The following is a 71,041-nucleotide window of genomic DNA, read 5'->3' on the forward strand; positions in this document are numbered from 1 at the left end:
ATTATTAAGAGCTTATCCCATTTTAGGGATTTATGCAAATCACCTCTCACTTATTAATTTCCAAATCACCGATTTAATTACTCAATACATATATTGATAAATACCATACATAAGATGTTGTAAAATCACTAACTTGTTATCAGATGCCTTAATTAGTGACCAAAATAGAAGATTAAGAAAATAAACGAAGGGAATATGCATATGAACGAGTTATAAAGCATGTTTGTCATTGTTTTTCGTTTTTTCGTTTTCAAAAAAAAAAAATTCTAAAAATGAGAACAAAAAATAGCTTTTGAAGTTTTCAAAATACAAATCACGTTTGGTTAATATTTTCTGAAAATAATTTTTATTTTTATTTTATTTATTTTAGTTTTTGAAAAATACTTCAATATATACTTTAAGATTATGATATAAAGAGGCCCTGGACTCAGGGCCGGCCCAAGCATTGGGCAGCTTGGGCCATTGCACAAGGCCCCCATTTTTTTAAGGCCCAATTTTTTTTTTTTTTCTATTATTTATACATAAATAAAAAAAAATTTAATTAAAAATTTATGAAGCAATTTTTCAAAAAAAAAAAAAACTACTAATAGAATTGTAGTTTTAATGTACATGATTTTTTTTTTTTCTTTCTAAAGGGTCCAATTTACAAATTTCGCACAAGGCCCCCAAAATATTTGGGCCGGCCCTGCCTGGACTTAGACCCGGACCTTGATGAAATAGAAAATAATGAGAGAGAAAGTGAACAGAAAATGAGGAGAGAGAAAGCAATGAAAGAGAAAAATAATGAGTGAGAAAGCGATGAGAGAGAAGGAGAAGAGAGAAAGTGATGAGAGAGAAAATAATGTGAGAAATGATGAGAGAGAGTGATGAGGGAGAAAATAATATGAAAAAATAATGAGTATAATGATGTGAGATAAAATGGAGAAAAAATATTGACAAAAAGTAAATTGTTTTTTAAGGTGGATATTTACGACATAAATACCTTATGTTTTTTTGGTTTCATACACTTAAATATCACATTTTTTTTACGGATTAAATACCTTAAGTTACATTTCTGTTAGAGTAATTTGCGGCCAATCTCCCTGAGCTTTAGAGTTTGGCACGATCAACTCCCTAGACTTAAATAATTAGGGTTGAATTCTCCAACCTCCACAATCGTTTTGCTCTGTACTCCTTTCATCCACTTTACTCTATTAAGTGCCAAAGTAGACTCATGTACACAGGTGTACATGCATGTGGCGAAATTTCATATAAATAATTAAAAAATTAAAAAAAAATATTGAAATTTGAAATAATAATTTTAAAAAGTAATAATTAAAAAATAAAAAAAAATATATATATTGAAATCTGAAATAATAATTTTAAAAAAAAAAATAATTAAAAAAAAAAATATATTGAAATCTAAAATAATAATTTTAAAAAAATAATTAATTTTTTTCTTTCACTTTCTTTATTTCCTTTTTCTTTTATTCTTCTTCTTTCTTATTCCTTTTCTTTTTTGTGCATTTCCCTGAAAATCAATCAAAATCCACTCTAATCCGAAAATGCCAAAATTGATCAATACAACAAGATAATCTTTTTTTTTCCTTAACATCGTTCTTCTTATCCTTCTTCTTCTTCTTCTCACCACCACCACACCTTATTTAAGCTTTGGAATAATACTTCAAATGGCTCCAATCAGGAAACCTAATCTTTAAAATTGAGGGAGTAGCCTTCTGAGTCCAAACGAAACTCCAGAATCTGTTCGCTATGGTTGTCTCTCCAAAACCCTAGCTGAGACTCTGACAGCGAGATCGCATAAACGAAGCTCACCATCCCAAGATTTGGAGAGAGCAAACTGACCGTCAGATGAGAGAATGACGTCCTGAATGAAGTGGGAGTTGCCTGTCAGCCTATAGTGGGGAAACCCGTAGGTCTTGTCGTCCTTGATGAGTTTCCATATGATTAGGGATTTGCCACGGGAAAAGGTGACAGTCGAAGTTATCGATTGGGCAGATCTGAGAGCAGACTTCTTTGACTCATCAGAGCTCAACCTGTGTCCTAACCTTCACAAGTCTCTGTCGAGACCTCCTTGACAACTGTGGCAACATCTCCATATCTAAAGGTGCAGCATCACGATCACCGCCTCTGGCTAAGCCACCAGATCTTCCATGGTGGACACGAAGAAGAAGAAGAAGAAGAAGAAGAAGAAGAAGAAGAAGAGAGAGAGAGAGAGAGAGAGAGAGAGAGAGAGAGAGAGAGAGAGAGAGAGAGAGAGAGAGAGAGAGAGAGAGAGAGAGAATTAGTTTTTTCTTCTAATTTCTAAAAAATTTAAATATTTTAATTTATTTTTTTAATTATTAATAGTATGTGGACCAATAAAATTTTACCACGTGTACATTTATGTACACAGTAGCAATCTACTTTAGCATTGAACTGACTAAAGTGGATGGGAGGAGTACATAGCAAAATAATTGTAGAGGTTGGGGAGTTTAGCCCTAATTATTTCAGCCTATGGGTTGATCATGACAAACTCCAAAGTTTAGGGAGTTTGACCACAAATTACATTTTCTGTTACTTCTGTTACTACTATTTTGTTAAATTCTATTCAAACATAGAGATATTTGCGGTATAAATACCTGATGTTTTAGATTTTATACATTTATATACCACATGTTTTTTCTTTTAGCGAATTAAATACCTAAAGTTACATTTATGGTACTTTTATCACTACCAATCCGTTAAATCCTATTAAAATAGACTAAGTTCATATGTGTCGACATATTAGGGGTCCACTCATATTTTCAATGAAAAAACTTGTTTAAATAATTTTAAAATTTGTAAAATTGTACATAAAACATAATTAAAACAAAATGTATTTTTTTTGGTTAAGTATTTTTCAATAAAAAACCTTATTAAATAATTTTAAAATTTTAAAAAATAATTAAATGATTTTTATTTAATTAATAAAATAATAAAAAAAATAAAAGTATTATTTACAAGTATATCTCTCTCCCTGTTTCTTCTTCTTCTTCTCTTAGAATGTGATTGTCATTTTCTAATTTTATTATTATTTAGTTAATTTTTATTTTTAAAATTATTTAATAATTAATTTTATTGAAAATAAGAGTAACCACTAATATGTTGACACGTGTCAACATAGTCTGTTTTTAATATAAATTAACACACTGGTAGTGATGAAAGTAACATAAATATAACCCGCTAGAAGAAAAAACATGTGGTATATAACTATATGAAATCTAAAAAATCACATATTTATGCTGCAATTACCTCTTGTTCGTAATGTTTAATGGCACCTTACATGGTTTCTTTAAAGCAAAACGAGGCCTTAGACAAGAAGATCTGATGTCTCTATTATTTTTTGTGCTTGGGATAGAGTATTTGAGCAGGATTTTGAAAAGGTTGGGGGCATGAAAGATTTCTCTTTCCATGAAAGATGCAGTGAATTGGAACTCAATCATCTCAGCTTTGTAGATGATGTACTTTTATTCTGCAAAGGAGACTTTAAAAGCATCTGTCTAATGTTGTAGGGACTCAAGTTGTTCTCAAACACCTCAGGATTACAGTGAAACAATAACAAATTTGCAATATACTGCTCTAGTATGGATGAGAAGGAGATAAAAAGAGTGGTTGATATATATTTTCTAGTTTTAGAAGAAGTAACATTCCCTTTAAATATCTTGGTATTTCTATATGTGCCAAGAGAATATCAAAAGCTGAATGTAGAATACTGGTTGAGAAAATGACAGCTCGCATCAAGATTTGAAGCGTTAGGAACTTATCTTTTGCAGGTAGGACTGTTTTGATCAATTCAGTCCTCTTGACTTTTCATGCCTACTGGATCCAAATCATGGTCTTGCCTGGTATTTGTAGAAGTTTTTTGTGAAAAGGGCAAAGTAACATGATAGGAGCTGGAAGTGTAGTATGGGATAAGATGTGTAAGTCCAAGTTTGCTGGTGGAATTGGTTTCTTGAGCATAGCTACTTGGAATCAAGCTACTTTGATTAAAAATGTATTGTCAATTGCAACAAAGAAAGATAATATATGGGTGGGTACACAATGTTTATCTAAAGCATGAGGATTGGTGAAGTCATAATGCTTCACCCCAAAGTAGCTGGTATTGGAGGAAATTAGTGGAAATCAATAATGAGGTGAGTCACCTAATGGAACCTGAACAATTTACATTAGGGTTGTATTAAATTACTATTGGATATAAAATGCTAAATTAGGTTCAAGATAAGGTTCCTTGGAGCAAGCAAGTTTGGTCAAGACTTAACTGCCCCAATCGCAGTTTTGTGCTCTGGATTGCAGTGCAAAATAGGTTGAAAATAACAGAAAGACTTCATAGATTTAATATTGCAGATGATGCAACTTGTATTCTCTGCAACAATGATATTGAAAAATCACTCATCTCTTCTTTGAGTGTTTATTCTCTCGAGAATGCCTCCATCAGCTAAAATCTTGGCTCTGATGGAATGCACACTCTGTTGTCTTACAGGATTTTCTCAGGTGGATTGATGGATCCAAGAGGAGTAAATTCAAGAAGATGGTCTTAGTTGCATCTGTAGTAGCCTTGGTGTATCAAATATGTCAAGCTAGGAATAATAGATTTTCGCAATTAAGTATTGTTAGTCCTAATTTGTTAATCCAGGACGCTAAATGGCACATCTAGACTAGGATAACTTGTGTTATGCCTAAACAAGTAGATCATAGAGACATAGATTAGTTTGAGTTATTGTATTTTCTTATGTATAGATGATCATACATATGGGAGGCTTTAGGTTGTACAAATCAGTTGTTAGTGCAATGAAAATCTTTGATTCATAAAAAAATATCTCTTGTTTGAATAGGATTTAACATAATAGTAGTGACGGAAGTAACAGAATTGTAACTTAATGTATTTAATTCGTTGAAAAACAAACAAGTAGTATTTAAGTGTATGAAACCGGAAAGTATTTATGCTGCAAGTATCTCTTTTTCAAAACAAAAAACATCATTTTGTTGTTCTCAATTTTTTTTATTTCTTTTGTCACTTTGTTTTTAAGAAAACTGTTTTCAAAAAATAAGGTCAAAGAAGCCTAATTATTTTCAAAAAATATTCTTTTAGTTATGATGTCAAACATGCACTTATATACTAGTTCGGATAAATAAAATGAAGCTACTCCTTTGAATCCATAGCATATTTACAGGTATTACAGTTAAGAATCTCTCAAGTACTTCTCTCAAGGAAAGGATCTCTCTAGATCTCATTCACCTTCCCAAACCCTTACACCCAAGTTTTCAATTTCAACTTTCAGTACTAGGAGCTTCTTTCTATAGATTCTTTTTCTAGATTGTACAAGCACTCTGTTTTTTACATTAAAAATGAAATGAGTTGGACTGGTATTTAAAAGATTTCCTAATAATAGGTTGTTGTTGAATGTTTGATCGATCAACAAACAAAACAAATGTTGTTGTGATCGATGATCACCTTGCAATCAAGTTTGAACAATGAGAACCAATAACCAGAAGCAATAGAACTAACAGCAGCAATGCTGTAGCAATGTTTCAGCAACACTGGTATAAAGCCAGTCAAGAACTAATGAACAAAATTGATGAACAGATTGAATAATCTTGAATGTTTTATTTGATTTTGGAGAGAATTACAATTGAGAGAGAGTATGTGCAAGGCTTGACCAATAGAATAAGTTCTCAAGCTATTTATACAAGTTGAAAAAATAAAATGGACAAGAATACAAAACTGTCAAAAATAACAGTTAACAGAATTAACTGTCAAAAACCGAACAGCCAACTAACTCCAACTAACTCCTAGTTGCACGTGAGAACTTGGTTTACATGTGACTGATCATAAACAACAAATCCTCCTTGATCTGACACACATATAACCAAGAGGATCAATAGAGAATTGAACCCCACAGAAGAATTAATCTCAGCCTGCAATGTGAAGCAGATCGAGGCAGTGTTTGAATTTGGCATGAGGCACTGCCTTGGTGAACATGTCTGCAGGATTGTGATTAGTGTGGATTTTCTGAACTTGAACTTCCTTGCTTGAGATTATGTCCCTAATGAAGTGCACCTTAATGTCAATATGTTTTGATCTCTCATGAAACATAGGGTTCTTCATTAGATGAAGGGCACTTTGATTGTCACAGAATACAGTGACATTTTTAGTTTCGAAACCCATCTCCTTTGCTAAACCCTTTAGCCAAATTGCTTCTTTGATTGCCTCAGTAGCAGCCATGTACTCAGCTTCTGTTGAGGACAATGCTACAACCTTTTGAAGGTTTGCCTTCCAACTCACACATCCTCCTTGCATTGTGAAAACATAGCCAGTAATAGATCTTCTAGTGTCAATGCAGCCTGCATAGTCTGAGTCAACATAACCTGAGACTTGAATTTCTGGATTGTAGCTTTTGCTGTAGGTGAGGCCTAGGTCAAGAGTGCCTTTGATGTATCTCATAATCCATTTCAGTGCATCCCAATGCTTCTCTCCAGGGTCTGCAATGAACCTACTCACAATGCTCATTGCATATGCTATGTCTGGCCTGGTACAGACCATAGCATACATTAAACTTCCAACCCCACTGGCATATGGAATTGAATCCATTAGCTCTCTGTCTTGCTCTGTTTTGGGTGCTTGATCTTTAGACAGTTTGAAGTGAGCAGCTAATGGAGTTGACACAGGTTTTGAGCTGTCCATCTTGAACTTCTGCAGTGCCTTTCTAAGGTAGTTTCCTTGTGTCAAAGTTAGAGACTCAGGTCTATTCCTTCTTATTTCAATTCCTAGGATTTTCTTAGCCTTTCCTAGATCTTTCATCTCAAATTCTGAGCTTAGAAGTGCCTTCATTTCTTTGATTTCATTCTTGCTTTTCCCTATCAGCAGTATGTCATCAACATACAGGAGAAGAAAGAGTGTATCATTGAAATAAACACAGGGGTCATAGGCACTTTTAGTGAAACCACTTTTCAGCATGAAATCATCAAACATGAGATTCCATTGCCTAGGAGCTTGTTTCAACCCATACAAGGACTTTTGTAGCAAGCATACTTTGTCCTTGTCTTCATCAAAGCCCTCTGGCATCTTCATGTAGATGGTTTCATCTAATTTTCCATTGAGAAAAGCAGTCTTCACATCCATTTGCTCGATTTCTAGATCTTCAGATGCAGCTTTGGCCATTATTGCTCTAATTGAAGCTTGTTTCACAACAGGTGAGAAAATTTCATTGAAATCTACCCCTTCTCTTTGGGTAAACCCCTTTGCCACAAGTCTAGCCTTATATCTCTTGCAATCAGCACTTGATAGACCCTCCTTTTCCCTAAAAATCCATTTGCAACTAACCAGTTTGCATCCTTCTGGTTTTCTGACAACAGTCCATGTTTTATTCTTTAACAGGGATTGTTTTTCTTCATCAATGGCCTGCAGCCATTTGTCTTTGTTCTTGCAGTTTATGGCTTCATCATAGGTTGCAGGTTCAGCATTTTCTATTTCACTAGCTATGGTTAAAGCATATGCAGTGTAATCTGCAAATCCAAACCTAGCTGGTGCTCTTGATTCCCTTCTAATTCTGTCTCTGGCAAGTTGATAGTTGTCAAGTGAGCTATCTTGTTGCTGATCAGTTTCTTCTTCAACTTCCTGATCAGTAATTTCACTGGTTCTTGCATCTGATCTGACTTCAACATGAACCTGTCTAGCCTCAGTGCTAGTTTCAGCTTTATCTTCTGGTTTCATGGCCATTGCCTTTTCATTAAAAACCACATCCCTGCTCACTATGCACTTTTTGAAACCAGTTTCTAAACACCAGAGTTTGTACCCTTTAACTCCATCAGGGTACCCAATGAACATGCATTTAATTGCTCTAGGCTGCAGTTTGTCTTGTTTGACATGCACATATCCAATACAACCAAAAACTCTCAGATTCTCTAGAGTAGGAACCTGACCTGTCCACATTTCTTGTGGGGTTTTAAACTCAATTGCAGCAGATGGGCTTCTGTTTATCAAGTAGCAAGCTGTTTTGACAGCTTCTCCCCAAAACTTTCTCTCCAAACCAAAGACCCTTCAAAGATGCATCTAACTCTTTCAATAAGAGTTCTATTCATCCTCTCAGCCAAGCCATTCTGCTGTGGTGTCCTTGGTGCAGATTTGTGCCTTCCAATTCCAGTTTCTCTGCAGTAGTTTGTAAACTGTGTTGAGCAAAATTCCAAGCCATTGTCTGTTCTTAGCTTCTTAATTTTCTTGCCAGATTGGTTCTCAACCAATGTTTTCCATTCCTTGAAAGTCTTGAAAGCCTCATCTTTAGTTTTGAGCAAGTGTACCCAAACCTTTCTTGAGTAATCATCTACAATACTCAGAAAGTAGCTTGACCCTCCCAAGCTTGTCACCTTAGATGGACCCCACAGATCTGAGTGTATGTACCCAAGTGGCTCCTTGGTAGTGTGTTTCCCAGTACTGAACTTTTGCCTGCAACATTTTCCATAGACACACTCTTCACAAAAATCAAGCTTACCACCAAGTTTACCCTTAAGAATTCCTTGCCTTTCTAATTCCAACAGACCTCTTTGACTTACATGGCCAAGCCTCAGATGCCATAATTTAGTTTGATCTATATCATGATTAGATGAAACTGTGTTGACACAGCCAGAGGCAGTTTCACCAATCATGATAAAGAGTCCATTTCTAAATTCTCCTTTGATCACTGTTTTGGAATTCTTCATGACTTTAAGAAACTTGTCATCAATTTCAACCTTACAACCAGTTTCAGTTAGTACACCAATTGACAATAAGTTTCTTTTGAGATCTGGTACATACCTGACATTCTGAATCCTCCTCTTGACACCATCATGCATTTTGAGCATAACTGATCCAGTACCATGTATCTGACAGGCCCTATTGTCTCCAAGAAAAACTGTTCCTCCTTTTCTTTCTTCAAGATCATTGAACAGTTCCTTGTTTGGACACATATGAAATGAGCATCCTGAATCAAGAACCCATTCATGACCAGAATCTGCATTAGAGGCCACCAATACATCTGCAGATTCATAGCCATCTGCTACAACATCAGCTTCTCCTTTCTCTTTGTTCTTTCTGCCTTCTTTCTTGAGTTTGGCCTTCAAAGCCAAGCATTCATCTCGAAAATGGCCTTCCTTCTTGCAGTAAAAACACTTCTTGTCTGTTGTTCCCCTCGAGTCATCCTTTGACTTTGTTTTCTGGTTTCCCTTGTAGCCTCCTTTCTGGTTCTTGAAGTCTTTCTTTTGTGTCTTTCCTCTAGCAAACAAACCCTCTCCATTTTCACCTTGACTGTCCTCTGTTTTCTTCTGAATTTCTTTTGAATTCAAAGCAGCCTTGACTTCGGACATTGTTAGAGTTTCTTTACCATAAAGCATCGTATCAACAAAGTGTTCATAGGATCTTGGCAAAGAACTCAAAAGTATAATTGCCAGATCCTCCTCTTCCTGTTTCACTCCAATATTGCAGAGATCAAGAGTGATCTTGTTGAACTCATCTAGGTGATTCCTCAAATCTTTCCCCTCATCCATTCTAAGAGTGTACATTCTCTTCTTCAAATACAATTTATTTGCCAGGGACTTCTTCAAGTATATGGAACTGAGTTTGTTCCATAAACCAACAGCCTTGTCTTCACTAGATACCTCCCTTAGGACTTCATCACCTAGACTGAGAAGAATGGCACTATGTGCTTTGGTTTCTATCTCTTTCTTTTTCTTCTCATCTTCAATTTCTTTGAGACTCTCTTCATCAATTGCTTCTGAGATTCCATTATGAACAAGCAATGCCTTCATCTTAATCCTCCATAACCCGAAATCATTAGTCCCATTGAACTTGTCGATTTCAAATCTTGCTGCAGCCATCTTCTTGAGTTTCTTGATGTCTTTGAGTTCCAATCTTGATTGAGCTAAACACCTTGCTCTGATACCACTTGTTGTGATCGATGATCACCTTGCAATCAAGTTTGAACAATGAGAACCAATAACCAGAAGCAATAGAACTAACAGCAGCAATGTTGTAGCAATGTTTCAGCAACACTGGTATAAAGCCAGTCAAGAACTAATGAACAAAATTGATGAACAGATTGAATAATCTTGAATGTTTTATTTGAATTTGGAGAGAATTACAATTGAGAGAGAGTATGTGCAAGGCTTGACCAATAGAATAAGTTCTCAAGCTATTTATACAAGTTGAAAAAATAAAATGGACAAGAATACAAAACTGTCAAAAATAACAGTTAACAGAATTAACTGTCAAAAACCGAACAGCCAACTAACTCCAACTAACTCCTAGTTGCACGTGAGAACTTGGTTTACATGTGACTGATCATAAACAACAAATGTTGAAACTCATGAAGATTAAGTTCTACATAAGATGTATGGACTAATAGGAGTGTATGACTTTATTCTAACTAATTTATGAATATTTGTTCTATAGTGTTTCAGGAAACCGTGATCTTTGTACTGCACTATCATGCCAAAAAGTTAAGAAGAAAAAATATATAGTTCCAGTTATCGCATCAGTTGCTAGTCTATTAGTTCTCTTAGTTGCATTCCTTATTGGATGGAGATTTATCAAAAGAAATAGAACAGGTACTTATTATGTATGTGCGTACACTGGCCAATCGTCATCTATATATCATTAAGTATTATAATAGTTTCTAATTGATATATATAATAGCAGGAACAACAGTAGGGATGAAGCAAACACACAATATTATTCCCCACTCAACAAACAAAATTGGGTCATCAGCATTTCAGCCAAGAAACCATCAATGTAATTATGCTGATATCATAGACATTACCAATAACTTTGAGAAAATCATTGGTAAAGGAGGCTTTGGAACTGTTTTCCATGGCTACTTAAATGACACCCAAGTGGCAGTCAAAATACTTTCTGAGTCTTCAGCTCAAGGCTACAAAGAGTTTCAAGCTGAGGTCAATATGATAATTATTTTCTCGTACATAGGTATTTATTTTGTTTGAATAAATGTTTATACTATTGCAATTTAAAGATTTAGTATATATTACTGACAGGTCAATCTCTTAATGAGAGTTCACCACAAAAACTTGACTAGTCTTGTTGGATACTGCATTGATGATAAACACATGGGGCTTATCTATGAGTACATGGCTAATGGAAACTTAGGAAGGCATCTCTCAGGTTTATTTTCATTATTCTTAAAAAGAATTTTCATATTTAGATTGCATTTCACCAATATTTCCTTTTTTTTCTTTTCATTCTTTTTCCTTTCAAAAAAAAAAAACAAAAAGAAAAAATCCAAGAAAACTAACAGAGAGATGATTGGTACATTTTTAAATAACTAAATTGCAGATAAACAATCATATACTTTGAGTTGGGAGGAAAGACTGCAAATAGCTGTGGATGCAGCACATGGTTAGCCATATAAATACATTAATTAATTCATTATATATATTAAGAAAATACAATATAATTGAGTGCTAATAATTAAAATTTGATCAATTAATGTTAATTAGGTTTGGAGTATCTACACTATGGTTGTAAGCCAGCAATAGTCCATAGAGATGTGAAGACCACAAATATCTTGTTGAATGAAAAATTCCAAGCCAAACTTGCTGATTTTGGTCTCTCCAGAGCTTTTTGTACTGAAGGTGGTAATCAAGTGTCAACTGTTGTGGCTGGCACTCCTGGATATCTTGATCCAGAGTAAGTATATATTTATTCACTCTTCTAACTACTATGCCTAATTTGAAATATATATATATATATACATAAATAATACTATTTCTTCATTGTTAACTTTATTATTTTTTTTAAGGTATTACAAATCAAATTGGTTAAATGAGAAGAGTGATGTTTACGCTTTTGGAGTTGTTTTATTCGAGATAATCACTGGTCGACCAGTGATTGCAAAAATTAACAGTAATGAGAATATTCACATATCTCAATGGGTTGAGAACATGCTTTATGAAAATGGAGAGATTCAAAGCGTTGTTGATCCCAGGCTGAGAGGAAACTTCCAACTCAACTCTACATGGAAAGCTATTGAATTGGCCACAAATTGTGTGCATTTAAACTCTATTGAAAGGCCAACAATGAATCAAGTTGTGGTGGAATTGAAAGAGTGTTTAGCATTAGCACTAGAGATTACTCCCGAAAAGGATAACCTTTTCACGAAAGATGCTCTTATTAGAAAGATGACTCTTAATATAGACACACATGTAAACCCTTTACCAAGGTAAAGTGACTTTGCAATTCATGGATTTTTAATTTTTTTTAACTTTCTAGAAAGATGGAGTGATCATGGAGTAATAAAAGAAGGGACAGATTCCTTTTCCATTCATTTCTTTTGAACAAATTGTAATTAATAAATGTTGATGTGAGAATATTTTATATCTTTCACGGTCAATTTTATCATCAAGTGTAATGTCGGAACACAATATTATAAACTAAAATAAATAAAACAAACTTGATATAATAAGTTTTAATTTTACGTACAAGACTCAAAATCAGAAGTCATCCACAAGTTTGTTTAGTGAAAGCTAACGAAAAATCAAATTTTTCTTCACAAAGTCTTCCATAGGATCCAACTCGAACTCTCCAACTCATGGATAAAACTGATGCTTAATGTTAACACCTAAATGTTTTCAATTAATATAGTTAGTTGTTATGTCTGCTAGAGTAGTTGGTAGTTACTTTTCTTGGTCTTCTTCTATTCTTGTAACAAGCTCTCTGTTATTATAAATAAAGAATTTAGTCTAATTGGTTTGATTAGCTTTTGTTGCTAATCTCAATTAGCCTTCATGTTACTCTATTTTTCTACTGGCTTACTGGTCTACATGGTATGAGTCACTTCTTGACTTACGTCCATGTCGTCTTCAACCTCCGATCCTGCCTCTGCAACAATGGCCACTGCCTCTTCCTCCGCTGCTCCTGCAAATCCTCTCTGGAATCCTTTTTCCAACTCCCTTACTTCGTCCCTTACCCTCAAATTAGATCGTCTAAATTTCTTATCCTGGAAATCTCAAGTTGTCCCGACTGTCATAGGTCATGATCTTGATGATATTCTCTTCACCGGAGCTCCTCCTCCAAAGAATCTTGTCAATGGCAACCCCAACCTTGAGTGCTTACAATGGAGGAAAAATGATCAACTCTTGTTATCCTGGCTTGGATCTTCTATGTTTGAGAGCATTCTTGCCTCTGTTGCTAATTACAACTCCTCTACTGCTGTTTGGCGCGCCCTGGAGCAAAAATTTGTCAGTCAAACCAGAGCTCGAAGGCTTTAACTCAAGGGACAATTCTCCAATGTTCAAAAGGGAAGTTAATCAATCTCTGAGTACATTGATAAAATTCAATCAATATCTGGTGCACTTAGTATTGTAGGTTTTTCCTGTTGATGACCAAGACCTTGTTCTTCAGCTTCTAAATGGTCTTGGTCGTAAATTCGACTCGGTTGTATCTGGAATTACATCACGAAGTGATGCTCTTACTGTTGAAGAAGTTCAGGCCCTTCTTCTTACTCATGAATGCAGGCTCGAACACCATCAGAATATGACTGATCTTGCAGTCAAAATGCAAGTCGATCTTGCATTTGGAAATGGCAGATCTGGTGGTGCTCGACCATTTGCCTCATCCAAGAACCCTACTAATGAAGTTTTCCAACCCACCTCTGGTCGTGGGCGTGCCTATGCCAGATAAAACAAGCAACGAATCATTTGTCAAGTGTGTTTAAGAACTGGTCACACAACCCCTGTTTGCCATTATAGGTTTGACAAGAATTGGGTTGTTCCTAAATCTCATCAACCTCCTCCAAGGGCTCATCTCACAGATTTTGATTTTGAGTATGATCCTCAAGCCTATTCCACAACTCTTGTTCAAGATTTTGGAGATGATACCTCTTGATATGCTGACACAAGTGCTACCGCCCATGTTACCTTTGACAACTCAAACCTTGATACTCAACAAGCCTACAATGGATATGAGACATTGGCTATGGGAGATGGTAAGAAACTTCTCATCACTCATATTGGCACTTCTGTTCTTCCTTCCTATCACTCTTCTTGCCCTTTAAAATTAAACTCTATCTTAAAAGTTCCATCTATCACTAAAAACTTAGTCAGTGTTTCTAAACTTGTTGATGATAGTGATATCTTTCTTGAATTTCACTAAAAATGTTGTTTTGTTAAGGATAAACAAATACTACTAGAAAATCGGGTTTTATTGACACACATTGAGTAACTCTAAAAGTGTTTAGTGACACTTCAACGTGCGTCACTAATGAGGATGATTGGAAAGATAATTTTTAGTGACACTTCACACGTGTCACTGAAACCTTTTGCATTCATTTTCTGCGTGCCACTATAGGCGTATAGAGTCAAGTTTTGTCAGACTGAAAAGGTAACAACCACACACATGAAGTGTCACTATATCTTTTTTTTTATTAATATTTTTAGAGATATAGTGACACACAAAAAGTGCCACTATATCAAATATTTTTCTAAAAAAATAATATTTAATTTGATTTAATTTAAATTTTATATATTATAAATAATAATTTATATTAATTATATATAAATACAATTAAATATAACAATAACAATTTTAATTAACTAAATATAAAATATAATCACATTCAATTTAAAATTTAAAAGGAATATCTAATTTTATTTTTTAATAAAAAAATAAACTTCAATTAAAAAAATATATTAGTAACAAAAAATATCAAAATAATATACAAAAAAGATTAAACTTACCTACACAGTAGAATTTTACAAATAAATCTCAAATACAAATATTAATAGTCCAAATCAGATCAATGATTCAATAACAACAATACAAAATTTTAAACAGAATATCATATCTAAGTTTGAGCATAAATTTTAATAAATAAAAATTATACAAACAATACTAGATTATGAACAAAACATTAAAAAAAAAAGACTAAAAAATATTCAGATTCACTCCTTCAATCACGAACTGAAACCAACCACGGATGAGCTAGAACCGAAAGCATGGACGAGCTTGAAATACAACCACGAACCACCTCCAAACACCATCGACTTCTCCAAAAACGGTGGAACGAGATCTCTGCACAGGAGAGAGAGAGAGAGAGAGAGAGAGAGAGAGAGAGAGAGAGAGAGAGAGAGAGAGAGAGAGAGAGAGAGAGAGAGAGAGAGAGAGAGAGAAACAAAAAAATAAAGATTCGAGAGAGATGACGAGCGAGAGAGATGGCTGATTATCAAGATCCCTGCACTGGAGAAGAGGCGGAGACGATGACCGTCCGACTGGAATTTTGGGAGATGGAAAGCTCAAATCAATGGAGCCATGGATGCCATTCGTTGGAGGAGACCTGCTCTATTGTATCTTAATAATATCATCTATTGTATTGTCAATATTGTACTTTATCTGGGTTCTGACTATATATGTTATCTTATTCTTGTTTAGGTTTGTTTCATCATCAACTATGTGTGCTTGAAAAATATGTTTTTTTATCGATCCAGCTTGAGTACAGTTTCGGATTGTAAGATAATGTTCCATAGGAATGGGAGTCAATTTTAAATGTTAATACTGCTGCTAGCACTTTCTTTTTAGAACTAGTTTCCATTGATGAGTGCCTTTCAATGTAATTTTGATTAAAGATTCGGGCTCAAGGCTGAATGGTATTTCATTAATATGTACAAGGCAAAAAGGTTAAAGTTCTAATATTCCTTGTCACAGCTACCTATAAAAGGTTTGTCTCCCAAATGCAATACTAAAATAATTGGTTGCTTAAAGTTGTCCATAAGAGGAGAGAAATTTGTCTAACACATCCTAATCTTAAAATATAATTATTATGAAATGAAAAAAATTATCTTCATAGGTTCTATGTTTTTCGTTGTTAATCATTTTCGATGTAAGTGTGGTGGAGAGTGAATGAAAGATGATAATTGCGAGTAAGACTTTAGTTAATTAGAATTTATAATTAAAAAAATAAAAATCAAGACTTTAAAGATGAATTAGGTTTTAATTAAGTGTCAATCTAATATCATCATATTTTTTTAATTTATAAGGACACATCCTGCAAAAAAGAAACAGGGTGTGTTTTTGTAAAAAAAAATTCATTATAAGGACAAAATTTTAATTTATATAAAAATAATTTTAATTTTTGTAAAAAATAAAATTGTAAATATTATCATTAAATAGCTTAATTGTTAAAATAATTAATCTAAGGGATTTATATATAAATAATAATTTTTTTTATATAAATTTTAATTGCTAAAAAAGGTTTTTTTAAATATTTATTTAATTACTTAAAAAATAGTTAATTAATTCTAAAAATAAAAAATTTACCTATTGGTTATCTTTTATTATAGGTCAAAAAAAAATGTAATCGCATGGTTACAATAGAAATGTAATTATTGAATAGTCAGCTATATAAAATAAATAAACATAATAATTATATTTTTGTGAGGGCTGCTGCTAATTATACATTTCAAAATTCCAGTTCTCCCACCCTAACTTTGGCGCCCTTTCTTCCATTTCCGACCATTGTGCTGTGTGCATTGTTCCTTCTCGCCCTGTATCAATTCATAGTAGCCTAGCAAGTAGAACCATAAAGCTATCAAAAGTAAGTAAAAAGGAAAGAAAAGTAGTGTAGAACCACCAAACAGAAGAACTAAACGAAAACCAAGCCTTCATAAATCTCCATACAAGAAAACCTCTAACTTCATCCATCTCACCAGACCTGATGGTATTCCTCAAAAAACAAACTACTCCTCGCAAAAGACCCTCCTCCTCCTCCTTCGTCTCCCCTTTCCCTCCTCCCAAAATCCCCAAATCCACCGCCACTGCCGATGCTCCCCCACCAAACAACGCCGCTGAAGTCCCCGTCACCGACAAGATGGTCTCAATTCTCGCCGAGGCTGGTTGTACTCTCATCAACCCCTCCGGCCCCCCATGTCTTCCAACCGACCACAACAAGCTCCGTCGCCACCTTCATCATGCCTTCTCATTTTCTGATAATGCCTCTGCTCTTCGTTCCGATTTTCTCGCAGGCCTTTCGTCCTACATTCAATCCCCGAAAAATCTCCACAGGTCAGTTTCCTTGCACATTTTTTTTTAAAGAAAATTAGGGGAGAAGTAAGCGAGGAGAGATTCTGAAATTTCTTTATTCAGGATTCTTAAGCCTTCGAGAAGTGATGGATTAGGTCCAACTGGGGAGAGCTTAGTCAGGCATTTGTTGCTGGTTCCATCCATTCAGTTAGACCTTCAGAACATGCTTCTTGAGAAACTTCCGGAGTACTTTCATGTGTATTCGGAACATTCTGAATCGTCATCGTTGTCGCTTGAAAATGACGTGGCCAGGCTTATCGTTAACCACTTCCGGTGGCTTGACTTCATTGTTGATCCTAACGCCTTCACCGAGAAGTTAATGCAAGTTCTTTCGATTTGCCCTCTGCATTTGAAGAAAGAGATTATCGGGTCGTTGCCGGAGATTATCGGTGATCAGAGCAATAAAACTGTGGTTGAATCGCTTGAGCTAATACTTCAAGAGGACTCCTCTATAGTTGTCGCTGTGCTCGACTCATTTTCAAACCTTAATTTAGATGAAGAGTTACAGGAACAGGTTTACTTCACTTACTTTATTATGTGAATAATTTTTTAGAATGGTTAGTATATTGTCGTAAAGTCTCAGATAGAGATATGTACTGTTTTGGATATTATTGCAAAGTATTCAAATTGTGAATTATATCATTGTTTACTCGATATGTGTCCGTATGATTAATTGTATTGTATTTGATATGTCTCTTTTAATATTATTTGGTTAAAGCTGCGTATTTTCTTATTATGGTTGTCAATGAGTGGAATTTTCTTGAAATTAAAGGTGATCACCATAGCATTATCTTGCATCAGAACTATTGATGTGGAACACATGCCGTTTCTACTCAGATTTCTGTTGCTGTCAGCAACAGCAGCAAATGTAGGAAGAATAATTTCTCAGATTCGAGAACAGTTGAAGTTTGTTGGGCTGTCAAATGCTTGTGCAATGCAACAGAAAAAGTTGAAAGGAAAGTCACACAAGGACAGTTCGGAGGCTTTGATTCTTGATGCCTTGAGATCAAGTCTTCGATTCAAGAATGTAGATATTTTTTCTTGTCTTGTGGCTGTTGTTTCTTTTAAAAGTGTTTTTTTTTTTTTTTTTTTTAATTTGCTCCTACCATAGATGCTTTGCCAGGAGATTTTGAAAGAACTGAATTCCCTTCACAAACCTCGAGATCACAAAGTCATTGATATTTGGCTGCTTATGCTCATATACATGAATGGTGAGTTGCTGCAAAAGAGAGTAGAAAAGATATTCAAGAAGAAAATCGTTGAAGATTGCATTCATCAAGCTATGTTTGATCAATGTATTGGTGGACTCAAGGATTTGGTAAAGGTACTGTAGACAAAATCATGCTACATAAGTTGCATTTCTATCAAAAGTAAATAAATAAATAAAATTGAATTATGTTTTATATTCTTTCTTCCAATTTATTAGGAGTATCTTCCATCATTTATTTCTCTGACTGAGTATCTCCTGGCGTGTAAAGAGAAAAAAGCAAGAGAGTTTGGCATCTCTGTCTATACTAGTATGTTCAAAGAATTTGTTGATTCGTATTCGAGGCAAGAAGTAAGTGACCTCATAAATTTCTTTTTCTTCTTATGTTGATGACTAAAGGGTGAACTTTAGGAACTCTTCTTTGTGACTGTGTCCGCGTACAGGTTCTTGGTTCACTAGTTACTCTTGTGGGATCTGGTGTTAGCTATGTAGTGAGTTCTGCTTTGGAAACCTTGGGTTTCCTGGCCTCCAAAAACGCACAGGAATTGATTCCTTTTTCTCCTCATATTAGTGGTACTATATTTGTTCGTGATCCATGTGTACTATATTAGTTGGAAGTTTTTTTCTCCTATCTTCTTGATGTGTTTTTTGCTCTACAATCAGGTATACTGGACTACTTGGAGGGATTTAATGTTGAAAATCTGCACAAGGTATGCAATATCTTTGTTTGTGATTCTAAGAAGGTCCTCATTCTTCCATTTTCATTGGTATTACTGAAGTGCAGGTCTATGAGGTTTTCAGCCAACTGGCACTATTTGCCCGGTCTAGTGCAGATTCATATAGATCCTCTTTTGCTAATGAACTTTTGATGATAGTCAGGAAACAGGTATTGTGGCTTGTAAATTTATCTCTAAATGTGTAGTTAGTATCAAAGTGTTATGTTTAATATTATAATTGATGCAGAAGTTCAGTTCTCTTCACAACATTGGTCTTAAAAGTAGAAAAGTGATTTTATTTTATGGTCCAATCATGCAGGTTGGTCATACAGATCTTAAGTATAAGAAGATGGGTCTAATCGGCACCCTGAAGATAGTTTCCTGTCTTGGTGATGCAAAGAATGCTACCTCTCCATCCTTATCTCAGGTACAACTCAATCTATTGAATTAATTAGTTCAGGAGCACGACTTGGTAGTTGTGATAGTTTTGGTGGTAAAAATCCTAAATAGCCAATTAATTATCATACACATAGGTGATGATATTATCAAATGATTATAAGCTTTTAGTTTAGGGACCAGCTAAATATCAACACACAAAATGGAAAGTGGATCTTGGTTGATTTTAGGTTTTCAATTTGGTGTTGTTATTGCCGACAATGAGTTGCATGATCTAGAAGAGGATGGACTTTTTCTTGGGTTGCTCCATGGTGAGTAAAGCTAACCTGTTACCATATGTGCTTATCAAATTTCGCATTCTCCATTGTCTACTCTTGAAAGATTACAAATTCAAAAAAGCTGGAAATGCTGACATTGTCTCAAATGTAGAAGACAGTGATGGTTATGATAGTGTCAGTGTGTTAGCCATCTCAAAGTACAAGACAAAAATAGATTGGATCATTTTGATTATGGATGTTCATTCCGCACTTGTATAGTTAAAGAACATTTCATTCAATACATAATTTCTACAAAGTGGAACTATCAATTTGGGTGACAATAGAGATTGTGCAAATGCATGCATTGGGATAGTCAAGCTAGAATTGGAAGATGGCAAGGTTGTTGAGTTGAAACAGGTCAAGCATGTACCAGATATTAAGAGAACTTTAATTACTATGTCCATGTTAGATCAAGATGGTTTTAATGTCAAGATTGAAAATGACATTTTGAAGGCTATGAAAGATTCTTTATATATTATGAAAGGCAAGATTGTTAATGGTATTTATGTCTTACAAGGGACCACTATGAAAAATCAAGCTAATGGTATTTCACCTTAGCCTAGCACAGAAGGCTTGGTCATGTCAGCTATGGTGGCTTGAAGATACTAGGCAAGAAAGATGTTCTTTGACAGATTCAAGTCAACCCTTTAAGACTTTGTGAGCAATGTGTTCTTGGCAAAGCAACCAAGGTGAAATTTGGGGTAGGTATACACAAATCCAAATCCATTGTGGACTATCTACACTCAGATTTATGGGGTCCATCTAGAACACTTTCAAGAGGTGGAGCTAGGTATTTTCTCACATTTATTGATGACTTTTCTAGGTTAGTGTGGGTTTATATTTAAAAGAACAAGAATGATGCCTTCAATAAGTTTAAAGAACTGAAAACCATGCTTGAAACTCAAATTGAAAAGAAGATAAAGAAGCTGAGAATAGATAATGGATTGGAGTTTTGTGCAGAATAGTTTAATGATTATTGCAAGAAATTTGGAATTGGTAGGCACAAATCTGTTTCTAGAAACCCTCAGCAGAATAGCTTTGCTGAGAGGATGAACATGACAATTCTGGAAAAGGGTTAGGTGCATGCTCATACTCAGGGCTACCAAAGTAATTTTTGGCTGAAGCTGTTGTTACAGATTGTTATTTGATTAACAAAGGCCCTTCATCTGGCATTGATTTTAAAACTCCAACGGATGTCTGGATAGGAAACTCAGCTAGCTATAATCACTTGAGGATTTTTATGCTCACACAAGGCAAGACAAGCTTGAACCAAGAGCAAAAAGGTGTATCTTTCTAGGGTACCTCGAGGGTTTAAGGGTTACAAGCTGTGGAACATTGAAGATTAGAAAAATGTCATCAGTAAAGATGTGATTTTTGATGAGTACATTGTACATGGATCTTAATGCTTGAGGAGAAAAACTCAACACAACTAGTAAGAAACCACCAGAAAGAATTCAATTTGAGGTGGAGTTGGACAAAAGAAATGAGGGTAATTTGGAAATTGATGCAAAACCAAAAATGGAACTTGAAGAGGAGAATGAAGCTGATGAAATGCATACTGTTAACGCAGATTTTCGTAAACTATATTAAAGCCTAAATCGTGATGGATTTGCGCAGAAAATAAAAGCAATAAAGGAAAAAATAAGAACACTAAGTTTTTTTACGTGGTTTTGCAGTTAAAATTCTGCATAGTCCACGAGTGTATCTTATTAGATATTTCTGATACAATTCTTAGGACTTTTTCTCTTAAGGATTTTTCGTACCTTTTTTAGTGTGTCGTGCTCCTATTTATAGTTACATAGGAGGACAGTTAATTACAAATCAGACTGATATTTTACAACAATAATCCCCTGAAATTGTGGGATTTGATTACACCCCACGTAAAATAAATACGGTTATTAATTGAAAATCACACAGCTGTGATAAGTCCGCTTTTACTGGGTCAATGCAAACATGTATTAAATACGTTGTAAAGCATATCGTTCTGGGACATCTCGTTGGGAACATAGCAACAATAACCCTAGTAGCGAGCTAGAGCTTTTCCCATGTCTTTCCGAGGTTGATAATGTAAATGCAATTGGATGAGTTCACTAAAATGTGTTTGGAAAAAATCTATTATTGAGATGATTATCAGGTTTTATGACCTCTAAGGAAAAAATCTATTTTGACAATAATTAAATAGCAGCAAGAGGCACATACATTTGCAACCAATTTCATTTCATAGTTGTTTATTAGTTTCTCATTCCATTATTATTATTGTTATTATTTGCATAAATTATTTCTTTAAGACCTGCATTGATTCTTGAAGATCATTTTTACAGAAATCAAATAGCGAGGAAGCGTTGGAACTCTTGAAGATGTCTTTGGACTCTTGTAAACAATTGCCCTTATCTTTGGTCATGTTTTATGATGAACTGACAGAGCTGATGGACTCTGAAGCTCTTCATCCAACCATTACAGAATGGTCAGTTCATTGTAACAACCAAAGGCTGGCAGTGTTATCTATATGCTTGTTCGCAGTTTGGACAGATATTAACAATCACACTTTGCTTGGATAATAGGGTTGGGAAACATGTAGGTGAATTTGAATCTATGTATCTATCTGATCTTGATGGTGGACAGTTGCCTAATAAGGAGACTTATTGTGGTTTAGAAGGTGAGTGAAATCATGATACTTGTCTTCCTGCTATCTGACAGTATGTTAATCTCCATCCTACATTTTGTTTTGTATGGGTGTTAATTGAATTTCCTTGATCTTTTGTAGGGGAACTCTGGATGAACTTGGATGGTGATATTTCACCTATTTGTCTTAACATATTGCCATTGGTTTCTGCATCCTTGCAGTAAGTCATTTTTTATACTTTATAGTATACTGTATCATGTTTTGCTCTGCACTTGGTTTTGTTGAAGCTTGAAAGTTTCATTGCATGCAGGTCTACATCTTTACAAGTCCTTCCTGCAAACTTCCTTTTACTGTCTACTGTAAGTGCTGCCCCTTTGGCATTGTGTATAAATTACAGTTATGTGATTGCCTTTGATTTGCTGTCATTTTTTAGATTGAGAGGTTGACAAATCAAGGATCTCTTGGAGGAATTGACGCACTACTTGGCTGTCCCTTGCATCTTCCATCCTCAAAGGTTGGACTAAACGCAAGGCATTCTTAATAATATTAACAATGGCAGCTAATTTTTCTTTGTGGCTCATTGTTTTGAGTGTATTTTTTTTTTTCAAAAAATAAAAAAATAAAAAAATACACACACAGTGCTTTTACTTTTGCTACATTGCCTGAACACTCTCATTAGTCAGTCTTATCTTGTAGCTTGTCAATGCAATTGGATGAGTTCACTAAAATGTGTTTGGATTATGCACTTTCCAGTACTTTCTTGGAACTGGCTGGAAGTCTCTGTCTGGTAAACAAAAACAGACTGTTTGTCTCTCCCTCTATTATGCAGCAAACTGGATACGTGAATTAGTAAGCTCTTACGATTTAGAATGGCGTCATGATTTAGGTGGACTTCTATTGAACTTTTATCATATAGATGATCTATTGTCTCCTTGCTTCAATGTAGCTCAATGCTTTTTGTACACAAATTGCTGGAGGATTTGAATTTACTAGCCAGACTACAAAAGAGGACATAATTACAAAGCTACTGAAGCGATTGAGGAATCTTGTGTATGCTTTTTCATTCTCTCAATTGTTTTAAGAAAATTTTGTAAATATGTTTTTTTTTTCTTTCACAGTATATGCTATACTCTCATGACAGATGTGTTACATAAGCTAAGATCCGTTTACAAGATGGGTTATTGATGAATTCCAAAATAATTCTGGACCAGTTTATTTTATTCACATATTTATTTTATGCATTAGTTTGCCTACTTTTTCACTTAGCTTACTGATGAAATTTGTCTAAAAACGTGGAAATCTTGAAACAGCCTTCACTTTGTTTAGGGAATTAAATATTGCATACTAGCATAAGAATACTAATAACAATACAGTAGATTAGGCAATGTAGAGCTTAATATTATTTACAAGATTGGTTCTTATCACGTGATTCAAAATCTGTTTGGAATTCTTTTATACATCTTTTAACACTTGCGTTATGCCTCTTAGTTTGGTTTATTTTCTTCAATAAGCTGATGAAAAGTAGTCTAAACTTGTAGATTTCTTGAGGGATTATTGAACCATTATATTGGTCGTTACACTTTATCTCTGCCTGAGCTCCATATTTACTTGGATCACTCTGGCTCTTCACTGTTAAATCCACAATCACACCAAGTAAAGCATGTGGAAAAGAAAAGGGAGCATAATAAAACTAATGTTGAAATTCCTTCTGACAAGAAGAGGACACGTAAGAATCTCTCAAAAGCATGCACAAGTTCAGATTCAAATGAGAAACTACGGCAACCCACTATTATTGATGTTTATAGGAAAGCAGGAGCTATAACAAGCCAAGATATGCCAAATGAAACTTCTTCTGGTTTATCTTCTAAAGAGAGGTCAACTGAGTCATCAGAGCAGCGACCTCATGACTCTAATGAGCCTGTTGTTGTAGACATTTCTTCAGTTGCAAAGGCTCTTGAAGGCCAGCGATCCAAATTCAGGTGTCTCCTGGTTCAATGCTTTTCCATTTTGACTCTTTCAAAGGTATGCATGCTTGTGCAGTTGTGCAGTACTCTCTAAAGTCTAAACTACAAAAATAACCATATTTGCTCTGTTTGGTGCATAGCATTTTAAATAATTCATTTGTTGAGATACAAACTGTAAATCTTAACTTTGCAAATAACTTTGTGTTTTTCTTCTAGATATCAAAAATAAGGTTATTATTATTTAACATACTGTATTAATGTTTATAGTGATGAGTTTTAAAATTTATTTTTTCCGAAATAACTTTTGAGAATTGAAGCTGTAAGTATTGACACTTAGTTTGATATATAAAAATAAGAAAAATAAGTCGGGTTTAGAGCTTGTGACCCTAACTTGTTAGGGAGGCTTTAAGCTCGTTTCATTAAGCTGTAGGTATTGCGAGACCTTATTAAGTGGTTTTGGAAGCTTTCAGGACCTATCTCGTGTTGGTAGATAAGATTCAAGTTTTGCATTATTGTTGTTAGTTGTTTCTCTTATGAAAAGCAATGATTTTTGAGTTGAAGATTATGGAATTTATTTAATGTTTCTTTTCTGATGCAGGGTCAAGATTCTTGTTGCTCTGATCCCGCTGCTGAGGTAACTACTAATTGGACAGGGATATGGTTGTTGTTGATCTAATTTTTATTGTTAAGAAAACATTGCAAAGTTAAAGAACTAACTCTTTTAATCTTCAATGGATGCTAGTTACCACTATATCTGTACCTTCTGCGTGATCTTCATTACAAGCTGGATTACTTCTCCCCCAGAAAACTATTCTCCGGTAGAGTTTTTAGTGCTCCAGTTGGGTTCACCAGGATGACAATCAGTCAATTTTTGAGCAAAATTACACCAGTGTTTCCATTTCTTAAGAGACATTTGGATAGTGCGATTTGTCTACTTAAAGAAGGTAGGCAAATTAAATTATGATGACTGGACAACGATCACAGTATATATATCCTTGATCATTGAACATTTCTTCTGTAGGTGATGAAAACTGTCAAGAACATTGGAAGACTCAATTTACTTTTGCTGGGAACCCAGATATTCCAATTTTCGAACTTTCAAAATCTTCAATGTCTACTATGGTATTCAAAGAAATACTTCATTGTTTTCGTGAGGTGAAATTTCTTCCTTTCACTCTAAGCTGATATTGATCAGCATGTCCAGCTAATTGAGACGCCCAATCTTTAACACCCAGAACTAACAACCAAAATTGTTCATTATTACAGATAATAAACTTGCCAGATATACTGATGAATAAAGAAATTCTTTTATACCTTCTTGAAGCCTTCCAGCTTGGCAAGATACCAGAACATTTCTTTTCGAGCATGCAATTGACACTTCTCCCTGGGACAGCTGAATACTTATATGTTGGGGCTTATTTATTTGTTGAAAGTGTCCTCGACGAAGGTTTATTATTTTGCTTTGCTGCATAGTATGTTTCATGGAGCTTCTTCATTCTCTTACATTGAAGTGTTGAACCGCCTTTCCAATGACATCTGATTTGTGCAGCATGCTGTTTCTCCTTTATGCTAGCCTCCGAGTCTATTCTTACTCTAGAATTAATTGTTACCTCATTCCGGAAATTCCTTGATAAGCTCAGGGAGGAAAATGGTAATCAAATGCATTCAGGAATCCAGGGGGCACTTGATTTATTAAGGACCAAACTTGGCAGTTCTGCTGAGAAGCTTTTGAAGCATAATTGGGAGAGTGAACATCTTGAGAACGGTTGGAAGAACAAAGTAATACCATTTTGTTATAATGTTTGTGCCTTTTTACATTTTTCATTCTTTCTTTCTGCTAAACACTTCTGATTCAACTACCAAGTGATGGAGACAATAGAGGTGTTATTCATGACCTTTACACTGTTTTTAGGGTGAAATGGTACAAAAGATACTTCACATTTACTTGGAAAGTAGCGATTCCACTTCTGCTCTGCTAGATGAGATAGCTCAATCTATTTTAACACAGGTGCATTGATTTTTAATTTTTTCTTTCTTTAATTTGTTGTTTACTGAATTGATTACTTAGTATTTAAATCTATCTGTTTCTTGTCAATGCGAGTATTTCTCAATATTACGAAGCTGTTTGACAATAGGTACTTGGTTACTTTCTTTACTTTTGACAATATAGTTCCTTGTAGTAGGTTCCTGAGTGTGGGCTAGAATGAAAAAGTTATCCAATTCTGGGTTTAAAGATGACAGTTGCCTCAGGTTCTGAAGAGACACTTTCAATTTTCAGAGGACTAAGAATTAATTTGTATTCAACCCATGGGTTTAATTTGTATTCAACCCATGGGTTGCTCTCGTGGTAAGGAAGGGGTGTTGGAAAGTGCTGATAGGCATTGTTCCAAGGTTCTAAACCCCCTAGACTCAAAAACTTGGGGCCACTGGGAGGTCTCCCAGTTGAAATGTCCTAAAACTAAAATAAATAGATATATAAATTATAATCGTAGCTTATTTTACCTTAACCCAAACCAGATACTGATAATCCAATTTGCTTTTCTTTGTTAGGAACTTGTATCTGAAAATGCAGAAGAAGAAAATAATCCGGGTTTTTCGACTTTAAATTCCACAACATTCATTGTATGGTACAGGGTACTGGTAAGCTGTATTAGTTTTTCTTTTCTTATATTTTGTGGTACAGTTTCTTCTTTGGCATATTTACTGAATGTAGTTCTATTTGCAGCACGAAAGGAATATGACTGTTCTTAACAGATTGGTGAGTTGAGGATTTTTCATTGATCCAAATATTTCATAAGTGCTAATGGATGTGTACTTATTCCGTGAACATTTAACTGGTGCTATATTGTTTTTCCCCTTAGGTTAAGGAAGTCATTTTCCTTGCTAAATCTAGAGCTTCTGCTCAACATGAAACCATCATAGAACTATTGGCCAACCTACAACATTCTGTAAATGTGGTGGTATCGTTAGTTTCCCTTTGCAGGACGTCTAACAAGGTTATTAAAAAGATTCTCAAGTTCCTTGTGCAACATGTTTTGTTTTCATTTTTATATATATTTATTTATATAATCCTGTGTGGGTTATTTTGTTTTTAATTTTTATATATACAACTAGGCTGTTTTTTCTTTATGGTGAAATGCTTATAAGGCTAGTTAATGTTTATGTCCCATCATGATGGAACAGATGACTGTGCACGCTATGGCTGTTAAATATGGTGGGAAATTTGTTGATTCCTTCTTGAAAGGTTGCCACTTGAACTTTGACCTTGTGGTATGCAACAAGATACTATTGCCAATTTTCTCGCGTCTTATAGTGGATTTTTTTCCCATCCAGTTTTTGATTTCTTGCGAGCTCAATTTGAAGGTCATAAGGAGTGCATAATCCAAATGGTAAGATATGACACATCATGTAAAATTTATATGTTTTTAAGCTGATATCTGTAATGAATCAGGTGAAAGAGCTTCAGAAGGCCACAAGAACTATACAGACCCTTTGTTCAGAGGCAAAAGTTAGTGTTTTCATCCCTTTGTCTTTTGGCACTGATTTACGATTTCATTCTTGATGATCTAATCTATTTGTGATAGGGTTTGAAACAAACTGTCATAACGAGCAAAATTCCAGCAACGAAAAGGTCTATGGAACGCTATTTGTTCCATGTCAAGGCTCTTCTATATACAACACCCAGTGGGTGCAAATTTTGGATGGGTAGGTCTTTTTTCATTTGCATTTCTGAATGTGCATGTAGATGAAGCTCTCCCTTAATATTTCTGGATGATCTTGATTTATCGATTCGGAGTTTTCTGGTTGCTGGAAATTGGTCCCAACAGTTCATGTCACCTCAATCCTAATCTTTTTAAGAAATTTTAAAATGGAATCCATTGGTTAGAAAAGATGCTTTTTTGATTATATAACATAATGATTTCAAAATGATGTAAACAATATATGTTCTCGAAATAATTCTTTTTCCTTTCCATATTAAATATAAGTTTAATTAGTAAAAATTTAAACAAATTTTAAATGTAATCCATTCTAATTATGGTAAGGTAATTTTAGATATGAACTATATAAATTATTATTTCTTTTTCTTTTGGAATTGTTTATAGATCAATAATAATAATAATAAAAACATTATGGTCAAACTGCATTAACTAGTTTGGCTGCTTCAACCTCTCTAAAAGCAATATAAGTATATCGTAAAGTTTATGGGAGCATTAGGAAATTTCTATGGCTGTCACAGAAGGTCATTAAAGAACTTTAATGCCATCTTGATTATTGTGTTTTGCTAATTTTTTTATTGATGTTTGGGCTTTTGTCATTTTTCTAAGTTGTGTTAACATTCATGTTGCTAATTTTGACAGGAAACCTAAAACATAAAGACTTAACGGGACAGATAGTGAGTTCACAAGCATATGTGGATGATCCAGGTGACAGTGACACATTAGATCCAACAGAAGCTGTTAACAAAAATACACCTATCAGTGCTGCTAGTGAAGATGAAGCCGAAACTGAACGATAACTGGTGGTCCACATCACAACATAAGAGAGATTGAACGAAGAAAGCTACAATGATCTAGTGAGTCCTCAAATTTTTCAAGTTCAATGCTCATGACGTTTTGCGCTGTCAATGAATAAAATTGCTGATGGACAGAGTTGCAACTTGCAATGCTTCATGGGAAAAAGGGGCTATTGATCATGGAATTTCTAAACCTTAAACTCAAAATGATTTCTTAAATAACAATAAAAATATATATTGATTATGAAATGTATACAGAGATAAAACTATATTACACCTTTCAACCTTCCACAACCACCAATTTTATTAAATTATAATTTATAACAAATACAATGCTCATATATCTTTTTTTTTTTCAACCCTTACATTTATGCAGGAACACTATAAATTTTCTAGGAGACTGATTACAGAAGCTACCACACACCCCGAGCTAGCCCCGAGCTATTGAGGTGGGAAGGAAGAAATGATAGAAACCCCTAATAAATGAAAACAATGACGTTGCAAATTAAACACATGCAATAGGAAGAAACGGCCAGATCCTTCCCAACCTTGGACCCTACAAGGGAAAAAAAAATAGAATGACTGGTTTTCATTTGGTCTCAGTACTTGTTATTGAAGAGCGCTTTCTGACCACTACAACTTTGCTTATTGTTCGTATCCTTAACCAGTTTGCGGTTTTTATGTTGTTATGTATATAGAGTGACTAGAAATGGACATTCAAGGCTTGATTTGATAGCCCAGTATGTTTATATATATAAAATATATTTATATATATAAATTTATATGTATTCAAACACGGTACATACTCAAATCTTGGTGGAATGGTTGAAGAACTTGTTAACCTTTTGGGTTAAAGAGCGTACGGCAGATCATATCATGATGTTACCTGCAATTGAAAAAAATTGTTGTATCAACGCATCTTCATAAAAGCGTTAGGATATTAATTCTAAAAAAAATAAAATACTACAATAATGTCTTAAAAAGTATATTAAATTTAGTAGTACTAAAAATTGTAAAAATTTTAACATATACAATTTTTTTTTATTTACTATAATATAAATAATTCATTATTTATTATAAAATTTCACATTTTTTATTTATAATATTATTATAATTTTTGCAACACTTTTTTTTACATATATTTCATAATTTATTATAAGGCTATTATAATAATAATTATTATTATTTTTTTACATTATTTGTATCTTGCACCTTGGTCAAAGGGCAAACTCATGTTGGTTTAATAGAAATTTAATCTGAGAGGTAATTATGTTTGGTATTACCTGCGGGATGTGGCTGATAATTATCACTTATTACGGAAACGGAGTCCTGACGAATAGAGTCATCGTGAACCTAAACTCATATGAAATTCATCTATTAATTACTTGCTCGATCGATTGAGCTCATTTAGAAAGCAGACATATATATATATATATATTACAATAATAATAAATTAATATACCTGATTTTGTGTTCTATCCGAGATCTTAACAACAGTGTAGGTGGCTGCCCCAGCTAAAGCCCCTAGTGGTGGAGCCACCAAGTATATCCACAACCCTTTAAAATTCCCAGCTGCAATTGCTGGACCCAGGCTCCGTACAGGATTCATTGACCCACCTGTTGATTTCCTGCCACGCCAACTCAGATTTAAATATCTAGTTGTATATATCAGTACTTATAATTTATAACTCTTATCTGATCGAATAAGCCATGCATGCATATAGATAATTATATGGTGATTCGAAGGTACAAACCCTGATATGAGAACATTGAGGATAACGGTAGCTCCAACTGCTATTCCCGCCAATTCTCCTGCCTGCCATATACACATATATATATATATCCCTCTTAACCATTAGAAATGATCAAAAGATGTTTATAATATATGTATTTATGTACTTACCGCACGTGTGTCGGTGGAGACAGCGGTGACAATGAACATGAGGAAGAAGGTGACGACAAACTCGACGGCAAAAGCTTCGTGAAGGGAAACAGTAGGAAGGGTGAGTCCACTGGACATGAAGGGGTGAAAGGCTGCCTTGAGAAGGAAAGAGGCGGATATGGAGGCCAGAACCTGGACTGCTATGTAAGGGAGGACTTGAACCCAAGGGAAGTGCTTGAAGGTTGCGAATGCGATGGTCACAGCAGGATTTAGATGGGCTCCCGAGATGTGGCCAGTCGAAAATATGACCACCATCACTGCCAGACCCGAGCACACTGCGTTTCCAACTAAGGCTCCTGCTGATCCATCGTGCTCTTGATTCACCAGGGGCGCTGCTGTTGCTCCAAACACCATGATGAACGTTCCTACAAACTCAGCTCCCAGCTGAAAACAAACCACACACACCACATATATACCTATAAAATTAAAATCTAGCCGCGTACGTTGGGAAGAAATAAAATTAGCAAGTGCAAGTGCACAATAAATTTTTTATACATATATAATATATGTGGACCCCAATTGATCAAATAACTTGGATGCTAAAATAGAAAGAAAGAAAAAAAAAAGTGAACCAAAATCAACTGATTTTTATTAATATCATGGGCAATTAATAGAGAATCACAAAGCCCCTTTGGCATATAGTGAGCTACAGTCCAATATATAGCCATGCAAATATATATAATGTTCATACGACGGCTAGCTAGTCATATATGTTTATTTGGTAAAATATATTATATATATATATTAATATAAATTATATATAAAATATAAACATACATATAGTTATTTGATAATTTATAGTTTCAACTTTAAGTTTGTAAGCAGTTAAATTTAATGTTTATTTTTAGCGACATAAGTATTATTGTTTGTAAAACTTTAATTTTTTTTTTTTAATTTCGTTAGTATATTGTATTATTGTTTTAAACAGGATACATATAAAGTAGTCTAAATTCTAAATCATTAAGTCTAAATATAAACGTATATATTTATTATTTTTAAATCTTCTTTTAATAAATTTAAAACGAAATTTATATTGATGAAATTTAAAAAAAAATATATATAATTTTATAAAGATTAAGTAATAAATATATATATATATATATATATTAAATTTACACGCTTCCAAATTTAAAACTTTAACTCTATTTACCTAAATTTGTATTACCAAACACGTTCACAAGCGCATAAGAACTAAAAACAAAACGTGTTTGGTAATATACATTTACATAATTATATATATGTTCATATTAGGCGGCACATATACTCTACTCTTAGTAAAAAAAAATTACCTTGACCTCAAAAATAGTTTGACCAAACACGAAGAGGATAAATATAGATGAGATATGCATGCTATAAAATCTAATTATTTAGTAATAGAGAGGTGGTGAGTGCGCACAGGCATATGTACATATGTGTATATAAATATTATATATATAGATAGAATATGATATATATACCTTACGGACCAGAGAGACATTGAAGGCAGGAAGAGCCTTCTTGCAACTACTGATTCCTGCCATTTGAAGTTTACAAATTATTATAATATATCTCCTTCAAGATATGTCACCTATATATATACGCTACCAGCTAGTGTTTGTTGGTCACATAATAAAGAAGGAAGAAAGAATGAAAAGTTGTGGTGCATCTCATTATTAATTGTTTAATAATGGCTATAACGATATGTTTTGAAAGTATAATGCGTATAACAATGATTTTCTGTTGTTGGAAGTAGTAATACCCTATAAGGCTCATTATTAAAGTTGTAATAAGACAGATTTGTTTTTGGAGTATATTATGGCTACTATACCCCATTGGTTTAGCGTCTTTTAATGTTGTATTTAAAATAGATATATGAAAGGTCAATGGTGATCCCTTGTTAGTTAGTAGTGGTACCACCACAACTATATATATACGTGTGGTCACTGGTTAGTGACACATTGTATTCAGTCGGTATCGTATTGGCTGCTTTTCTATATCAACTCTACTACTACTTCATACGTATATTGTAATTATTATATGATGAGAAATGTAAATTTTTCCATATATTAGATCCAAAGTAAATTCTTACAATTATATGTAAGTGTAAAATAAAATATCATCATTTGATTTTTAATATCAGGTCATGTAGTCAAATTAACAACAGTAAGTGTGATTATTGATTTTAGAATACAAATTGGTTAGCGATTCGACCATTGAATAGGACCAAATGGTCATATAATTAGTTAAACTTGGCATAAAATACAAAATATTGACACTAAAAACTGACCAACACTATTTTGCTAGACTAGCGAAAAAAGTAATAAGTGAAAGATAGTAAATAAGAGATACCAAAATTTATAGTAATTTACTCCCCATGTCGCAATGGTAACTGATCCTCACCTTGCCCAGCTATTTGCAGCAGCCGGGGTGGAGCAAGCCAAGCCTCTAAATGAGGATGAAGTTGTTGTAAGAAGGGGACATTGAAGTCCAAAAAATTGAGGACCAGGGCGAGGTCTGCTGCCTTGTCAGTCCATTTGAGGTCAAGGGAGAGAAAGAAGAAGAAGAGGAGGAGGTTCAAGAATTTCCTTTTGGTGGCTATAATGAGGTCGGAGAGCCTATTTGTGAGGAGGGAGATGTCTTGGTGGCACCAAGATTACATCGAGGAGGAATACACAGAAGCTCTGCCTTTAAACAATCGAGCTTCGAGGGGTGCCTAGTGGGTCTCACCACTATCTGTGCTAACTTTCAAGAGATTGACTAATCTCTATGAAGAAGGTCTTCTTGGGAAGGTGGAGGCATTCCTTCCTAGTCCCAAATAGCTAACAATAAATCCCAGAGGCAAATTTCGTGCATGGTTAGGGCCACATGCCAAACATGTTGCAATGCTGGCTTTGCATCCCTATTTGAAAGAAATAGCCAACTACTATCACATATGTCCGACCTAGCTCAAGGGCATAAAGTACCTTGCCGCACTGTTTGTGCTATATGCTACCCAAGGATGGGGTTAGTCATCTGCTTACGATAACAACTAATTTTTTTTTGACCTGAAGTCAACCTAAACAAAATAGATTTGGGTACTTCTACTTTTCCCAAAATCAATGTAAATGGCTGACCGACACCACAAACACGGATGTGTCAAAGATTTGCAGGTTTGTAGAAGACATCGGTACTAACCACATCTCTTCTAGCATATTCCATATTATTACAATCCTCCTTTCACTCTGGGTCTTAGATCAAGAGCCTAAAAAATACTCCAACTTCTAGAGTCGGCTCGGAATATTTCACACTCGACCATTGAGGGTAATTTCATTAAGTATGGGCTCTACCCATCCGATGAAGTTCAGGAGCCTGAGCAAGTGACTGAGGAGGTTATAACTGAGTAAGAGGCTCCAAAGAAGAAGAGAAAGAAGGCCTCCTAGAGTGATAAAGTAACGATTGAGTGGCCCATAAGGATTAGGGATGACATCGAGGAGGTTGCTCGTCCTTCTGTCCAGGTGGTAGGAAAGGGAAATGTCATGGTGGTGGAGGAAGAAGAGGAGGACTCTTCTGATGAGGATACCCCTTCATTACTTGTTTGAGAAAGTGCTCTTGTCGACGTACAGTGTTTATCATTTTATTTTAACCTTATTTGTCCTTGTTTGATTATGTTTTTAACAAGTATTCATTCTTTTAAATGCAATCAACACCGAGAGGAGTTTGGCTGCTGACTCCACAGATGTTCTTAATATTGCTCTTGAAGTTATTCCTCCTACCCACAAGAATGCAAAGTCTAAGGCCTCCACTACCTCGGCCAAAAACTCTAAAGAGACTAACACTGAGGGGGCCAGGCTGCCAAGGTCATTGGCTACTCTGCCCATACTCTAGCTAGAAACTAAAAAGGTTAAAGAAATGCTCAACTTCTATTAGGATTGCGTGATGCCTGAAGTAAATGAGCAACTTACAGGGGTAGAGGAGATTCCAGTGGAGCTGTTGGTTGGTGGAGTTCTAAAGGAGGTCACCTGAGTGAGTGCTTTGCTTTTTATTGTTTTTATACAGGTTTCGCTATGTGTGAGATTTAACTCTGTTTTATCATGCAGGTTAATATGAAGTTGGCATACACCTATTGTTGAGCAAAATTTGCTACTCTAAAAGCCATAACAACTACCAGTGAATTGAAGAAGGCACTAAAAGATGCTAAAAAAGAGGCTGAGCAAAAACGTTTTCAGTTGGGTGAAGTAAACAAGCAAATTGTTGTTGCGAACAAGCTTATTGAAGATCTTAGGAAAGAGATTAAGGACATGCCGTCCACAACCAAGCTTGAGGAGGACCTTAAGGTGCTGACCAAAGAGGTAAATACTCTGAAGGATGAAAGGGAAAGTCTTCGTACTCTCCTTCAAAACCAAGAAGCCAAGGTTATAGAGCTAACTGGGGAGAAAACTTCCTTCCAAGAAACTCTTGATGTTGTGCGGGTAACTTTTAGTGCCGAGTGGGAAGCACACAGAAGGAATTTGAGAGCTTGGAAATAGTTTCCTTGGATGTTTTCTATGAGTTCTGGAAGGCAAATCCTGAGGCCAACTTTGACTATCTCAAAGAAGATCTCTGTACTAGCTTTCTCAGCTTGTTTGAGGCACAAAAAGTTTAGGAAGAAGCAAGGCTGGCCAAAAAAAATACTCGTCTACCGTCGAAGAGCATGAGAACCTTGATGTCGCTCAAGTTTCATCCGATCAATACAAAGAACCTGGGACTCTTTTGGAGTAATATTTTGAAACTTCTTTTTATCTATTTGGCCTACAGGCCTTTCCTTTAGTACAATATGGCCGACCAAGCAGCTTTAAAACTTGGGAAAATGTTTTCATTTTGTTTAGGACAACTGGCTGGCCATACAATATAGGATAAGTCTGAGATTAAAATTGTACAACCAGCCAGTTGTCCTAAACAAAATGAATATTTTCCTTTAAGTATGAATTCAATTTTTTGCTTTAAGCTTGTTTTTTACCAATGCTTGTATAGGTATAGCTGCCCCCCCCCCCAAGTGACCGAGCAGACTTTTGACTCTTGGTCACTTGCATTTCTAAAGTTTTATTTTACCTGTCTGGTTCACACACCTTAATGATGGCATTAAGAAACCTCATCTATACATTACACCTTCCACTATTATGTACCGTGAAACCTTTCTCATCATTTTTCAAGCCTCATTCCTGTTGCTCGAAAGTTTTCCGGTATTGAGATAGGCTGCTATGGGAGTCATCCAGTTTGGTGCGTTGTCTTTCATCTCGATTTTCTCTGTGCAAGTGATGCTAGGTTCTTTCAAAAACTAAATTGGGACTAGGTTGGCTTTATCTATTACTGTTTGCTTGCCAGTCGTGCTAGTGCATCAGCTGTTTTCTTTTCTTCTTTTTGGATTTGCGTGAGAGTATAACCCTTGTACGCATTTTAGGTAATTAGATAACTTGCTATAATTTTCAAAAAATGTATAAAAGTTACACAATTTGAATGATAATTAATATCTTTATTCATATATAGGTCGATATGTGCTGTTACCGTGGCAACATATATTTATTGAATTATAAAAGCTATTACATGATCTCTTTATCTTTTTCTAATTAAATATAAAACATTTGAATGATATATTCCGTCCAAAAGACATTGCTCAAGAGCAATGATTTTGAACAATCTATACTTTGAAAGTGTTCACCCGACTTTAGTACCAATTGTTTTTTGAACCTTTGAGCGAGGTTCGCTCAGAAGGCCACCACTTAAGAGTGGTGTTTGAGCATTGTGCAACTTGTGTGGTCCCTGGACCTTTTTCACTTATTGGTAGTATTTCCTTAGATGTTCATCATTCCAATACCTTGGTACCAGAACTAGCTCCATGTTTTTATTATACCAACCAAGTTTGTATGCTCTAGATTTTGTAACTTCGGTTACTTGGTATGGTCCTTCCTAATTAGGCCCGAGCACACCTGCTGCACTGTCCTTTGTGTTCAGGAATACTATTATGAGTACCATATCTCCCATAAAAAATTTCCTTTCTTTCACTTGTTTGTTGAATTATCGAGCCACTTTTTGTTGATGAGCTAGTAGCTTTGGATTTGCTAAATCTCTCTTTTCTTCAACTTCATCAAACGATTCTGCTGGGAGGGCATTGTTAGTATCCTGGGTGTAAATCAATTTTCTATGGGATGGAGGTTCTAACTCAATGAGAAACATTACCTCATAGCCATAGGCCATGGCAAAAGGTGTCTGCCTGGTTGCCATTCTTTCAGTTGTTCTATACAAATAAAGTACCTTTGGTAGTTCCTTTGGCCAGTTCCCCTTGGCTTCTTTGAGCAATTTTTTCATGGTGTCTTTTAATGTCTTGTTGACTACTTCAACCTGTCTATTTGTTTGGGCATGGAGAAACTTCTTCTATACATTACACATTTCAGTATTATGTACCGTGCAACCTTTCTCATCATCTTTTGAGCTTCATTTCTATTGCTTAAAAGTTCTCTAGTGTTAAGATAGACTGTTATGAGAGTCATTTAGTTTGGTGTGTGGTCTATCATCTCAATTTCCTCCGTGTATGTGATGCTGGGTTCTTTTAGAAACTAGATTGGAACCAAGTTGCTTTGTCTATTACTATGTTGCTCGCCAACCATGCTAGTGCATCAATTGTTGCATTTTCTTCTCTTGAAATTTGTTTGAGGGTGTACCTTCTTCTAAACTGTGCGAGCAGGTCATGGATCTTACTGAGATATGCCACCATTATTTCTCTTTGAGCTGTGGATTCCCCCAAGACATCATTTACCACCAAGAGTAAGTCACTATAGATCTCTAGATATTTAGCACAAACTTCCCGAGTAAGTTTTAGTCTAGCAATAATTGCTTCATACTCTGCTTCGTAATTGGATACATTGAACCCAAATTTGATTGCTCCTTGCAAAGGTTGCCCCTAGGTGTTATGAGAAGAATGTCGACTTCAGACAACTGATCGGTGGATGATCCGTCCACATGTAACTTAGATAGGTTTATCTTTATAGCTTTTCTTCCAGTGGGGGTGTTTTTTCTTGCTCTCTTTTTGGCTCGAGATTATCTTTTGAACTATCTATTTCTTTACATGTGCATTCAACTACAAAATCTACCAAGTCTTTTCCTTTACTATTGTGCGGGGTTGGTAAGTTATTTCATACTGTACCAATTCAATTGCCCATTTGAGTAGCCGTCCAGATGCATCAGGCTTTAGTAGAATTTGGTATAAAGGTTGGTCGGTGTACCCTCAAACAGGATGAGCTTGGAAGTAGGGCCCTAATTTCCTTGTGGGAAGGATCAGACAGAAAGTTAATTTTTCAATCAGGGGGTATCGACCTTCTGCCTCAACTAGTCTTTTGTTGATGTATTAAACTGGATGTTAAACATTATTTTCCTCTCTTATTAGCATGACACTTACAGTGTATTTATTGACTGGAAGGTAGATTCCTAATTCTTCTCTGTCCAGGGAATTTGAGAGTACGGGGATTTTCCAAGTTGCTTCTTTAATTCTTGAAAGGCATTCTCATATTCCTCTATCCATTCAAACTTCTTGTTACCTCAGAGAATGTTAAAGAAAGGAACACATTTGTCTGTTGACTTTGAAACGTATCTTCTTTGTGCGGCTATCTGACCAGTTAGGCTTTGCACTTCGTTCACCTTTGTTGGTGATTTCATATGAAGGAGAGCTTGATTTTTTTTCTAGATTAGCTTCTATTCCTCAAGCATTAACAATGAATCTAAGAAACTTACCCGACCTGACCCCGAAGGAATACTTTAAGGGATTGAGTTTCATGTTATATTTCTTGAGGATTTTGAAGCATTCATCCAGATCCTCTATGTGCCCCCCAACCTTTCTGAATTTGACGAGCATGTCATCAACATATACATCCATGTTACGCCTGATCTAGTCCTAGATAATCTTGTTGACTAACCTTTGATAGGTAGACCCAATATTCTTGAGGCCAAATTGCATGAATTCTTAGTCAAGTGGATGAATTCTTATCTAATTATACCCCAAATAGGCGTCTATAAAGCTTAGAATTTCATGTTCGACTGTTGCATCCACAAGCTGATCTATTCTTGGAAGTGGAAAACAATCTTTTAGACACGCCTTGTTGAGGTTGGTGAAGTCAATACACACTCGTCATATTTTTCTTGGCTTGGGTACTAGTACAGGATTAGCCACCTAGACTAAGTAGAAAGCTTCAATAATGAATCTATTTATGTAGAGCCTTTCCACCTCATCCTTTAGCGCTTGTGCTTGTTCTTTGTCCAGCAATCATCTTTTCTGTTGGACGGGACAAAAGTCTGGATCTATGTTGAGGGCATGAGACATGATAGTTGGATCAATCCCGACCATATCTTCATGCGACCGGACAAAAATGTTGAAATTTTCTCTTAGAAATTTTATTAAAGCTAATTTTATTTTAAGAAACAAACCTTTGTTAATTTTGAGCTTCCTGGTTGGCATGGTGGGATCAATCTCAACTTCTTCTAGTTCTTCTACCAACCCAACATTTTTATTTTGTTCCCCAAGGCGGGGGTCCATATCTTCGTCCCTGCCTTGGGCAAATTCCTATTGGGAAAAGCTATTGCCCTTTTTAGAACTTTGACTAGAGTTTTCCTCCTTTTTGGCCTTAGATAGAGCAAGGTTATAGCATTCACATGCAATTTTCTGATTTCCTTTTAGACAACCCACTCCATTCTTTGTTGGAAATTTTATGCACAGGTGAAAAACTAAGGTGACAACCTTTAAGTCATATAGGCTAGGTCGGCTTAACATGACATTGAAGGTAGAAGGTACATCAATCACTAGGTGCTGAGCCATCATCATTATGCTTATTGGAACTTGTTCCACTATAAAGGGTAGGCGGATCTATTCGAGCGAAGAAACACTTTGGCCAGAGAATCCATATACCAGCTGAGTGCAAGGAACCAGATCTTTATGTTAAAGCCCCATTTTTTCATATATTGTTTTAAACAAAATATATGAGGAAGCTCCATTATCAACCATTTTTCGAGCCACCATTTTATTTGCAATTTGAACTTCAACAACTAGAGGGTCATTGTGAGGTTAAATGATGTGGTCGGTATCTGCTTCGCTAAAAGTTATAACTGGTTCTCTAACACGCAGTTGCTCAAGATTTTTTTCTTCTACGGATAGAATTGCATCTGTCTGTTCATACTGTAAGGCCCGAGCATATTTTTCTCTAGCTTTGTCTGAATCTCCAGCAAGGTGGAGGCCTCCAATGATAACTTGAAGATGTTCGTCCACTAGTGGAGGCATCAACTGGTTTTGAGTGTTATTTAGTTTGACGACCCTTGGTTCTTGGTTGGTCTTGACATATTTCTGCAAGTTCAGATTATTTTTCCTAATGAGGAACTCTATTTCCCGCTTCAAATTATTGCATTCATTAGTGTTGTAACCATAATCTACATGAAAACGATAGAATTTGGTAGTATCCATTTTCCTCATGTCTTTCTTCATAAGATGAGGTTTTTTGTATTACACCACAGACTACGTGGTTGCAAAGATTATTTCTATATCTTCTATCAGGATAGTAAATGCTGTGAAATTTGAGGCATTCTCCCAAGGATGTTGTTCGGAGTTCCCACTGAACATGCTTTTCTTTCCATTACACTACCTATTGTCATTATTTGATCTCTGACCACCTTGGTTTAAGCTGCTGTGATTTTGTGAATTTTGGTCTGGTTGGATGGACGTATAGACTGTAGTGGTGTGTTGTTGATTTTTCTTTACTCCAACCGTGTCCACACGTTGAACTACTTCTTCGAGTTTTATAAATCTGTCTGCACAATCTAAGAATTCTGCCATTGACCCTACAGTAAGTCTTTTTATATATTTCCATAATTCACTTAGAGGTTCAATACGTCCTAAGATAGCGGCCAACCTCCCTTCCTCGGTCAATCCTTTCACTTTTTTAGCTTTAGTCATGAATCTATTGATGTAAGCTCTGAAGGGTTCTCCTAGTATTTGCTTTACTCTAACAAATCTTCTAAGTGAGATGAGAGTTACCGAGAAGAGGAGAGCTGTGCATGAAATTTTGACATGAAGGAGTTCCACGAATTAAACTTCCCTAGAGCTAATTTAAAGTACCACTGCTGCGCGACCTCAGCCAAAGTAGCTAGAAAGATTTTATAGTGTACATCACCTCTCACTGCTTGTAATTCCATTTACATTTCAAAGTATTAAATGTGAGATAAAGGATCTTCTTTACCTATATACATTTTCCATGTTGACATTTTGAACTTGGCAGTAGGTCGAGAGCGTTGATTTCTGGTGAGAATGGTGATCCTTTAGTCCGGTCAAGTTCTAGATCTGTGAGTTTTGGGTCGTTCAGGCCTTGAATGAGGCTCTTAAGATGATCTATTTGTGCTTGCAATAATGGATCAACTTGACCTACCTGTTGACCGACTTGTGTCATATGATGATCTCTTCGAACTGGGTTGGGTACATAGTTATTTGTATTATTTGATTGTACGATAGGAGAAATATCATGTCCGTCCAATCCTCACCTGCGATTTAGATTGTTTCTGAGGTCGTGCACGGTGCCCAATCGGTCAAATATTGATGTGCCTAGAGGCCTTTGTGTCTGATTATTTTGAGTAAGGGGTTGTTCTAATACCTCTGCCTGAGTACGGGTATTAAACTGATCATTCCCTCCCATTGGACGGGTTGGTAATATTTGCCTGTCTACCATTTGGTCCATAATTTAAACTTGTGGCCTTGGATTGGACGGTCCACCGACATGGGTTTGTTGGGTGTGCTCAGCTAAATGCTCTTCCGACCCGTTCTGTGGCCCCGTCAAAATACTAACATCAATCACTGGTTGTTGGCTGGTGACCTGATAGGCTCTTCTGATCTGTACTATGGCCTACCTAGAACGATTGTCAATTACTGCTTGCTAGGCTTTCATGATTTCCATCTCTTAATCCCTCTATGCTTCGAACTGGCATCTTTGCTCATCAAAAGTAAGATTTATAGTTGCTCAAATATCTTGTTGTTCATGGTGAAGAGTGTTATTGTGGACTTGCATTAGCCCCAATGCATCTCGCAAATTCTGTAGTTTGGTGCCATCTCTGACTCGCCTTTGAGAATTTGTAGTGGACGGGATCCCAGTTCCAGGAGAAGTTTGCTCAATTGCAGTACTGGTATTTCTAGTTTCTTGCACACCTAGAGTGAACCCACCAAGAGGAGTAGTCACCCCTTGACCTACCGTTTGTGGACCTGTTGGTGGTTGAGAATTAATCTAGGTGGGGGCCATCCTAGGTGGATCTCTTGGGTTTGTAGGTGTCTGCACTCTCGGATCTGTCACCATTAGATCGGTTGTAGCAGTTTGATTTCCCCTTCATGTTTGCACAACCATCCTGTGTCTTGACAAAGACTTAAGACAAAAACTTGTGTGTCTTTGCTTTCAATGAAAGTACCAAAATATTGACCTCGCTTTTAGCCAATGACATTGAGTCAAATTTAAGCGATTGAGAATAATTACATAACATAAAGTAAATAGTTTAATGTAAAGAAAATACCAAATATATAGAGGTTCGGTCCCGTATAGTTGGTAATAGCCCACTCTCCTTTTTGTTGTATTGACTTGTGAGCAAGAATAACTTATTCTCTCTCGAAAGCTTTTACACTGATCTTTGAGAAATTTACTCTTAGATCGAGGTTTCTCTCTTGAGTGTTCTCTCTCTGAATACTTTTGGGTCCCTAAATAGTGAGATAAAACTACTATTTATAGGGATTAATTACATGAAATTAATTTTTCTAAATCAATAAAAAATAAAATGGGTAATTAGTTTATTTTTACAATTTCAATGAAGAAAATAGGAAACTTAAGCTAACTGCCTTCTCTGAAGGCATGAATCTATCCCACAAATATAGAGATTGTATCATGACGTGCAAGATATATGAGATATATATCAAACATTTCTAACTTGCATCACCAAGTCGGTGCATGCGAGCTACTTGAATGATAGAAGTTGGTTGGATATGTATCCATGATTTGCTCGGATATTCTACCATCTGTGTGTGACTTTAAGCATCATAACAGTCTGTATGGCCTACCAATAGTGGAATCATCTGCCCAGATTATGAAATATATTACATGTCACCTATATGGATGCCACGTCATACTACAACAATTTGGATAACACAAAGGTATCATAATTTGCAAGTCATTCTCTGAAGATAGCTGCAATATGTTTTTTAACAAATGTTTTATGACCAACACATCCTAATCGATCCACCAGAGTTTTAATACGATGTAAGAGTCATTAATGGAAAGAGAGCCTTTCCTTAGATTTTGAAGTTGAGTAGTAAACATATCAATTTTTGTAGAGGTCTGAGTAACAGTGTATACCTCAATAATTTTCCAAACTTGAGCAAAGATTTCTGTGCCTACAATTCGAGTAAGTTTGACATTAGACATGGAGGAGAGAAGCCAAGAGTATAAGAGTTGCTCTTGAACTTCTCATTCTATGAATCTCGGACTAACAACACCACGAGCTTCATCTTGATCACGAAGGAAACTTCATTGAGGTTGAATCGTATCAGAGATATAGTCTTGAAGACGATGTCCACAGATTGTAGATAGGATCTGAGGTTGCCATAACAGAAAATTGCTATCATTAAGTTTGATAGAAACTTTGTGAGAAAACACAACTGGAATAAATGCAGGAGCTAAAGCAGAAGATTGAGTAGCCATAGAGGACTACCAACAAGAACAACAACAGCAAAGATGAACAATAAAGATGAAACGAGGAAGTGAAAAAAAAAAAAAAAAGGCTATGATACCATGTTAAGAAGAATGAGAGAGGATGGAAGTGTGAATTGTATATTCATTACTGAAATTATGAGCATCAAATAAATACAATGTATATTAAGCTGTTAGGAGAAGACTAACAGAATTAGTTACAGAGTTAACTGTACAACAGAACAGAAATAACTAATTAATCCTAACTCACAACTGTACAACAAGGCGTAACTAACATTATACATCAAATATTATGGTCAATGGAAATGAATTGAGTTTATAAGCACAAGCAGCTAATACATTATGTCATACATGAAGAAGTGCTAGAGATGAAGGTCAACTCTTGCATTTTAATTAAAGTACCATTTGATCAATAATTTATACATAAACATATCCATAATTTATTTGATCAACAATATATATTTATATTATATTGTAAAATTATTTAATATCCCTAGATAAGATATAAAGTCAATGAATATTGTATATTGAAGAGAAATCGATCTAGTACTAGCTAGCTCTGGTTTCAGGTCATCTATGGCAGCCGCTAAGAAGTGAGATTAAGAGAGGAGAATGGATTTGAAGTAAATAAGTTTAATTTGTTTGGAAAACTAACTTTATTAATTTGTTTTTGTAGTGCTCAAGATGTTGTTACCATCGATGTATATACAGCCAAAGGTCTTCTCAGCATAGGCCATCATTATTTAGACGTCAGGTTAGTTAGCACTATCTCTCTGTTTTTAGTCTTCTACTATTCTGCCTTTTCAATTTCAAACAATTTTAATTTATTTCGTCTGATTCAACAAAAATGTGTTTGTATTTATATTAATAAAGAACTACAAAATTACCCGTACATGTTACATTTTCTCTTCTTTAATCAAATATTTCTCTACCAAAAAATCTGAGTTTCAAACAAACAGAAATTTTACTTTTTTTTAAAAAAAAAAAAGAAAAAAAGAAACAAAGAGAAATTTAAAATCTGAGTTCATAGAGATTAGAGAAGAGAATTTAAATATATATATATATACACACATATATACATGCCTCTATTTGTTATGAAATTAAGTATCTTATTACATTATATGCAGAACCGTTGAGGAATTTAATAAGAGTCATGTTGAAGGCGCCTTGAACGTTCCTTACATGCTCATCACCCAAGAAGGTAAACTTTGACATCAAATTCCTTTACCAACTATATACATGAATTCCTTTTTTTTAGAAAAAAAAAACGATGTGCATGAATTGAACATCAAAATTAATCAAGAATTGGTGTTGAAAATTTAAGATTAATTTCTTTGGACCTTTAAGAAGGAAAGAAGTATATACAGGAATAATTATTAATTGACATGCAAGATACTTATCCATATGAGATCTGACTATCTATGTTTTATTTATGGGAATGATTGATCACCAGGTAAAGTAAAAAATCCAGAATTTCTGAGCCAAGCTTCAGCAGTTTGCAAAAAGGATGACCATTTAGTTGTGGTAATTTTATTACTGTTTATGATTGAACACAAGATTTTACTGTTTGTTGACTATTACTTTTTTTTTAATCATTATTATTAATCTTGGTTATAAAAATGTGTAAACTTTATAAAGCATAATTGCACTCATGTGTAGCATATAAATGATGGGAGAACAAAGTGGACTAGAAAGTAGAAACTACTATTTATTTCATATCTGACACAAATATACTTGCATGTACTCATTCAAGGGTTGCAATAGTGGGGGCAGATCACTTCGGGCATGCGTAGAGTTGCTTAATGATGTAAGTTTATTTAAATGAACTAGGATTTAACTTCTTAAAGTGGAGAAAATGTTGAGATGTTGGAGAAATCAATTCAAATGGCAGGGTTATGAGAACGTGAACAACATGGAAGGGGGTTACTCCAAATGGGTGGACAGTGGACTTGCAGGTGACAAACCAGGACAAGACTTAAAAACAGCATGCAAATTCCGCCCCGAGTAATGATATGTGCACACAAAAATCACACGCACAAGTGATATGTAATTATGTGACAAGTCATTTTAACCGCTTATTTTTATATAAGATGAGTCCTACTTATGAAAAGTGATTTAATAAGCCCCTACTCACCAATGGTTTATTTGCCTGAAATTATTTCAGGGAACTAGGAGTAATTAGGCAAAAGTTTCTTATGATGTTCCATTTTTTTTTATTTCAACTTTGTAATAATTATCAGTATTCAGTACCCTCTGTTTTTCTACTGAATCTGAAGGTCATTCATTGTAATATGCATTTCCTGGAATTCTATATTATTTGGATTTCAAATATAAATATATGGATTAAGCATAGATCTTACCCTTCCTGTATTGATTATTCAGCTCCTCTCCTCACCCCATCTTTGTATCCTTGTAATCACCTATTCTTTTAAGTTACTAAAACGATATAAGAACATAGAGATACTCAAGATATATAGTAAGAGAGAAAGGTTTCATTTGCCAGTCAATTCAAAGTATCTATGCTTCAGGATTTTATCTATTCCTTTACATCAAAATGTACTCGAATCAGATCATGACTAAGAAAACTTGCATAACCCTGTTTATACAAATAGCCATTCCAGGACACAAAATCCAAATGGATATGCATCAACTTACCCTGCTCTACTTCTACAGTCATATTAAACGCCTACTTCGTAAAGAACTGACTCAAGGGTAGATCAGGCATTCAACCACAGAATCCTCAGACCTGAGAAGAAGTGCAGTCCCTGGACCAGTGCCCTGGCTTACCACATTTAAAGCATGTGCCAGAAGCAGCAGAAGCAGAAGCAGATCTTCCTCCAAACTCAGCAGGGGTGTTTGATGGAGAAACAGAACAATCTCTTGCCCAATGCCCATCCTTCCCACATTTAAAACAGGAAGATCCAGTTTTTGCAGTGAAGCTTGTGTTGTTTGTGTCACTCGAGTTATAACTAAGCTTAGAGGCAGTGACTGCACGACCAGCTGATGCAGTTTGGTCATTGCACCACTTAAAGAAACCACAAGAGCTTCCCTGTTATGAAAACCAGTAAACCAAAAAACGATTCATCATCTATAGAAGAAACAAACACTGAAATATTACAAAGTTAGAATGTCATTGTCAGGTTAGGAGTATAAACTGCTAATGTACATACCAAGCGTAAATGTGCATTAGCATCCCTTTCTGTGTCCATTTTAATGAGATCTAAGGCTCTACTTTGTTTTTAAGTTCCAAAAACCTTGCTCACATCACACCAAGCTTTACACATTGAGACATCATACATATTGATGCTAACACAACACTTTCAATTACAAATGTATGATTATTTTTTATTTTATTTTTCTAATGGCATACCTTCTTCTCTAAAACATGTTACTAAACCGTTGTTGAAAAGAAAGGTGTAAGGGAAGGGTCTAGAAAGAAAGGAACAAGAGTAAGAAACAGAATTTGATTCCTTTTCTCAAATATATTTATCTATTAGAAGTTAGGAAATGTCATTAATCTAAGCACCTAATCCGTTCACTACTATTTACACAACCTTATAAATCTGGAAATAGTCAATATAACTCAATAACTACACTATGCTTCTCTCGGACCAGCACTTGCAGTCCAATGTCACTTTCTTCTCTGACTGTAAGGTCCTTGTTAAGGCCATCTTGAGTCGAAGCCTCGAAGGTGTCCCGATTGGTCTGTGTCTAATGTAGTTTTCTCCATCTTCAAATGTTGTCTTGCTTTTGTTAATGTTGAGTTCATTTGGATTCCTAGAAGTTATAACAAGTCTGCCCACCATGTTGCTTCTTGGGCTGCAGACTTTAACTTTACTGGTTTGGTTCCTTTAAGGGAGGTAAAACCCTTTGTTTCCACCATTGTTTTCTTTTGAATAGATGTTTTCTTCATAGCAAAAGAAAAAGAAAAAAACTACACTATGCTTCTACAAATATTGTAGGGTTTAGACCGGGACCCTAAATAACTTTACTTCGCATCTACAAAAGTCATTTATTAGATTGAACAAAATAAAAGGCAACGAAATATAAGAAATTGTGTGATCATTTTCAATTGGACAAGAAGGAAACAATGAGTGTAAATAAACACATGAAAAGCAAAAGAAAACAATGTTTTCTCTTTCTAATTATGCATTTAAATTAGTAAACGTGACCTTTAAATTGGGTTCTTCTTTGCCTACCTCCAGAAGAAATCTAAACTAACTAATATCTATTGCAAACAATGGAAGATAAATTGAAACTAAATTGGCCATTTTTTATACACAAATAACAATAATATATACATATATGTACCTGGTTTGCAGGACAGCGATAGAATTGCTGACCAACATTGTTGCCAGTTTTTGCAGTCAAAATTAAGCATAAACCAGCTCCACAAGGACATTGAATGCCCGGGTAATTAGAATCACTAGTATAACTCCCACCCGCCATAGAATTAGCTCCAGATGCATTATCACACCATTCAAAGAAACCACAACCTCCATTCTCCTGCACCAAAAATTAGCATGAAAATAAAATCCAAAAAATAGGAAAAGATTAAACTAACAATCAATCACTACCTGTCGAACAGGACATTTGTAAAACTTTCGGCCCCGATTCTTCTCAGTATTTGCGGTAAGAACCATACAAATTCCCATTCCACAGGCGCAGCTTTTTTCCGGAATCGAAGGGTCGGATCCTCCATAATTACTATACTGACCCGCTCCGCCACCACCGCCTCCTCCAGGTGCAGCATCACAATCGCGAGCCCAGTGCCCAGATTTGCCGCATTTGAAGCAAGAATCAGCGCCAGAGACAGCGCCGTTGGGGGCTACTCTCCCACGGAGAGGATCGGGGACCGTAGTCTGGTGGAGGAGGCTCTGATTGCCTTTGAGAGCGGCCATATATAAACCATCGTCGTGAGAAGGTGGTTTTGGGGAAATGACATTGGTTGCAGTGGGAGTGATCCTTTGGCGCTTGGAGGCGAGAGCAGTGGCCTCAGCGGCCGCAACCTGAGACAGGAAATCGTCGTCGTCGTCGTCTTCATCGAATTCAATGAAGGACTTGCGTCTTTCCATTTTCAATTCTCTAACTCCATACTCTCCTCATTTCATTTTGTTACTTTCAATTTAGGCCCCCCTTTTCCATTCCTCTTTCCCGCCTAATAATAATAGACTACTCTAATCTAATCCAACATTTTTTTTATAAAATTTTTGCATGCACCTTCAATTTTGAATTTTGAAAGACTTTTGTGGGAAGCATGATTTCACTCACGTTAAAGTTGCAATTTAATAAATATCAAAGTTCAGGAAGCATAATTTAATACTTCACTAATTTAGTATATAAGAATTTTTGTCTGATTTTAGTAAATAAAAATTTAACATGTATGAAAGTTCTGGAGGCATGATTTAACTCATGTTAAAGTTCGAGCAACATGATTTGATAGATATCAAAGTCTAGGAAGCATTATTTAGTACATGGACAATCACTGAATTAGTAAAATTGAATGAAATTGAACAAAAATTCTTGAATCCAATAATCTCAATAGTTTATGAGGAATTTTTAACAGTCAGAAAAAATTTAAGGGGTATAGTTTGATACATATCAAAATTTATGGAGCAAAAATATTATTAGCTATTTTTTGAGGCTTAGTTTTAACGAAGAAAGGTAACAATATTACAAAAATACGTACACAAATAAAAAAATAATTCAGCCCAAATAAAAAAAATTACACAAGTACCACTTACACACACCTTCAACTACCCAGCAACCTTCGTCTGATGAAACATTCGGTCAACCACCCAGCAACCTTCGTCTGATGCAACCTTCGGTCAACCACCCAGCAACCTTCCTCTGATTGAAACCTTCATCTGATGCAACATTCGTTCAACCACCCAGCAACCTTCATCTGATGCAACCATCGGTCAACCACCCAGCAACCTTCATTTGATGCTTCTTGGGATTGAAACTTTCGTCTAATGCAACCTTCGGTCAACCACCCAGCAACTTTCGTCTGATGCAACCTTTGGCCAACCATCCAGTAACCTTCGTCTGATTGTGTAGGTGATAATGTAAGAGGTATTTTGGTAATTAAAAGTACATAAAATGTATAAATATTGTCCACGCCTTATGAAGGTATTTTTATAAATAAAGTGTCAATTTGTATTTTTCATATAATAATTATTTTTTAAATCACATTGAAAAATCTTCTTCTAATCCAATATAATCTACTCCAATTTAAATAATAATAAAATTTGATCCGTTTTTAATGGATTTTTTTATACAATTATATTACAAAAACATAATATTTATTATTTAATAATTAAATGTAATAATATATATAACTAGTGTATCATATATTTTGTAATAGATTATAGGGAATTTACATATACATTAGTTTACTAATTTTTTATGTGTTAACATTTTTAATTTATGTTTTCCACTTCTATAAAATTTTTTTTCATAAATATATTTTATTAATATTTTTATATTCATTTATACGTACGTTTTTTCTTTTTCCGAAAACCCTAAAATCTAAGACTTTTCTTCTTCCTCTTCACGCAGAGATTGTCGAACTTCTCGATCTCGACTACCTCTATTCTGACATCCAAACCTCAATGACCTTCGGACTCTCCAAACTCAACTACCGCTGCTACAGTATCACAACTTCAGCACCTCCACCTGCGATTTATAAATTCTTTATTACATACAATCTCTTATTCTTTAGTGATTTGAGTTATTTTTGTTAAATATTTATATGTATGATATGAAGCATATATAATAATATATAAAATACGGAATTAATCAAACATATATTCACTATGAACAAGGAATCAAAATACCTCCTGCTATTGATTATCTGAGCTTCAATTCCATACAAGCTTTGATCTACAAAAGAAAAGAAAATTGATTAGTGTGGGTAATCGGGCTTCCAAGCTCTCTCTACTCTTTTTAGATGGATTTATTGTGTTTCACAGAATGAGTAGTGAGCTCGGAGATCGAGACCCTATATTTATATAGGTGAGACCTTCCATCAAAGTCTCTGCCATATTAATTGTATTTTGACAATTAATTCAAGAAATTAAATCGAATAACTAAAATATTTAGTAATTAAATCTGACCATAATTAAAATATTTTAATTAATTAGAAAATAATTAATTATATTTTATAAATCAAATCAAATAAAATTTTTAATTGTCACCATATAAAAAATTATTATAATATTTTCCTACTTTGTTAGTATTTAAATTAATTTACCACTTAAAAACCCAACGATTATCCTTGTTAAATAACAAACATACGAATCATAGGGACATGTCCTCATTATATGGCAAGTATTATCTTCTATGTATTACGATATATTCATTGTATAATAATATACTTTATGTGACATTGTACTTAAGCGAACAAACCCTAAACCTTATGTTTACTCTGATCCTCTTACGATAATTTTCTCAGATGAAATTAAGGTGCACATAAATATGAGAAAATATCAAAATTAGAGTTTCATTGAATAATTTTAGTTGTACAACAAAAAACTACATAGGGTAACTGAATCTCATATTTACTTTGCGATTCTTGAATTTGTGTTGCGACTTGCCTATAGTCAAGGATATTACGATCACCTAATTCAGTATTGCATGCTTAATGACCACTTATCACGTCTCTTTATGACTAAATATTTAATGTCGATACGCTAGCTTCGACCAGTACTCTTATAGTTCTTAGCCATAAATAGTGTAGCTAAATTTTTTCGCAAAGTTTTCTTAATGGCCTGAAATATAATTCTGAATTCTAGGCCTAGTATGAAACTCTACAATACAATACTGTTGCCCCTAATTTTGCCCAATATATGTGGACCAATCAGACAGGGACACGTGGATCAAGCAATTCACAATATTTACTAAGTCTTTAGGCCATAAGGTAACGTCCCGGACGTAGGTCCCGGAGAAGGCACATGGAACTCAATATGCTCCCGGACGCTCACATAACGCTAAGGGATCTCCGCGAGGTGTCAGGTTTCTCCTGAGCAATCAAGTCGCATTAAATGCCGCATGGGAGGAAGCGTGTTGGGACTGCTACACGCAATAAAGTCTGACGACACAACCTCCAACCAGCAGCGCCACAGTAATGATCATTTAAGTCTAGCGACGGCTACACTGTGAAGAGTCACGTCAATCAAAAGGCAATAATGACATTCCACATAAAAACCCTACAACATCTAGGGATTTGACCATGCATTACCCTTGGTATATTCATTGGGAATACCCAACTTTATGGATACTTACATATACACTTGTAAGGACAATTCTAGGGATTACCCCAAAAACACTATAAATACCCTCTCAAAGCTCATTAAATGGGATCGAGAATCTTGGGCTGCATACGAGCAAGTTGAGTAAATACTCACCAAGAACATTCTCTGTATTTATAAGGGTGAAATTCTCCCAAGTATAATATCTGTATTAAATACATCTATAAATAACAAAGACTCGTGGACTAAGGCTCATTAACGCCCCAACCACGTAAAAATCCTTCTCTCACTTTCTTACAGCTCAATAATTTTATAATATTTTATTAGTTGCTGAAAATCTCGGTCAACATTTTGGTGCTTTCATTGAGAGCTGAAGAAAGCTACTGTAAACGAACATCTGACTTCACAAACATGGTGGAGACTAGAGGTACTCGTCAGCCTCGTCCTCTTGAAGACGCTCAAGACCCGAATGAGGAAGATGTAGCCTCAAGAGCAACAGAGGAGTCCGAGGAAGAAGAAATAGTCCCCGATGATGACTACGAGGGAAACCTCGACGAGTATGCCTATGACGAAGGTAGTTACTCAGAACTGGTGCTTCTCAGACAAAAAGCTATCGATCATGAAGCTGAGATTGAAGCTCAGAAAGCGCAAAACCAGAAAATGCAGAAAGTGATGCTGGCCATGCAAAAAGCCATGGAGGCAGCTGGCATTCACGTGCACCCCAAGGCAATGACCGCTGTACTCGACAAGGAGCCAGCGACATCTTCGCCTAATTCCCAACAGCAAAAATCTAGGGAGCCTAGCCCTATAAGATACCCTGCTGAAGGAAATCAAACAAAAAACCCTACTTCTACCCCAGGGCGAAAGAAAAAGGCGCAGGATCCGCGAAAGGTCCGCTCAGATTTCCCTAAAGGGAAAGGTCCGCAGAGGGGCAAGCCCCAAAAAGGGAGCTTTGGCCCTCAGGATCGAGGGGACCGAAAAAGCATTTCCGTGCACCAAGAACCCGGGGGTAGAGGGAGAAGAGGACAGAGGTGTCCTCCCGTTGATCTGAGAAATCAAATCAATGGGAACCAAGGTGATCTCCGAGATCACCTTGATCAAAAAAGGTACGGACCCGCGGTCTCCACGGGTACGTTGAATGAAGGAATTATGGCGGAACTCGCCATACTTCGAAAAGACATTGCCCGAGTCTCCCGGAGACAGAAAGGAGACGACTCCGACTCGGACAGCGAGGATCGAGAGCCCTGTGCTAAACACATCTTAGAGGCGGAGCTCCCTAAGAACTTTAAGATGCCCGAAATGGCAGCTTATACCGGGAACTCCGATCCTAGCGACCACTTGTCACGGTTCAACCGTGTCATGACGGTCATGAGGGTCAGCAATGACGCCAAATATCTGTGCTTCCCACTTACCCTAACTGGGTCCGCGGAGGAATGGTTCAAAAAATTGGAACCAGGATCCGTGGGCTGTTGGAACAAACTACAGACCAACTTCCGGAGACAGTTTGTCGCCGCAAGAAAGGTCAATCTGGAGGTCAGTGCCTTGACTAATATCAAGCAACTGCCCACCGCGACCTTGAAGAATTACATAAAGAGGTTCCGAGAGGAAGCCTCGAAAACCAAGAAAGTTGACGACGGACAACAGCTTGCACTTCTCCAAGCAGGCATCCGTACTGGGACTCCTTTCTGGAATGAGCTGCAGCAAGAAGGAGCTGCTAGCCTCCAGGTCTTCCAGAAGAGAGTCCAAAAATATATCAACCTCGAGGAAGCCCAAATCGTGGCTTACGGAGGCTACTATCCCAACGGAATAGCAGGATACATGCCCGGAGTTTCGCCCTCGGGTACTGCCCCGACCGCAACTCCACAAGCAAGTGGCATACAATTCTCTGCTACCCCCGGATATAGCCAGGGCCAAGCCTTGGCACCAGCATCATCCCATTTTGGCAACCCGTCCGGAGTGAATGGACAAGCTCCTTCACACTCTGCTCCGCCGCTAGCCCGACAGTGCCCTTCCTGTGGTTCGAGGAGTAAAAGATCCTCCAAAGGCAGCACCCGGACGGGAGAGAAGCGCCAGAAAAAGGGGTACACCCCCCAATATACTCAATACACGGAGCTGTCGGACTCCCAAGAGCGTGTGTACTTTGCTACTAGGCAAAGTACACACTACCGGAGACCACAACCGTTATACAAAGATAGCTCCCGGAGAGATCCGAGCAAGAGATGCGAGTACCACAACGACATTGGGCATAGCACCAATGCATGTAAGAATCTCAAAGACGAGATCGAAAATCTAATCCGATTAGGCCACCTCTACGAGTGGATCAAGAATAGGTTGCCCCACCTCAATCTGGATCAGGCAACTGTGGGTGTGCCTCAGGGAACACCGGGGGGTACAGCAGGAGTATTGGCTCCAGCTGCTCCCACGGGCGATGCCCAGCATATCCCTGGTCTGCCGCCCCGGCCTAATGGGAGGGTAGCCATGATCTCCGGAGGTCCCCATATCGGAGGGACTACTCGCAAGGAGCTAAAGCGATACGCGGGGGCCGCGAAACACAATGAGGTATGGGAAGTTACTCAACTTCCAGCTCAAAGGCCCCAGTTGATGGACCAACCCATCACGTTCACGGAAGAAGACGCCAAGACGGTGCACTTCCCTCATCATGACCCGTTGGTCATAGAGACCCCCATCGCGAATAAAGTGGTGGCCAGAGTCTTAATTGACAATGCAAGTTCCGTGAACTTACTCTTCAAAGAAGCCTTCACCGCGATAGGCTTGACAGACCGGGACCTCTCGCCCAGTGGGTCCCAACTCATAGGGTTTAACGGGACGACACTTATCCCAATGGGAAAAGTAAGGCTCCCAGTCACCTTGTGCCCGGACACCCCCCAAAGCACATTCAAATACTGCACCTTCGTAGTGGTGGACTGTCCGACAGCCTACAACGCGATCCTCGGCCGACCGGCCTTGGTGGACTTTGGCGCAGTCACATCGATTCGGCACCTGTGCCTAAAGTTCCCTACCCGGGAGGCCGGAATCGGAACTGTGAGGGGAAACCAGGGGGAAGCAAGACAATGTTACAATGTCGCAACCCACCTGCCCGTGCTAATGGTCCAGGAATCAGCTGAGCCAGAAGTGGCTGAAGAGGATGAGTTGGACCCCCGTGTGGGGTCTAAAAGAATTGTGGAACCAATGGAGGACATCGAAGAAGTATCAGTGTGCGACCTCGACTCCACCAAAGTACTCCGGCTAGGGAAGAACCTAGATCCGGAGGAAAAGGAAAAAATAATAAAAACACTGAAGGGCGCCATCGACATCTTTTCATGGCGCCAAGAAGACATGACTGGCATAAGCCCTCATGTCATCACCCACGTACTCAACGTCAATCCGGACATGCCTCCCGTCCAGCAAAAGCGACGCCCGCTCGACTCGGTGAAAGCCGAAGCTCTAGAGAAAGAGGTGGACAAACTGTTGACTAACGGCATGATCCGCGACGTATACTATCCGGAGTGGCTGGCCAATCCGGTCCTGGTGCCCAAGCCGAACGGAACTGGGCGAGTTTGTATAGATTTCACTGATCTAAACAAAGCTTGTCCAAAGGACTGCTTCCCGCTGCCCAAGATCGACCAGATGGTAGATGCCACTTCTGGATTCAAACTGCTATCCTTCATGGACGCCTATGCTGGGTACAATCAAATAAAAATGCATACGGCACTGTGAGTGCACTAGCTTCAGGACCGATAAGGGGGTATACTGTTACCTAGTCATGCCTTTCGGACTGAAAAACGCCGGAGCAACCTATCAAAGAATGGTTAACCGGATGTTTAAAGGCCTCCTGGGGCAAAACATGGAGGTCTACGTGGACGACATGCTCGTCAAATCCAAAGCATGCAACAGCCATGCAAGCGACTTAGAAGAATGCTTCGAAGTTGTCCGGAGATACGACATGAAGCTCAACCCAAAGAAATGCACCTTTGGGGTCAAATCAGGAAAGTTCCTGGGCTTCATCGTCAGTCAAAGGGGGATTGAGGCAAATTCGGAAAAAATCCAGGCTCTCCTGAGCATGCCATCCCCCAAAAAACATAAAGATGTGCAGAGCCTGACCGGAAAGGTAGCTGCTTTAAGCCGCTTCATCTCACGGTCCACGGACAAGTGCATACCCTTCTTCAACGTGCTAAAGAAGTGCCAAAAGTTCGAATGGTCGGACGAGTGCGAAGAGGCATTCAAAAAGCTAAAAGAGCACATGGCCAAGCCTCTTATCCTATCGAAACCCGTCCTCGGAGAAGACCTATTTCTTTATTTGGCCGTCTCCGAACACGCGGTCAGCGCTGCCTTGGTCCGGGAAGAAGAGAAAACTCAGCATCCCGTGTACTATGTCAGCAAACGCATGATAGGGGCCGAAACAAGATACCCGGTCATTGAAAAACTGGTGTTTTGCCTCCTGATGGCGTCAAGGAAGTTGAGGCCATACTTCCAAGCCCATCCGATCAAAATTCTAACCAATCACCCGCTCCGATAGGTCCTCCAAAAACATGAAGCGTCCGGAAGGCTCCTCAAGTGGGCAATGGAGCTAAGTCAATTCGACTTGCACTACATACCCCGAATTTCTATAAAAGGCCAAGCCTTGGCGGACTTCATTACTGAATGCAACGAAGCCGAGGCAACCGCGAATACTCCGGTACCGCCAATCCCCACATGGAGAGTATTTGTAGACGGAGCCTCCAATGAGAACAGTTCCGGAGCCGGAGTGGCTATGATATCACCAACCGGACTGCGACTCCAGGCGGCCCTACGGTTTGACTTCGCAGACTCAAACAATGAGGCCGAATATGAAGCCCTGATAGCTGGGCTGAAATTAGCAAAAGCTGTAGGAGCCAAAAGAGTGGATGTCTATAGTGATTCCCAACTGGTCGTAAACCAGGTATCTGGAGAATACCAAACCAGCGGCGAGTGAATGGCCGCGTACGTAACAATAGTCCGAGAGCTGCTCCACGAGTTCACGGACTACAAAATAGAAAGAATCCCCCGAGAAAAGAACGCTCACGCGGACTGTCTGGCTAAGTTAGCCTCGGATAGCGAAATCGAAGAGCTGGGGGTAGTACCAGTGGAACGCTTGGCAGAGCCAAGCATCAAAATAAAAGAGGCCACGCTAACGGTTGGGCAAGAACCCGGCTGGATGGTCCCCATCATAAAATACATAACAAAAGGTGAGTTGCCCCAAGAAAGGGCACTATCTCGGAAGATTCAGTATCAGGCTCATCGTTATGTAATGATGGATCAAATTCTCTACCGAAGAGGACTCAGCATGCCTTATTTAAGGTGTGTATCGGCCCCTGAAGCTAGACAAATCATGCTAGAGGTCCACGAAGGGTTCTGTGGAGATCACACGGGAGGACCCAGTCTCTCGAAGAAAATATTGAGACAAGGGTACTTCTGGCCAACAATGAAAAAAGATTGTATAGACTATGTCCAAAAGTGTGACTCGTGCCAAAGGTACGCGAACATACCGAGAGCTCCTCCAAATGAAATTACCCTGATGACTAGTCCCTGGCCCTTCGCGGTATGGGGAATAGATCTTATTGGGTCCCTGCCAACAGGAAAAGGGGGAGTAAAGTATGCAATAGTAGCAGTAGACTACTTCACCAAATGGACAGAGGCTGAGCCTATGAAGACAATAACTGCTAAAAAAGCACTGGACTTTGTTATTAAAAACATAGTGTGTCGATATGGCTTGCCTCACAAAATAGTCTCTGACAATGGAAAGCAATTCGATTGTGAGGAATTTACTGACTTCAGCAACCAACACGGAGTAGTGAAAAGCTTCTCCGCGGTGGCCAGACCTCAAACAAACGGTCAGGCGGAAGCAGTCAATAAAATCCTAAAGGTCACCTTGAAGAAAAAGCTGCTGGCCTGCAAAAACAACTGGCCTGAAGAGTTGCCAAGGGTGTTATGGGCCTACCGGACGACCCCCAGAACCACGACCGGTCACTCGCCTTTTTCAATGGCGTACGGTTGTGAAGCGATGGTCCCGGTAGAAACGTTATTCCCATCCCACAGGAGGACGACTTACGATCCAGCCACGAATCAAGCTTTGCTTCAAGAGGCTTTGGATCAAGTCGAAGAACTCCGGGATGAGTCTCAAATACGGATGGCAGCTTATCAGAAGAAGGTGACCAAGTATTTTAACTCTAAGGTTAAAAACAGAAAATTTGCTATTGGGGATATGGTCTTAAGAAGAGTCTTCCCAGCCACCCAGGAACCCGGAGTGGGGGTACTTGGGCCAAATTGGGAAGGACCATATGAAATCGAGGAAAAAATTGGCTCCGGCACTTACAAGCTAAAAAGAATGGATGGAACCATTGTGCCAAGAGCCTGGAATGCCGATCACCTCAGAAAATATTACCAATAACAAAAATATAACTTAGACTTTGTTCAAAGAGTTTGTACCGTCCAAATGTATACCTCCTCTACATGTTGAATAAAACTGAGTGCCTTAAAAAAAAGTTTCTATGCCACTCAGGGGGGTACTAGGGTATACCCCACGGACAGACAGAAAACAAACTAAGTAAAATATCCTGACCCAAAGGGCAGGTCAAAAAGTATGCACAAAAATAAAAAGCATAAGTAAAAAAATCCTGATCCAAAGGACAGGTCAAAAAAAGAGAAATATGTGGCAAAAGAGATCACATATAAATATCCTAGCCCACAGGGCAGGTCAAATATATACAAGTGGCCCGGGGACAGGCCTTAAAAAATTGTCTCCCCTTCAAATAAAAACAGCTACCTAAATATATTGTCCCAAGGTAGCAGCAAATATATATAAAAAGAAAAAATAATAATAATAAGAGAAGTGGGTGAAATCCTGGCTGTACTGGGTTAATCTCAAGTGGCTCAGTCAATACGCGGAGGAAGGCGAGGTCCGATACGCTCCTCTACCATGGCATCAAGCTTCTTCTTCTTCTCCCGAAATTTGGCAATCATCTCTTCAGGTTTGGGGTAGAAGGTAAGCTTGATATTTTGGTCGTTGGTAGACCAAGCCATGAAGACTCCATCATCGAAGCGCTTAGGGCACCGACCGCAGGAAACGGGAGAGAGAAGCTCGACTCTTTTTGCCTTCTTGGAGGCTTGTTCCTTGAAGTCCCTGAGCTCCTTCAGCTCCGCGGCTAGGGCGGCCCTGGACTCTAAGTCTGCTTGGTGAGTTTCCTCTAAGGATCTCACCTTGGCAACCATCTCGTCCAAGGCTTCCCTGGCCTCACGGAGCTCCCGCTTGGCCTTTGCAGCAGCCTCACTTTCCGCCCTCAGCTCCTCTTGATGCTGGGCCTCCAGCCTGTCCCTCCGCTGGGCCTCATCCCGGATCATGGCCTCCGCCTGGGCTTCCCTCCGCTTGGCCTCCTCCTCATTGGCCTTGGCAAAAGCCTCCCGGCGCTCAGCAGCCTCCTGGTAAAGCTGCCTCTCCGCAGTAAGATCCTGAAGGACCTTCCTGACGTCGTTCATGTCCCCAAAATCAGACAGAATGAAGCCATGGTTAATTATGTTCTTGGAGAGGCGGTCAGCCTCAGCAGCAAGCTGCACAACAATACAAGTGTAAGAGAGAATCCCCAAAAAAAAAAGAAAAATAAAGGGAAAAGCAAGATTACAAAACACTTACCACAGTGAGGGAGTGGCTAAGGTCCTGGACCTGGAAGATAGAGTTCAGGGAGGCGCAAGTGGCGAACCACTTAGGAGCGCACCGGGTAAGCTGAGAAGCAAACTCGCCAGTCATCTCCGCGACAAAGGGAGCCAAGGTGGGCCCAAGGAAGCGACGAAACCAGTCCAATAGGGGGTCCAAGTTTAGGTCCCACAGATCCTGGTACTCCGGGTTGTTGATGGTTTCTTGCACCTCAACCCGCAGAACCCTCCTAAGGGCTTCCACCTCGGCAAACCCCCGGGAGTATTCGTCCATGGCATAGTTATGCTTGGCTATCCGGAGCTCTTGCCTCGCCTCGTCTCCAGAAACCAGAGTCAGCACAATGTTGGGAGGAGCGGGATGCTCTTCCATGGGAGAGACCCCACCATCAAGACCGTGGGCCGGAGTGTCAGCTCTCCGAGGCCGCTTGGGCTCTTCCTGGGCAATCATTTTGCCCTTACGCTTGCGAATCAGAGCAATTTCTTGCTCTTCTTCACTTTTTTCAACTTCCTCAGGAAGAGCCCGGAGCCCTCCTGCACCTTCTTCAACTTCCTCAGAAAAGCCCCATTGCTTTTCTTGACCTTCTCCCGGCAGCACCTCCTCGTCATCCACTAAATCAATAGTGTCGGGGGGAGCGCTGGAAGAAATCTTTAGAGCAGGGGCCATTGGGGAAGAAGTAAAGGCAGGAGGAGCCTTAGGAGTGTGAACCCCAGCAAGCTGATCCAAGATGGCGTCCATGGAGATACCTGCTACAACAAAAATAAGCAAGTGTTAGAACATCCGTGGGAAACCACCGACGCAAGATATGGCAAATAAGCTAGTCCTACCCGGACTTCCTAATCCGGCCCTAGCAAAGTTCCGAACTTTTATGCTGGCAGCATCATCTCCGAGATAGCTGTCCGAATGCCGGAACCAGCTGGATGTAATGTAAGCTGAAGGACCTAAGGGAACGGGCTCCAGAGGACCAGAATCCATCCGGGACCGACCTAGGAAATCTCCTAAGTTTGAAAAATAAAATTCCTTCAAACGATCCCCCCACCGGGTCGAGGGCATCCTAAACCTATACAGACGCTCGTCGAACCCTACGGGCCTACGACTGGCATATTCGCCAACAGAAGGAACATAATGAATTACCAAAGGAGACTTACCGCCGGCGCCGGAAGTGCTGGCACCAAGAGCCCCAGTGTTTAGCTCTGGAACCGAAGGCTGTGGCCTGGGAGCCCTTCTCTCCGATGAATCCCCAATGTGAAGGGGCTTCCCGGCAATCGCCTGACTTTTTCTCTCCACCGGCCTCCCCACACGGAGCGCCCTCCCGGAGGCCGCCTGGGCCTTAGAGTACGCCTTCTCCTGGGCCTTTCGGTAGAGATACTCCTGGTATTTCTTCTCTGCCGTGGCGATAATCTCGTCCCGGAAGGTCTTCTCTGCGACCGGCGCCCTCACATTGGGACAGATGACCCGGGAGAGGTTAGAGTCCTCCACGGATTGATGCGGAAGGATAAGTTTGGCCTTCCTGCAGTTCTCCGTAGTGACCAGACCCTCGACGTCAAGATCGGCCCGGTCGTATGAGGCAAAGGCCTGGGCTCTCCGAAGAAAGGCCTGGGTAGGGGCAGTCCGTTCATATGGAGGGATCCTCACCCACTCAGTGAGGAGCTCCGGATGGTCCATTGCCCTAAATCCGGAGGAAAAGAAAAAGCGATGGCGATACTCCTTAACGTGAGTCTGCCTATTATACGGGACCACCCCTTCGTTAGCAGGGTGGGCCCGGAACCCATAAAAACCTTCCTTAAGTTTGTCCCCCTTCTTGGGGACGGAAACAAGTTCATAAAAATACAAAATTTCCGCCGGGCGGGGAGATCCCCATCCTCGGGCGGCATAAAAAATAAATAAGCCTGAAAGCAGGTGGTAATCTTGGGGAATGAGTTGGTATGGCGCAAGGCTGACAAAAACTAGAAAATTAACAAAGTAATCCTGAAGAGGGAGCATGGCACCGGCCATCAGGTGCGTCTGGCTCCAAGCTCCGAAGCCGCCGTAGTTGTGGTTAGGCGTCTCCGTGTCGCGAGGTGGCTGGTGGTAGGTTCCTGAAGTGGAAGGCTTGATTCCAGCAACCTCCACAATGTTCTCCAGTTGGTGGGGACAGGTCAAGGTCGAATGAAGCTCAGCCGCTTCCCATCCGGTCGCCCGGGACTTATACCCCTCCTGGGCAACGGGTCCCAGGGAGACCTCTTCGAGGGTAGCCATGCGTTTACCACTTTTCTTTGAGGACTTTGAGCCAGAAGCAGACATTTTTCTATTCTGTAAAAAAGGGTAAAATTCCAGCAGTTAGGCCCCGTACCAAACCCTAAATCAAGAAAAAGGGAATGGGGGTCCCCTAACCGCTGGAAAGAGGCCCCCTCCGGACACGTGTCACACACGAAAACCTAGAAGGAATTTCCTGGACAAGTGTCGGGTGCAGTAAATTCACAGAAGACGGCTTTGCGCGATAAAGAAAACAGAAAGAAAAGATTCTGTTCTATGCCCTAAGCAGCCATTAAACGAAGAATGTATGGCCTTCTACAAAGAAAATACACAACAACAACAGAGGCATGACAATGGAAATCCTACCACTAGAGCAGTAAATTCAAACAGACTACATGAAGAACTTAAACACTTGCATGCCTAGAAATCTCGAATGAAAACCCAGAAAAGAACAAACAGAACAAGTAATAATATGCCATTCAATAACAGAGCAAAGGATGCAAAAAACTTACGATGAAAGTTAAACTGGGGGTCCTGATGCAAGTCGAGTGAAGACGAGAAGGACTGGTAGCAACGAGCAAAGAAGAACTGGAAAAATCGCAAAGTGTTTGAAGGCTTCGTTCTAGGTCTGAGAATTTTCTCTCTAGGAAATTCGAGCAGAGTTGGCAAGAAATGGGAAGTAACCGAAATGAAGAGAAGATGGTGGCTTTTATAGGCAAAAATGCATGAGGAACAGGCGTCATCACCTACCAATCGAACGGTGAGGGAAGCGCACGATTCAAATACCCAAAGATCAACGGACCAGATTAATTTACAATAAAGGCGGTGGAAACGCTTGAGTATCCGTCTGACACCATTAATGCGCCGTATCAATCAATGGGCGTGAAACGAATCGACCTCTGCAAAAAGTGAATCGCTGCATTAAATGCCATCATTAAATACACCCTCACGCGCTCAAAGCTCGTGCCAGGAAACCGAGGAGTCAACCGGAGGCACTTGAGCAAGCCTTGTTTCATTTTTTAAATAAACCAGACTTCGGGGGTAAATGTTGCCCCTAATTTTGCCCAATATATGTGGACCAATTAGACAGGGACACGTGGATCAAGCAATTCACAATATTTACTAAGTCTTTAGGCCATAAGGTAACGTCCCGGACGTAGGTCCCAGAGAAGGCACATGGAACTCAATATGCTCCCGGAAGCTCACATAACGCTAAGGCATCTCCGCGAGGTGTCAGGTTTCTCCTGAGCAATCAAGTCGCATTAAATGCCGCATGGGAGGAAGCGTGTTGGGATTGCTACACGCAATAAAGTCTGACGGCACAACCTCCAACCAGCAGCGCCACAGTAATGATCATTTAAGTCTAGCGACGGCTACACTGTGAAGAGTCACGTCAATCAAAAGGCAATAAGGACATTCCACATAAAAACCCTACAGCACCTAAGGATTTGACCATGCATTACCCTTGGTATATTCATTGGGAATACCCAACTTTATGGATACTTACATATACACTTGTAAGGACAATTCTAGGGATTACCCCACCAAAAACACTATAAATACCCCCTCAAAGCTCATTAAATGGGATCGAGAATCTTGGGCTGCATACGAGCAAGTTGAGTAAATACTCACCAAGAACATTCTCTGTATTTATAAGGGTGAAATTCTCAAAGTATAATATCTGTATTAAATACATCCATAAATAACAAAGACTCGTGGATTAAGGCTCATTAACGCCCCAACCACGTAAAAATCCTTCTCTCACTTTCTTACAGCTCAATAATTTTATAATATTTTATTAGTTGCCGAAAATCTCGGTCAACAAGTACCATACGAGATGTATCCTCAAAATAATAAATGAATCTGACTTCTATAATAGAAATAATTAGTTATCCATAATACAACTTAGTGGTAATCTTTTTTTTTTTTTTGAGTCACATGATAATTTACGTGAATCAATATAAAGTTAGAATGTAAGTGGTCAAATATATTTCCATAATGTCAATTTATTTCAATAAAGTATGCATGAATGTAATATAATGTATCTCAAAAAAGATACGCCATCCCTTTGTATAAAGTGGTCTTAAGTTATTTTGATACTACTTAACAATTTTAAAACAAATGCAATGCAAAATTTTATTCAAACTCTTAGACATACATTAGGCTTTTTAAAAATACAAGCAAATGAATGTTCTTAATTTATTCTCATTCCAGATCATTTTACAAATGTTAGTTTGAGTTGAATTTATCATAGTTAAAGATAAAAGTAACATGAGATGAATAATACATAATTTTATATAATCAAAGATGTTGTGGCTACTCTCTAATTAATTAAAATTATATATGTTATTTATATTCTTTTATCTCAAAATAATAATTTGAGAAATGAATTATTTCATCTTACATATAAAATTTTTATCATCACTTGCAAGTAAAATATTCTTTATATATGAAACAAATATTACTTTCACTGACCTTTTGGTATATGATTAATTCCATAAGGGTCAAGATGCAAAATGGCCCTAAATCTAACAATTAAGTTAATAAATGTCTCTTTTCATAAAAAATTAACAGAATGTCCATTCTGTTAAAAGTTTGATGACGAAATTACAATTATAACCTTCAATAATTAAGTGTTTGGTATAGTTATTTTGCACAATAGTATATCGTTTTTATGTGCAATAATATATTAAAAAAAAACTGAAAGGTAGTATATTAGTTTAAGATTGTGGTATATTATTTTAATATGCTATGGTATATAATGAACGAAAGATGAAAATTAAAAAATGTAGAATATTAGGTTAAGTTTGAGGTATAATTATATTTCACTAGGAAATATTGTCTTTATGTTCATTGGTATATCATGAAGGAAAGAGAAAGAAAAAAAACACGTGGAATATTAAATTAAGTTTTTGGTATATATATATATATATTTGCTCCACTATACTAGTGGTATATTAATTTTTCACTATAATATTTATGCTTATGATTGCAGAATATAGTTTTTATATGCTATTGTATATCGTGGAAAAAAAATCACTTAATAGAGTATTAGTTTAAGTTTATGGTATATTCATATTGGTCTAAGGTATATCGTTTGTATGTGATATGGTATATTGTGAAGGATAAAAAGAAAAAAAAAACTATTAAATATTAATTTAAGTTTTCAGTATTTTTTTTATTTTGTACGGTAGATCTTTATTATGTGCTATGATATATTAATAAATAAATAGAGTGGTATATTATTTTTATTTGCTATGATATATCATGAAAGAAAGAGAAAAAAAAAACTTGTGGAAACAAACAGTAGAACCAAAAAAAAAATGGAGTTGAGCTTCATCTATATAACCAAGGGCATTTTAGGTATTAACATTTATAAAAGGTCATTTACTTCATTTTTTTTAAAAAAAATGGACACTAACCTTTATCAGTGTGAGATTTAAGGCCATTTGTTACAATTTCCCATTCCATAATGCTCTTTTTAAACTGTAGGAAATTTAGCTCTAATACATAAGAATTAACCTCTGCAATTCCAGCTTCACGATCATACTTAAAAAAATAAAAAGTTAAATCAAAACAAACAAATCAAGAACAAAAAACCAGCAAACACATTAAACTAAAAAAATATAACACAGATGAATCTAAATGGTTGTCAGACACAATAACACAGAGATTTATACTGGTTCCAATCCTAAGTTCAATGTGAACTTGGTCATACTCCAGTTTGAAAGCATTGCCACCAATATTTATTGATAATGAGAATAAGAGATATCAATCTCAGGAGCTACAAGGAAATAATCACAGCAAGTCATCCATGGTGTAATTCCTCAACACTCATTAACTCACTAATCCCGAGCCAAGATAATCAACAATGTTGCTCAATACAATTTCCCAATCCCAGCCTCTCTCTTTCTCTCACATATCTCTCTCCATTTCTCACTCTAACTTCTCTCTCGGCTGTGTTGTGTCTCTATCTTGTGTTTGACTTGTTCTTCCTTGTTTTTCTTCACTTATGAAATGAGAGGAGTAGTTCACTTTATATATAGGCCTAGGGACCCAATATGCAAGTTGTCCTTTTTTATAGTTAAGTTAGTTAATGACTAACTAACTAACTGAATCGTAGTTGGGAGTTTAAGGAATAATACCACAAATTCTACCTTATTTCTTCAAGCCCCAACAAGCAAAGCATATCTGTCCAATGGAGGTGGTAAGGCTTTCATGTGTAGCTACTTAGCAACTAAAGTTGAGTAAGTCCAAGCAATGCTTGAACTTCCTAATAGGTAACACCTTAGTGCTAATATCAGCAGGGTTCTCTTCTGACTTCACTTTCTCCAACTTGATTACTTCTTCTTCTATCTTCTACCTTATCCAAAACAAACGAATATCAATGTGTTTTGTCTTCTCGTGGTACACTGGATTCTTGCACAAATGAATTGAGGATTGGTTGTTAGAATATGCCCTTGCCTTTCCAACTAGAAGCTTCAACTCCTTTATAATTCCTTGTAGCCATATTGCTTCTTTGAATGCCTCTGTGGTCACCATGAATTTTGCCTCTATTGTTGAAAATGCTACTACGGATTGGAGCTGTGATTTCCAACTAATACAATCTCCATTAGTTTGAAACACATAGGAGGTAGTAGACCTTCTAGTATCCTTGCATGATGCATAATCAACATCAACATATCCTTTCAAAGTTACTTTCTCTTAAACTCTTTTGTAAGTCAATCCAATATCCGATGTCCCTCTTAAATATCTTAACAACCATTTGAGTGCCCTCCAATGGTTTATCCCAGGATTTGACATGAACCTACTCAATATGCTTAAAGCATGAGCAATGTCAGGTATTGTGCTAGCCATGACATACATGAGACACTCCAAAGCCATTGCATATGAAATTTCTTCCATCTCTTCTTTCTCTTCTGTGCTCATAGGGCTTTCTTCCTTGGTTAATACAAACTTTTCTCCAAGAGGTACTGAAGTGCTCTTAGAATCTTGCATCTTGAACTTTGATAGGATCTTCTCAATGTAGTTCTTTTGCTTTAAATGCATGACTCCATCACTCTTGGATCTATGAACTTCTAGACCAAGTATCTTCTTTACTTGTCCCAATTCTTTCATGTCAAATTCTGCCTTGAGTTTATCTTTAATTCCTTTGATTATTGCCTTGTCTTTACCCATTATTAACATATCATCTACATAGAGTAGAAGATACACAACTGCTGACTCTTCTAGTGTTTGAAATACAAATAGTGATCAAACTTGGACCTTGTGAAACCATCTCTTTTCTATCTTGTTCCACCTGAAATTCAGGTGGTTGCTTTATGTATATCTCTTCTTCTAGATAACCATTTAGAAACATAGGTTTAACATCAAGCTGCTCCACTTCTAAACCTTGTTAAGTTACCATCGACAACATAAGTCTAATGGTCTTATACTTCAGTATAGGTGAGAACACCTCGGTGTAATCTATCCCTTCCACCTGAGTGAAACCTTTGGCAACTAATCTTGCCTTAAACCTTACTGGCTCATCTTCTATCACTCCTTCTTTGATTTTTAGAATCCATTTGCATGAAATCACCTTCTTATCCTCATGTCTTGGAACCAATACCCATGTCTTTTTCTTTCTAAGCGAGCTTAATTCATCATCCACAGCCCGATACCACTCCTTCTTGTACTTTCCATTTAAAGCCTCTTTTATACTCAATGGTTCTTGTATGTCACATGAATGATCTATTGACAAAGCATAGGCAATCAGATCAGCTTCTGCAAACCTTGCTGGTATATGGATTTCTCTTCTGGTTCTATCTCTAGCAAGTTGGTAGTCAGACAGATTTGGTTGTTCCTCAGTCTCATCTAGAGCTGTGTTTGTGCTGTCATTCTTCTCACTAGCTGGTTCAAATCCTTTGATCTCAATTTCAAACTCTGCTAAATCTTCCCTCTTGTCAGATGAATCTGCATCAGGTAACACACTGCCTTTCTCGACTTTCAAGTGAGGAAAATCATTTTCATTAAACACAACATTTCTAGAAACAATCACCTTAGGTTTTCCATTCTACTTTATACAAATTCTATAACCTTTTGTGCCTATAAGATATCCTAAAAGCATGCCTTTGACAGATCTAGCATCTAGCTTATCATCAGATTGATGTACATATGCTGCACATCCAAACACTCTCAAGTGTTTCAGGTTTGGTATCTTCCCATACCACATCTCATAAGGTGTCTTCAAGTCTATGACTCTTTTAGGACTTCTATTAACAAGGTAACAGGCAGTAGCTAAGGCCTCTCCCCAATGAGGCTTTCCCAACCCCGAACTAAGAAGTAAATATCTAACTTTGTTCAAAAGGGTTCTATTCATATTCTCAGCAACTCCATTCTGTGTGGAGTTTTCACAACTGTCCTATGCCTAGTTATCCCATGCTCATTACACAACCTATCAAACTCAGTGTTGATGAATTATATACCATTATCGGTTCTAAGTGTCTTAACCTTTAAATTTGTTTTGTTTTCCACCAAAGCTTTTCATATCTTAAATTTTTCTCACTCATCTTTGGTTTTAAGTAAATAGGTCCAAACACATCTACCAAAATCATCAACAATAGATAGGAAGTAGTGTTTACTTAAATGTATTGGGATTCTACTTGGCCCCCAAAGGTCAACATGCACATAATCTAAGACTCCCTTTGTGTTGTGAGTTGCTGTTGTAAATTTGATCTTGTGTTGCTTACCATAAACACAAGTCTCATAGAATGGTAATGCACATGTCTGAAGCTTTACAGTGACTCCCTTCTTATGTAATTCCCTCATGCCTTGTTCACTCATATGTCCGAGCCTTTGATTCCATAGCTGCATATCACTTTCTAAGCCTTTTACTGTATCTGCCTCGGCCACAAGTACAATTTCATCCTCGAGTACATACAACCCATGTACTCTCTTTCCTTTCATCACAAGCATTAAACCTTTTGTGATCCTTAGGCTCCCATTCAAGGACTTATAGCCATAACCTTCATCTTCCAAGCTTCTAAGTGATATCAGATTCCTCCTCAATTCTGGAATGTGCCTCACATTATGCAAAATCTTCACTTCACCATTGAATTGCCTTATAGCCACCTTGCCATAACCAATAACCCTGCAAGAAACATCATTACCCATTAGTACTCTACCACCGTTATTAGTTTCTTAATAATCAAAGAAAGATTCTAAGTTGGGACACATATGATAAGTGCATCCTGAATCAAGGATCCACTCTTTACTGAAACTATTTTTTGAAATAAAAAATAATTCCCCATCTGAACTTCCATTTCCACTGCTCTCAGCCACAACTGCAGAGTCTTTTCTTTGATTTCCATGATCATTTAATTTTAAGTACTGGTTCTGGTTTCCGTTGCATCTTTTGTCATCATAGTTGGATTTGAAACCATAATGCGTCTTCAATTGACTGCAAAATCTTTTAATGTGGCCAATCTTTCCACATTGATAACATTATCGATTGTTTTTTATTTTTGACTTCGATCTTGATGGTGACTGGCTATTCCTTGATGATCCTCACTTTCGACTTCTTTCTCTTGCAAGATAAGCTTCATCTTTCCTAGTCTCCTTCTCGAGTTGCAATTCAAAGTCCTTTGATTTTAATGTCGCATGAACACCCTCCAACGAGATCACATCCCTTCCATATTTAATTGCTGCTTTAACTTCTTGATATGCCATTGGCTATGATGTGAGCAATATGATTGCTTGACTTTCTTCGTCTACCTTATGATCAATGTTAGCTAAACCAACAATTATTTCATTAAATTTATCAATATTATCATCTAAAGAAAGAGAAGAGTTCATTATAAACCCGTATAATCTTTCAAGAAGATTAATCTTGCTCGATATTGATGGTGCCATGTACAGCTTCTCTAGTTTGTTCCACAATCCTTTTGCGGTCTATTCTTGGATTAGCTTTCTTCTAACTCCATTGGAGAGGTACATGATGATGGTGTAGTATGCCATGTCCTCCATCTCTACAATTTCCTCTGGCTTCTTCTCAGCCAACAACTTTTCATCCCTGAGTACCTTTGCCACCTTTTGGTGCACAAGTATACCCTTCAAACTTTCTCGCCATAGTGCGAAATCCGTTGATCCATCGAACTTCTCTAGTTCGAACCTTGCCATCGACATTCTCCTTCAATTTGTGTTCTTGTAGAATTCCTTGATGAATTCTTCATGAGTTATTGGTGTGGAAGCAAGTGATCTTTGAATCTCCCTTGATGATCGAAGAACCAAGCTCTGATTTGTAGGAAATTTGGCTCTAATACACATGAATTAACCTCTGTAATTATAGCTTCACGATCATACTTAAACAAACCAAATTTAAATCAAAATAAACAAATCAAGAACAAAAAACCAGCAAACACATTAAACTAGAAAAATATAACACAGATGAATCTAAATGGTTGTCAGACACAATAACACAGAGATTTAAACTTGTTTCGATCATAAGTTCAATGTGAACTTGGTCATACTCCAGTTTGAAAGCATTGCCACCAATCTTTATTGATAATGAGAATAAGAGATATCAATCTCAGGAGCTACAAGGAAATATTCATAGCAAGTCATCCATGGTGTAATCCCTCAACACTCATTAACTCACTAACCCGAGCCAACATAATCAACAATGTTGCTCAATAAAATTTCCCAATCCTAGCCATCTCTCTCCATTTCTCACTCTAACTTCTCTCTCTGCTGTATTGTGTCTCTCTCTTGTGTTTGGCTTGTTCTTCCTTGTTTTTCTTTGCTTATGAAATGAGAGGAGTAGTTCACTTTATATATAGGCCAAGGGACCCAATATGCAAGTTGTCCTTTTTGATAGTTAAGTTAGTTAAAGACTAACTAACTAATCGAATCTTGGTTGGGGATTTAAAGAATAAGATGACATAATAAAAATATAATTTGTGCGATGTTTGTTTTAATCTGTAGGTATACTTATTAAGCTTGCATATGTTCACCAATATTAGAGAAAAATCTGTATAGTTGTATGTATAACTTATCCTCTAGTTTACTGTTTGGGGATTGATGAATGAATTGAAACGAGCAACAAATATCAAGGTTACTATAATAGAATCTTTTATAAAGACAAGTGAGAATGTAAATCTCCTTTGTTATTGATTCTTAGTTCAAAAAGAACTTCTCAGCAATGAATCTTATATTATATCTTTATGTTTCACCATGTTGCCTAATGAGTATTTATTGGTGAAAAACTTACGATTAATGTTCTCCACCCCATCAGACAACTTTACTAAAGATAGACTCATTGCTCTTTAGGATATTCATTTCTTCATTCATGACATATTGTACAATAATTTCAATTCTATATATTCCACAATTTAATTTGTATTCCAAATTAATATTGTAGTTGAACTCTTATAGTACATAGTGTAATCACTAGAA

General features: G+C 37.3%; 6 protein-coding genes across 7 annotated transcripts; 4 read left to right on the top strand and 2 right to left on the bottom strand.

The window, feature by feature from the left end:
- The first annotated feature begins 10,676 nt into the window (after positions 1-10,676).
- On the top strand, positions 10,677-12,225 carry LOC115700165 (senescence-induced receptor-like serine/threonine-protein kinase). Its single transcript, XM_030627727.2, has 5 exons — positions 10,677-10,938; positions 11,038-11,164; positions 11,336-11,398; positions 11,500-11,689; positions 11,802-12,225. The coding sequence occupies exons 1-5, from the start codon at positions 10,699-10,701 to the stop codon at positions 12,223-12,225; spliced, it is 1,044 nt and encodes a 347-aa protein (XP_030483587.2). The 5' UTR covers positions 10,677-10,698.
- A 627-nt stretch (positions 12,226-12,852) lies between these two features.
- On the top strand, positions 12,853-13,885 carry LOC133030571 (uncharacterized). Its single transcript, XM_061103361.1, has 3 exons — positions 12,853-13,239; positions 13,367-13,662; positions 13,750-13,885. Exons 1-3 carry the CDS (start codon positions 12,853-12,855, stop codon positions 13,883-13,885), a joined length of 819 nt encoding a protein of 272 aa, XP_060959344.1.
- A 2,591-nt stretch (positions 13,886-16,476) lies between these two features.
- On the top strand, positions 16,477-29,327 carry LOC115701214 (uncharacterized). Its single transcript, XM_030628946.2, has 32 exons — positions 16,477-17,056; positions 17,138-17,588; positions 17,847-18,101; positions 18,186-18,398; positions 18,501-18,632; positions 18,725-18,854; positions 18,945-18,991; positions 19,066-19,167; positions 19,317-19,424; positions 22,032-22,174; positions 22,272-22,366; positions 22,475-22,553; positions 22,644-22,692; positions 22,767-22,847; positions 23,087-23,182; positions 23,280-23,383; positions 23,872-24,355; positions 24,896-24,931; positions 25,040-25,241; positions 25,319-25,452; positions 25,564-25,744; positions 25,847-26,076; positions 26,210-26,305; positions 26,848-26,937; positions 27,023-27,055; positions 27,159-27,293; positions 27,481-27,541; positions 27,631-27,686; positions 27,749-27,805; positions 27,882-28,002; positions 28,656-28,870; positions 29,187-29,327. The coding sequence occupies exons 1-31, from the start codon at positions 16,710-16,712 to the stop codon at positions 28,811-28,813; spliced, it is 4,506 nt and encodes a 1,501-aa protein (XP_030484806.2). The 5' UTR covers positions 16,477-16,709; the 3' UTR covers positions 28,814-28,870; positions 29,187-29,327.
- LOC115701215 (probable aquaporin NIP5-1) lies at positions 29,021-32,600 on the bottom strand. Of its 2 annotated transcripts, XR_004008524.2 has the most exons (7): positions 32,210-32,368; positions 30,714-31,136; positions 30,565-30,626; positions 30,273-30,438; positions 30,094-30,163; positions 29,617-29,696; positions 29,021-29,366 (listed from the first exon to the last, which is right to left on the bottom strand). XR_004008524.2 is itself a non-coding variant. In XM_061102852.1 (6 exons), exons 1-6 carry the CDS (start codon positions 32,270-32,272, stop codon positions 29,680-29,682), a joined length of 801 nt encoding a protein of 266 aa, XP_060958835.1. In that variant the 5' UTR covers positions 32,273-32,600; the 3' UTR covers positions 29,021-29,679. The 2 variants fall into 2 exon arrangements, 1 of the variants encoding a protein (XP_060958835.1); XM_061102852.1 differs by having other exon boundaries at positions 29,021-29,696; positions 32,210-32,600.
- Positions 32,601-43,810: 11,210 nt separating this feature from the next.
- On the top strand, positions 43,811-45,825 carry LOC115699043 (protein HIGH ARSENIC CONTENT 1, mitochondrial). The gene is made up of 6 exons (XM_030626251.2): positions 43,811-44,052; positions 44,136-44,213; positions 44,587-44,660; positions 44,913-44,983; positions 45,213-45,266; positions 45,351-45,825. Exons 1-6 carry the CDS (start codon positions 44,036-44,038, stop codon positions 45,465-45,467), a joined length of 411 nt encoding a protein of 136 aa, XP_030482111.1. The 5' UTR covers positions 43,811-44,035; the 3' UTR covers positions 45,468-45,825.
- Positions 45,826-45,931: 106 nt separating this feature from the next.
- On the bottom strand, positions 45,932-48,684 carry LOC115701581 (cold shock domain-containing protein 3). Its single transcript, XM_030629402.2, has 3 exons — positions 48,037-48,684; positions 47,771-47,965; positions 45,932-46,508 (listed from the first exon to the last, which is right to left on the bottom strand). Exons 1-3 carry the CDS (start codon positions 48,532-48,534, stop codon positions 46,200-46,202), a joined length of 1,002 nt encoding a protein of 333 aa, XP_030485262.2. The 5' UTR covers positions 48,535-48,684; the 3' UTR covers positions 45,932-46,199.
- Positions 48,685-71,041: the final 22,357 nt, after the last annotated feature.

The sequence above is a fragment of the Cannabis sativa genome, chromosome 8, assembly GCF_029168945.1.
Source record: "Cannabis sativa cultivar Pink pepper isolate KNU-18-1 chromosome 8, ASM2916894v1, whole genome shotgun sequence".
NCBI lineage: Eukaryota > Viridiplantae > Streptophyta > Magnoliopsida > Rosales > Cannabaceae > Cannabis > Cannabis sativa.

Coding starts and splice junctions, on each gene's coding strand:
- LOC115700165 (XM_030627727.2), top strand. CDS start 10,699: ATGAAGCAAACACACAATATTATTCCCCACTCAACAAACAAAATTGGG. Junction 11,399..11,499: donor AGCTGTGGATGCAGCACATG/GTTAGCCATATA, acceptor AATGTTAATTAG/GTTTGGAGTATCTACACTAT. Junction 11,690..11,801: donor CCTGGATATCTTGATCCAGA/GTAAGTATATAT, acceptor ATTTTTTTTAAG/GTATTACAAATCAAATTGGT.
- LOC133030571 (XM_061103361.1), top strand. CDS start 12,853: ATGTCGTCTTCAACCTCCGATCCTGCCTCTGCAACAATGGCCACTGCC. Junction 13,240..13,366: donor GCGCCCTGGAGCAAAAATTT/GTCAGTCAAACC, acceptor TTAGTATTGTAG/GTTTTTCCTGTTGATGACCA. Junction 13,663..13,749: donor CAACCCACCTCTGGTCGTGG/GCGTGCCTATGC, acceptor TTGCCATTATAG/GTTTGACAAGAATTGGGTTG.
- LOC115701214 (XM_030628946.2), top strand. CDS start 16,710: ATGGTATTCCTCAAAAAACAAACTACTCCTCGCAAAAGACCCTCCTCC. Junction 25,745..25,846: donor TGAAAGTGTCCTCGACGAAG/GTTTATTATTTT, acceptor TGATTTGTGCAG/CATGCTGTTTCTCCTTTATG. Junction 26,077..26,209: donor AGAACGGTTGGAAGAACAAA/GTAATACCATTT, acceptor CACTGTTTTTAG/GGTGAAATGGTACAAAAGAT.
- LOC115701215 (XM_061102852.1), bottom strand. CDS start 32,272: ATGGCAGGAATCAGTAGTTGCAAGAAGGCTCTTCCTGCCTTCAATGTC. Junction 31,137..32,209: donor ATGTCTCTCTGGTCCGTAAG/GTATATATATCA, acceptor GTTTGTTTTCAG/CTGGGAGCTGAGTTTGTAGG. Junction 30,627..30,713: donor TCTCCACCGACACACGTGCG/GTAAGTACATAA, acceptor TGTATATGGCAG/GCAGGAGAATTGGCGGGAAT.
- LOC115699043 (XM_030626251.2), top strand. Junction 44,214..44,586: donor CATCATTATTTAGACGTCAG/GTTAGTTAGCAC, acceptor CATTATATGCAG/AACCGTTGAGGAATTTAATA. Junction 44,984..45,212: donor AGGATGACCATTTAGTTGTG/GTAATTTTATTA, acceptor TACTCATTCAAG/GGTTGCAATAGTGGGGGCAG.
- LOC115701581 (XM_030629402.2), bottom strand. CDS start 48,534: ATGGAAAGACGCAAGTCCTTCATTGAATTCGATGAAGACGACGACGAC. Junction 47,966..48,036: donor ACAAATGTCCTGTTCGACAG/GTAGTGATTGAT, acceptor TTTTTGGTGCAG/GAGAATGGAGGTTGTGGTTT. Junction 46,509..47,770: donor ATCGCTGTCCTGCAAACCAG/GTACATATATGT, acceptor TTTTCATAACAG/GGAAGCTCTTGTGGTTTCTT.